The sequence below is a fragment of the Ranitomeya variabilis genome, chromosome 1 (genome assembly GCF_051348905.1).
Source record: "Ranitomeya variabilis isolate aRanVar5 chromosome 1, aRanVar5.hap1, whole genome shotgun sequence".
NCBI lineage: Eukaryota > Metazoa > Chordata > Amphibia > Anura > Dendrobatidae > Ranitomeya > Ranitomeya variabilis.
The window spans coordinates 684,540,702-684,612,790 of record NC_135232.1 but is presented as its reverse complement, the minus strand read 5'-3'; positions in this window follow the sequence as shown (position 1 = coordinate 684,612,790).

Below are 72,089 nucleotides of genomic sequence, written 5' to 3'. Positions count from 1 at the left end.
CTCCCCCCCTGGTGGAAGAATAACATTACTGCAATGACCAGGACTCTGGGCCGCTGTGCATTCCCCCCCCCCCCCCCGTTAAATCCAGTACTCCCGGACTGGGAAAAAGAAAACAACAATACATTAGCAAAAGACATGCAAAATTTTTGAAATGCTATAAAACAAATTAATATAACTATGCTTCCCTTTATGGGAGGTGAGAACAATTAAACGTTACAAACAAGAACATATTTACATTGTGCGTGCAACTTTAATTCAAGTAGAAAACAATTATCTAGCTACGAAACACAATTACCCATACAGGTATACTATCTACTAAGTGCAAGTACCCTCTAAGGGTATACTATAAAACCTCAAAGTGCAAATCAACATTTTCTTTATTCTTCTACACATGCAGGACTATCTATCAACCCCCACGGGCTCACTGCATTTTTCTTCAACTTACTCACATAGAACCTCAATTTTATTTAAAATACATCATTTAACATTTTATTCTCACAGTACATCAAACGTGCTACCAGGAGCTACAGACTCTCACGCCTGCTCAGCTATTCTCCTTACGTACCAACTCCGCCTAGCTGATGTTCCATGACAAGCTCCTTTTTCTTTATTCAACAGTGCATTATCAAACATTTTACTATTTTCTAACCTTCTGACTACATACTATTAACTATGTAAACATTATTCAAAGTGCAATACTTCGACATTCCCTTTAGGAGGAAGCTCAAGTCTTTTTCTGAGGTAGTGCAAACAATCAGTATACAAGTCAATTATCAACTGTGAAGCAGCAGGAACTTTCACACTGTCATCAGGAACAGTCTCTTTGAAAAGCTCTTCTTGTAAAACCAGTAGAGAGCACCTTTAAGAAGGTGCAAACTATTTACAAGGACTGTTCAGGAATCATTCACGTCCATGATCCAAATGTTCTTATAAGGCAACGATAAAACTTGTGCAAAACAGGTGCAACCAAAACATAGGATCCTTTTAAACAGGGGACCCCTTTAAGGAAATAACCCTGGATGGGTTTAAAGGCAGGAAAAAGGAAATGTTCATCAAACTATGTACATTTGTCAGTTTTTCGAGGTTTATTGGTGAAGCTGCATCCAGGGCCTTATACGGTATTTGGTAACTTTTGGCCTTGGATGACACGTGTATATATCCTCGTCTACGTCGACCCCATGGGTCCGTTGCTCATGCATAGTCAGGTCGTGAGCTGCAGTTGCGGTCTGAGTGGCTTGAGTGCACATATTAACTTCTGCATTGGGTTGTACTGCCACATCATTGATAGCTGCGGGGCCTACCAGTAGGTCTTCTGTCACCGGGGCAGGGTCAGCGTTCTAACCTGCCGCAGCGGTGTCCTCGATGTCAGCTGACTTCACTGGCGGCGGAGTCTGCAGCGGCTCTGGCAGCGGCTCTTGTAGCGGTGTAGGGAGCGGCGTCGGCCACGGTGCCGGTAAGTCCTTTGCAGGTGTTGTCCGGCATGCGGCCTTGGTGGTCACCCGCAGCTGCAGAAGTTGGTCGATCAACTCGTCCACTCCGGCCTGCAGGAAGTCAGCGCCAACTGTGGAGGCCTGGCTGCGGTGCCTCTCCGGGTAGCTGGGGGAGTCCTCTGCTCCGACCCCATGCTCTGGCTCCGGGCGGCTGGCCATGGCATCCTCCACGTGGCTGGCTCCTTCCTCCTTTCCCCGCTCTCTTCTCCTGGGGCGGTTTCGTTTTCTTTGTCTCCGCCCACCATTGAGGATCAGAAGGCGGATCTCGGCTGCTGGCGGACACGTCCTCAAGGTACAGAGATATTTAGACTGGGCAGCCATTATTTTTCTCGCTTCTCAATTCGTTCACACCCACTACTCCACGCCCTTCTTCTTCTTCTGCGCTCCTCGTGGCGCTGTAATGGCGGCGGTTTTGGCAGGAATTTTGGCGGTAAACGGCAATACACAGTCCTTAAGCAAATCACAGTTCCAACAGTTTTGGCCCAGTTCTTAGGCACACATGACCCGATTTTTAGACTTAAGTAGATCCTGTTCGTGATGCCAAAGTTTGGAGCGCCCCCACGTAAGGGCAATGGGGTACTCGGTACCGGGTCCTTCGGTTTCGGGAATGCCACGGTGGCCTGACCCGGTCCGTGGCCCTTTGAGGGGAGTCCAATAAAAGGAATAGTTTCTATGGGAATAGTGTTCGTGATGCCACCTGTGGTATTCGGTCAGGGTGACCGACGCTGCTTAGGGGTCCGCTGGGGTGATGGCATGGCAGCTAGATGGTATATCTTCCCACAGGTGAAGTGTATCCCCAGGGCTTCCCAGAGTGTAGATGGTGGATGGTGTAAGGCGCAATGAAGAACGAGGACACAAGGTTGCAGTCTCTTTACCTTTACTGAAGGCGTCAGCATTCTCAGTCCAGGGTACAGACCACAGGGTAGGCAGAGTCTGGCCGGTCCGAAGGCAAATCCAGAGTCCCCCTATCCAGGTGGAATTCAATAGCCTTCCTCTAGCGCCTGGGTGTTGTAGTACCTCCCTGCTGAGCTTCACGGTAAGGTCCTCACAACTATTGTAGATGTAATGTCTCTTTCTCTCTGTCCCCCTGATGAATAGGATAGGACAAACCCGTATGACTGATGGCCTGAGGCTTTTTACAGGGACTCTATCACGCCCCGGCCCCCACAAGTTGCCACCGTGCCTCCTGGGTATTAGGTTGGGCAGCCAACGTGGAATTAACTGTCCTGCCAGTCTCTGAAGTAAAGCGTAGAGATCCTTACTCTCTCGGTGTTCTGGCTACCGGATTACTGCGCCTCAGAAGGAGGCAGCCTTTTACAGGGCAGAACTCCTTCTGATTTCTTCTCCTTTTGACTTTGTTTCTCACTCACTACAAGACAATTCCCTTCTGCTGTCTCTTTCTTTGGATGCTGCCGCACGTGGGGCAGGAGCAGCTCCGTGGACCCTCATCCTACGCAGACAGCAGTCTGCATCTGACTCCTTCTCCCTCCAGTCAGCTTCTCCCTAACTTCCTGTCCAGACTACCAGTGTTACCTAACTGTGAGGAGTGCCCTAATAGATAGAAGCGTAGCTCCCCCTGGCGGCCTGGAGTGTGAAGTGTGTTGTGTGGTTTGTGATACCTGGTAAGAAGATCTCCTTTATTGCCTTCAGACGTAACATCACTCCCCCCTGGTGGAAGAATAACATTACTGCAATGACCAGGACCAGGGGCGCTGCAAAGACACAATTGAAAAAGTAACAGATGACAAACTAGAACCACATGTAGGAAACAGGTATTGCGATACAAATCAAAGATAACCACTTAATAATGAAAATTGACTGTACAGAAAATCATAAAGCTCTATCCTCAAATTTCTCAATATGGCCTGTATAAATAGACCTATAACTGGAATATGGACATATATGTATAGACTGAAAAAATCTAACAAATCAATTCATCAAAAAGTGCCAAGTGCCAAGATGCAATAATTGACATAGCTTAAAAGTGGCTAAGGCTCAAAATTTCTAATCAATAATTTCATCAAACAAAGTGCCAAGGTGCAGTAAGTAATAAATAGTATGGCCCAAAACTGGCCATAGTAGCTAGTGCTATTGGAAAAAATCACTGAATAGGAAGAGCACAGCAAATAATATCTATAGGGTGATAATAAGATGTATACAGGTCACACTGCGCTATAATACAGTAGGACTAAGGAAAAATAGAGCATAAATACTAAGAGATGAAGCAATATGATAAAGGTATAATGATCCAACCTCTACCTGGGTCCACATCCAGGTACAGGTTGGCTCATTATACTTTATACCTTATATTATATTTATTTAGCTCTAGTGTCCATTTGTTTTGTTTTTTTTGGGTTCCCCGTAGTATAAGGCAACACCTCCATAGGCAGACCCTGTAGTATAAGGCAGCACCCCCATAGGCAGACCTTGTAGTATAAGGCAGCACCCCATAGGCAGACCCGGTATTATAAGGCAGCACCCCCCTAGGCAGACCCTGTAGTATAAGGCAGCACCCCATAGGCAGACCCTGTAGTATAAGGCAGCACCCCATAGGCAGACCCTGTAGTATAAGGCCAGATGTCACCGCTCTGCTATCCAGAATCCTGGAGTGTCTATCAGCCATATCCTCCTTCTTCTCCTCTTGCTTCCTCAAACTCAATGTGGACAAATCTGAACTCATCATCTTTCCTCCATCCCATAGATCTTCTTTACCTGACCTATCTATCGCAATTAACGACATCACGCTTTCCCCCGTACCCGAAGTCCGCTGCCTCGGAGTAACCTTTGACTCTGCCCTGTCCTTCAAACCGCACATGGAGCGCCCCCGTAGGGCTGTGGGGTACTCAGTACCGGGTCCTTCGGTTCTCAAGGGGGATGTCACGGTGGCTGTCCCGGTCCGTGGCCCTCGGGAGGTCTGTTGTAAAAGGGAGAGGTTTTTAAAGGGGAAATGTTCGTGACGCCACCTGTGGTATTCGGTCAGGGTGACCGACGCTGCTTAGGGGTCTGCTGGGGTGGTGTTATGGCAGCTAGATGGTATACCTTCCCACAGGTGAAGTGTGTCCCCAGGGCTTCCCAGAGTGTAGATGATGGATGGTGTGAGGTGCAGTGAAGAACGAGGACACAAGGTCGCAGTCTCTTTACCTTTACTGAAGGCTTCAGCATCCACAGTCCAGAGCACCAGATCACAGGGCAGGCAGAGTCCGGCCGGTCTGAAGGCAAATCCAGAGTCCCCTTATCCAGGTGGAAATCAGTAGCCTTCCTCTAGTGCCTGGGTGTTGTAGTACCTTACTGCTGAGCCTCTCATAAGGTCCTCACAACTGTTGTAGATGTTATAGATGTTATGTCTTTCTCTCTGTCCCCCAGATGGATAGGAACAAACCCGCATGACTCATGGCCTGAGGCTTTTTACAGGGACTCTAGCACGCCCCGGCCCCCACAAGTTGCCACCGTGCATCCTGGGTGGTATAGAGCGGATCAGTAACTTGAAATTCGCTGTCCTGCCGGTCTCTGGATCAAGGCATAAAGGACTGTTGCTCCCTCGGTGTTCCGGCTACCGGATCCTGTGCCTTAGAAGGAGGCAGCCTGTGTAGGGCAGAACTCTTTCTGGTTTCCTCTCCTTTTGCTATGACTTCATTGCTCACCCTCTACAATACAGTTCTCTGTTATGATCCGGTGACCTTGGAGCCGCATGAGACTTTCTCAAGAGTAGGTGGAACCTGTACTGACCGCAAACCCTAAACTGTCACCGCAACTAGAAGTAGCCGTGGGGTGTACCTAACACATCCTAGACACCTCGACACAGCCGGAGGACTAAATACCCCTATAGATGGAAATGGGAATTCTATCTTGCCTCAGAGCAGAACCCCAAAGGATAGGCAGCCCCCCACAAATATTGACTGTGAGTATTAGAGGAAAGACACACGCAGGCAGAAATCAGGATTTAGCAAAAGAGGCCACGCTAGCTAAATAGAAAAGGATAGGACAGAATACTAAGCGGTCAGTATTAAAACCCTAAAAATATCCACAGCAGATGATACAAAAATTCCACCATCTAACTAAAGACATGGAATGTATATCTGCATCTCCTGAGAATCCAACTTGACTAAAATATCCAAACACAGTCTAAGCTGGACAAGAAAAAACATTGAATAGTACTGAATTGTAAAGCACACAGCATGTGTGCTGCAGAAACAAAACCAGACACTTATCTTTGCTGATTTGGCAGCAGGGCAGGAGGAACCAGACAGAGATGCAAAACCTCCAAGAACAATGGACAACTGGCAAGGGCTAATGAATCCTGCACACCTAAATATCCCAGTCAGAGCTGCAATCAGCAGGGACACCTGCCCAGGATTGCAACCCAGGGACAACTGCATTACTACCAACAACCACCGGAGGGAACCCAAGAGCAGAATTCACAACAGTTCTCTGTTCGTGTCTCTTTCTTAAGTGCTGCCACACGTGGGGCAGGCGCAGCTAAGTGGCCTTCTGTCTAGGCCTCTGACGGGATCCCACCCCGGTCAGGGACCCACTGAGTAGAGCTCAGCTAGCAGCTCACTGGGTGAAGCCCAGCCAGCTTCTGACAAACTTCCTATCCAGACCACCAGTTTTACCTGATTGTGAAGAGTGCCCTAATAAATAGGAGCATAGCTCCCCGAGGTGGACTGGAGTATGAAGTGTGTTGCATGTTTGTGATACCTGGTAAAGAGATCTCCTTTATTGCCTTCAAACGTAACATCACTCCCCCCTAGAGGAAAATGATATTACTGCAACGACCAGGACCCTGGGGCGCTGCACTCATCCAAGCTCTCTCCACCTCCTGTCACCTCCAGCTCAAAAATATCTCCAGAATCCGTCCTTTCCTCAACCATCAATCTACTAAAATGCTTGTGCATGCCCTCATCATCTCCCACCTTGACTACTGCAACATCCTTTTATGTGGCCTCCCTGCTAACACCCTTGCACCTCTCCAGTCCATCCTTAACTCTGCTGCCCGACTAATTCATCTCTCTCCTCCGCTTCTCCCCTCTGCAGATCCCTTCACTGGCTCCCATTCCCTCAGCATATCCAGTTCAAATTACTAACACTGACCTACAAAGCCATCCATAACCTGTCTCCTCCATATATCTCTGAACTAATCTCCCAATATCTTCCCTCACATAATCTCTGGTCCTCCCAAGACCTCCTTCTCTCCTCAACTCTTATTCGCTCCTCACCCAACCACCTCCAAGACTTCTCCCAAATATCCCCATCCTCTGGAATTCTTTGCCCCAACACGTCCGACTATCAACCACATTCAGATCATTCAGACAGAACCTGAAAACCCACCTCTTCAGGAAAACCTACAGCCTGCACTGACCCCGTTGCCTCCTCACTACCGGATATACTGCCTCACCAACACCGGAGCTCCTGCAACCCTCAACCTATTGTCTCCTTTCCCATAATCCTGTAGAATGTAAGCCCACAAGGGCAGGGTCCTCGCCTCTCTGTATCAGTCTGTAATTGTTAGTTTGTTTACTGTAAGTGATATCTGTAATTTGTATGTAACCGATCTCATGTACAGCACCATGGATTCAATGGTGCTATATAAATAAATAATAATAATAATAAGGCAGCAACCCTATAGGCAGACCCTGTAGTATAAGGCAGCACCCCCATAGGCAGACCCTGTAGTATAAGGCAGCACCCCCATAGGCAGACCCTGTAGTATAAGGCAGCACCCCCATAGACAGACCCTGTAGTATAAGGCAGCTCACATAAAAAACAATAATTGCTCACCTCTCTTCTTCCTTGTTCCAGCGGTGCTCCGAGCTCCCGCTCATCTCTGGACAGCTGGCGCCGCTTACTGACGTCATCGCACCCCCTGTCAGTGTCGGCGTTGGTGATGTCAGAAGCTGACAGGTGGATGATGGGAGAAGGAGCGTAGCGCTCCTTCTCTTATCAATTCTGTCAGCTGTATTGGCTAAATGCTGATACAGCTGACCCTGTGGTGATGGGCAGGGGGCCAACTGCTGGCACCTGCTCCCCCCGCCTGCTCAGGGGCCCCATAGTGGGCGGCAGAGCAGGGAGATCGATTCTCCCTGCTCTGCCGCAGAATGTAACTGTATCGGCATGCTGTGCTCCGATACAGTTACAGTAGCGTAGCTCTGGGTGGGCTCCCTCTGAGCTCCGGGCCCGGGGCAATGGCCCCCTCTGCTCCCCCCGGTAGCTACGCTACTGCTTCTTGACCAGCATAATTCTTCACTATTAAATATTGTATGCACATTTGCTTTCGATTGCAGTACTTTCCTCAATCAAGACCCTTTCTGTGTTTGGTCCTGTCATTCCAAAAGGTGATTTTCTTGAGGTGTTTAAACAGTGCGAGTGGACACCTTATATTGCTGCCGATGTGCATATCTCTTTGTCCTTCAGAAAGAAACCTTGAATCTTTGAAATGCATTGTCTGCTTGAAACAATCACAACAAAGATCATTGTTCATCATGTTCCTGTGGCTGATTTATTCCAAATTGCTCTGGATCCGATGCTCTACATAATGGGACATAATGGGATGTTGATTGGTTGCCCCTTAGTGTCATCTGCATTCCCTATATGCTACATATAAAGGATGAAGAAGACATCTATGAATGCCTGTGTTTCAACACCTTTTCAGTCTTTTGTGGTGTCTTCAGGTGTTCTGTTTTAGCACACGGTGTGGCATCTAAGACTTCATACTAGCGCAAACTTTCTAAAACTAGGGTTAGTGCAAATCAATTTGCAGCCACAGCAGTCATCTGTGGCCACTGAATGGGAGCCGTGACATCCGACTTCTACCTGCCGGCATCTGCAGCTCTTTTTCTTTGACTAGTCAGCCTGGTGTTACATCACATGTGCTTAACTTCACAACTATGTAGCAGCCCTAGGCCGGCTAATCAAAAAAAGATCTTCGGATGCAGTCGTTAAAAGACGCTTGTCCTGCTTTCATCCAGCAGTCATATACCACTGTTGAGGTTGAGAAAGTTGTTGCAAATTGATTTGCATGACCCAGCACATCTGAGTCCCATAATTAATATGGTGCAAGTCATAAAACAGAGGGGTTTTTTGTTTTTGGTGCAAATTGCATCAGAATGCCGGAGCAATAAATTTCATAAACCTCCCCCATTGAATACAATATATGTACAGTGCTCAGCATAAATGAGTACAACCCCCTTGAAAAGTAAGATTTCACTCAATAACTCACTGAACACAATAACAAATTCCAAAATTTCATTCTCTAAATGCATGATGCCTACAGTGACACATGGTGGAGGAAGTGTGATGGTGTGGGCATGCATGGCTCCAATGCCACAGAATCACTAGTGTTTATTGATGACTAGATGGAGGCCTGATTCTCTCGCGTCAGGAGGGCGGTAATGTCACGATGGGGGCAGGCTTTGCAGTGTTGAGAATCTCTCCCCCCTATGTGCTCACCCACCTATCCACTCTCTCTTTCCCCATGTGCTGACTTCTCTCGTCTGTGTTCTCTTCTTTGACCTGTCTACCCCATGTGCTATATGCATTGGTTTTGTCCCAGCGATCCTGTTGCTCTTCAAGAGTCTCATTTGCCTGTTGTTGTCTTCGACCTTGTGCCTTTGCTGCTTTCCTTTCATTGTCATTGGCGTACTTTTTGGGAGGAGCCATGTTGGCGTTGATATTTGCTTTTTAAAGGGGTTTTCCCACGAACGAAAGTTCATATTAAAAATTGTCTGTGTCTGACCGTGTACCGAACATACCACAGCTCCTGGGCAGGGTAGGAAGCAAAAGACAATACTGACATTACAGCAGGAGATTGCAGAGGATACATTTTGTGAGGTAAATAATTGTTTAAAAATAGTCAGTGAAATATTTTACCTGCCAAAATGAATCCTCTGTGATCCCCTGCTGTAATGTCAGTATTGTCTTTTGCTTCCTCCCCTGCCCTGGAGATGTCTTATGCTCCGTACATAGTCAGACACAGACAATTTTTAAAATGAACTTTCGTTCGTGGGAAAACCACTTTAATGTGACCGGCTTCCTCTGCCTGTAGACACGTCGCGCATCAGCCGCCGGGATCAGCTGAATGATTGACTACGCCTGCGTGAAATTTGCGCAGGCACAGTAAATCAGACCACCGCCATCATTGTGCAGACAGATAGTGGCGGTCAAATTAAAACTGCCTACGCGATCCTCCTGTACAAAGATGGTGGCGGTCAGTGAATCATTCAGCTTATCCCGGTAGTGGCATGTTCGCGACGGTGTTCCGCTGGTGGTACTGCTCAAGAGGCTGCATATGGCATATACAGTGTGTGTGTTGTGTACAGCATATACAGTGTGTGTGTGGTGCGAAGGTGTTCCGCTGGTGGTACCGCGCAAGAGGCTGGTACCACCAGCAGTTTCCATATTGAGACACCCATCACTTGGCTGTCCCAATATGGCGGTCGGTGAACTTCCGCCGCTTGGAATTCTGGGATCCGGACACATCAGGATGGAACAGGATGTGAAGACATTACAAGGTAAGTATATATTAAGATGTGACTGAACACAGAAGCAGCCGGATAAATTCTGTGTGTACAGGGCTGTACTTTCTGCCAGAATTAACCAAACACAGCAAGGTTGTTTGTATGGTGCATCACAGGACAGATGGACAATGACACAAAACATACTACATATTCTGAAATGGCCGAATCAATCATCAGAACTCAACCCCGCCACCAAGCAGCATTTCAAGCAGACAAAAATTAAGGCAGAAAGATCCCCCACACAAGCAACAACTAAAGTCAGCTGCTGTAAAGGCGGCAAACTATCACAGAGGAGGAAACCCAGTGTTTGGTGATGGCCATGGCTTCTAGATTTCAGGCATTCATTGCCTGCAAAGGCTTTTCTACAAAGAATCTATATATATAATTGTCTAAGGGTTTTTCCGTCTGTCTGTCTGTCCTGGAAATCCCGCGTCTCTGATTGGTCGAGGCCGCCTGAGCCTCAACCAATCAGAGACGGGCACAGCATGGCGACGATGATGTCATAAAGGTTGCCTCGACCAATCAGCGATGGGCACAGTCTGCCGCGAATTCTGGAATCATCACTGTCCATATACTACGGGGACATGCATATTCTAGAATACCCGATGCATTAGAATCGGGCCACAATCTAGTTAAAAATAAGCAGTTTATTCATGGTAAATTAACCATCATCTTACAGAAAAGATGCGGGCTCGGTGTGTGAGTCTGTTTTCAAGTCAGGGAGATGGCATATGATGTTCCAGTATGGTCTATGTCAGTAGGGGTTAAACCTGAAAGTCTGCAGTTCAATTGCTTTGAGTTTCATTTTAAATGAAAAATAGTGGCCTGCAGAGCTGAAATCATGAAGCTTCAGCCACTGTCCAAATATTCCTAGATCTAACGTTACAGCTTCCCTGGTGCCATAATGCGCAATCAAGTTGGCGACTGCTACATGTGCATTATCTAGGGAACGACAGCAAGAACCACAGGGAAGTCCCCATGTAATAAATTCCGGAAAATAAACACAAGAAACAAAGTTGGTAACAAATCAATAAAGAAAAGAAATAATAAACAGCAAAGTATCACAATCACCAAGATAAAGGGAGGAGGAAAGAGGACATTTCTACTTTCCATTCCAGAGCTGGAGGGGGGGGGGGGAATACAATAATTACAGCTTTATATTGTGTCTACCGAGACCGATGTATTCACAGAAAAGTGAAAAGGAGGAAGAACTAAATATACGAAAATAAAAACAAAACATTACAACTGCGGAGCGTCGAGCAGAGTTGCCTTAATGTTCAACGTTTTAATGAGATTTCGATTGATTCAGTTTATTTTCGGCATCTTAATACATAGTTTTCAGTTTCCCTTCGTCACTGACATTTCATCTAAACAATATTCAATTTGTTTACTTTTTTGTTCTTGGGGGGGACGCTCTCGTCCGCCTCCTACTCGCACAGCTGGCAGTCGGACATACTTGTGGCATAGTCATTAAACCGTACACACACTACAGAGCTGCAGAACCTTACTGCATTCAATGCACAAAGATTACCAACGAGTCTGGTGAATGGATCGCAAATAGGAGGTTTGCTCTGTTTCCCTGAATTAAAGGGGTGATTAAGGCAATGGTGTGCACAGACAGTCTGGCCAGCTAGGCTAATGGTGGCATGTTTAATTGCTTTTCATGACTGCAGAGGCAGGAGAATTGTGGAAGCTTACAAACAAAGATAGCATTCCATACTATGTGTTTTCGGAGGTAAACAGAAGCATGTCCTCTTTTTTTTTTTAATCCGAATATTAGACGCACAATATTAGGCCAGGTTCAGATGGCTATATTTCCTGCTCTGTATATGGACTGCAATGCTTGAACAGACTGAGGCTTCCTTGACCGGAACATAAACACAGCAAGTGAAGTATTTAATACGTCACCAATTTTCTAAGTAAATATATTTGTAAAGGTGTTATTGACATGAAATTCTCACCAGATGTCAGTAACAACAAATCCAATCCACACAAGTAAAGAAATCAAACCATAGATGTCCATAAATTAAATTGTGTGTAATAATGAGAGAAGACATTGAAAAAGTATTGAACACGCTTACTGAAATGTATTTAATACTTTGTACAAAAGGCTTTGTTGGTGATGAGGCTTCAAAACGACTGCTTTGTGGAGAAACTAGTTGCATGCATTGCTCATGTGTGATTTTTGCCCATTTTGCCACACAAACAAACACTCTTCAAATCCTGAAAATCCTTGGGTTCCTTCTATATACTCTGAGCTTTAGTTCTTTCCATACATTTTATCTTGGATTCAGGTCAGGTGATCGGCTCAGCCATTCTAGCAGCTTTATTTCCTCTCTCTGAAGCCAGTTGATTATTTCCATTGTATTGCTGAAATATCCACTCTCATTTCATCTTCATCCTGGTAGATGGCAGCAGATTATTATCAAGGATGTCTCTTTACATTTGTCCATTCATCCTTTCTTCAATTAAAATAAGTTTGTCAGTGCCATATGCTGAAAAACAGCCCCACGCCATGATGCTCCCACCTCCATATTTCATTGTTGGTATGGTGTTTTGGGGGTGATATGTGGTGCCTTTTGGCATCCAAACAAGGTGTGCATTATGGCATCCAAAGAGTTCAATTTTGGTCTCATCTAACCAGACTATATTGTCCCAGTATTTAACAGGCTTGTCTAAATGTTGTTGAGCAAACCTTAAACATGCTTGAACATGATTTTTTTGTTCAGCAATGAGTCTTGCTTGGTGAGCATGCATACAGGGCACGGAGGTAGCGTGGTGAGAGTGCATAAAGGCAATGGAAGTTGAGTGGATTAATTATTGTTCTCCTTGAAACAATTGTACCTGCTGATTCCAGGTCTTTACGTAGCTCTCCACATCCTTGGCTCTTGGACATTTCTTCTGATAATTCTTTTCACTCATTTATCCGAAATCTTGCGGGGATCACCTGCTCATGGTCTGTTTATGGTGAAATAATATGCTTTCCAACAGCGCTTACTGGAACTTTCAGTAGTTTAGAAATTCTTCTGTAACCAATGCCATCAGTGAGTTTTGCAACAATAAGATATTTTGGTATTTCGGGTCAGTAAATGAATATGTAAATTATTTTTTATGTCAATATATTGTGATACATTTTAGCATGTTATGTTATGTAACGCCTGGAACGCCTGGTCCACTCTCATCTTATCCGCTATCTCTCAGATAACTCTCTTCTCGACCCTCTACAATCCGGTTTCTGCTCTTTACACTCTACTGAGACTGCCCTCACTAAAGTCTCTAATGACCTACTAGCAGCTAAATTTAATGGTCACTACTCCATGCTAATTCTCTTGTATCTCTCTGCAGCATTCAACACTGTGGATCATCAGCTCCTCCTCACTATGCTCCGCTCCATTGGCCACTGTTCTCTCCTGGTTCTCCTCCTATCTCTCTGACTGCTCCTTCACTGTATCTTTTGCTGGCTCCTCCTCCTCTCAACTTCCCCTTACTGTTGGGGTCCCTCAAGGATCAACCGAAGAGAAGGTTCTAGGCCCCCTTCTCTTCTCTTTGGATTCTGCCACTATTGGTCAAACAATCAGTAGATTTGGTTTCCAGTACCATCTCCATGCTGATGACACCCAATTATACACTTCTGATATCACGCCTGCCTTTTTAGAAAACACCAGTGATTGTCTTACCATTGTCTCTAACATCATGTCCTCCCTCTATCTGAAACTGAACCTGTCAAAAACTGAACTCCTCGTGTTTTCTCCCTGTCTTGGGGTTATACATGATTCCGAGCTTTCATTCACCCCCCACATCCGATCACTGGCTCGCTCTTGTTCTCTGCACCTCAAAAACATTTCTAGAATTCGACCCTTTCTTACTTTTGACTCTGCAAAAACTCTTAGGGTATGTGCACACGTCAGGATTTCTTGCAGAAATTTCCTGAAGAAAACCGGAAATTTTCTGCAAGAAATCCGCTTTTTTTGTGTGTGTTTTTTTCCCAGTTTTTTCGTGTTTTTTTGTTTTAGCATTTTGCAAGCGAAATTAGCTTGCAGAATGCTAAAGTTTTCCAAGCGATCTGTAGCATCGCTTGGAAAACTGACTGACAGGTTGGTCACACTTGTCAAACATAGTGTTTGTCAAGTGTGACCAACTTTTTACTATAGATGCTGCCTATGCAGCATCAATAGTAAAAGATAGAATGTTTAAAAGTAATAAAAAAAATAAAAAAAATGGTTATACTCACCTGCAGACAGCCGATCTCCTCAGCGGCGTTTGTTCCTATAGATGATGTGTGTGTGCAGGACCTTCGATGACGTCGCGGTCACGTGAGCGGTCACATGACCGGTCTCGCGACCAATCACAAGACCGCGACATCATCGCAGGTCCTTCACCGCACACCAGCTATAGGAACCGAAGCGGCAGCATGCACCTGAGAGGCGGGAAGGCTGCGGGGGCCATCGAAGGTGAGTATATCTCTATTTTTTATTTTTATTCTTTTTTTTTTTACCAATTATATGGTGCCCAGTCCGTGGAGGAGAGTCTCCTCTCCTCCACCCTGGGTACCAACCGCAAATAATCTGCTTACTTCCCGCATGGTGTGCACAGTCCCGTGCGGGAAGTAAGCAGATCAATGCATTCCTAGGTGTGCGGAACCCCGCAATTCCGCAAATTTAATGAACATGTTGCTTTTTTTTCCGCAATGCGATTTTTTTGCGGAAAAAAATGCAACATTTGCACAAAAAATGCGGAATACCCTGAAAATAATGGGAGGAATATGTTAGCATTTTTTTCGCGTTTTTATAGCGAAAAAAATGCGAAAAATACTGAACGTGTGCACATGGCCTTACGGTTTCTCTTATTCATTCTCATCTGGACTATTGTAACTCTCTACTAATCGGTCTCCCTCTTACCAAACTCTCCCCTCTCCAATCTGTCTTGAATGCTGCAGCCAGGATCATATTCCTCACCAATCGTTACACCGATGCCTCTATCTTGTGCCAGTCATTACACTGGTTACCCATGCACTCCAGAATCCCGTACAAACTTATTACCCTCACCCACAATGCACTCCATGGCTCAGTACCACCCTACATCTCCTCCCTCAACTCATTCTACCACCCTACCCGTGCCCTCCATTCTGCTAATGACCTGAGGTTAACATCCTCAATCAGAACCTCCCACTCCCATGTCCAAGACTTTACACGTGCTGCGCCAATTCTTTGGAATGCACTACCCAGGTTAATATGATTAATCCCCAATCCCCACAGTTTTAAGCGTGCCCTAAAAACGCATTTGTTCCGACTGACCAACCGTCTCAACGCATTAACCTAACTATACCTGTGTTGTCCATTCAAAATTTTTACCATAACCAGGTTCCTTGAATCATGTGCTCACATGCTTTATGCATTTAATAGCCCTCTGGTTCTGTATTGTTACTTAGGCTGCTAACCGGTTCATGCAGCATTACATGAACACCCGATTTTTACACTTTGGCTGGTCCAAATAATGAAAGCAATTGTTACCATCTACCTTTCGTGTCTCCCCTTTTCCTCATAGATTGCAAGCTTACGAGCAGGGCTCTTATTTCTCTTGGTATTTGTTTTGACCTATGTGTTTATTCTTATGCTGTAATGTCTATTGTATGTACATGTCCCCTCTAAAATGTAATGTGCTGCGGAATATGTCGGCGCTATAGAAATAAAATTATTATTGTTATTATTATGTAATATGAGCCAGCCAGCAAGTGCATAATAGACATTGCGTGCTGATTCATCAGTGCTTCTGCGACACCCGCTAGGGCCGTGGAATACTCGGAACCGGGTCGGACGGTTCTTAAAGGGGTGGTCACGGCAGCAGTGACCCAGTCGTGGCCCTGGGCGTGCAATAAAAGGGGATGAGGGAAAGTTTGTAAGGAATAAGGGAAATGTTCGTGACGCCACCTGTCGTACTCGGCTATAGATGGCCGACGTTGCTTAAGGGGACCGCTGGGGCCGGTGGTGTTGCAGCAGAGATGGTTTGACTCCCCACAGGTGGGGCAGGGCCCCAGGGCTACCAGAACAGTGTATGAGGGGTTGTGAACGTTGGGGTGCAGGAATAATCACTCCTAGAGGACACAGGGACTGTAGTTTCTTTACCTTTAATTACAGGTGCAGTCCAGGGCACTGGTGACTGGTGATCATGGAGGTCCAGGCAGCCTGGAAGCATTTCAGGATCCACCTAGCTGGGTGGATTTTGAGGCCTTCCTTCGGCGCTGCTCCCTAGGTCCTAGATGCCTTAGCGGCGCCGGCAGGGGTGGGGAACCTCGGCCCTCCAGCTGTTATAAAACTACAACTCCCAGCATGCCCTAGCAACTTGCAGCAGTTGAGGCATGCTGGGAATTGTAGTTCTCCCACAGCTGGAGAGCCAAGGTTCCTGACCCCTGCGGCTTAGCCCCTTAGTGACAGAGCCAATTTGGTACTTAATGACCGAGCCAATTTTTACAATTCTGACCACTGTCACTTTATGAGGTTATAACTCTGGAACGCTTTAAAGAATCCCGCTGATTCTGAGATTGTTTTTTCATGACATATTGTACTTCATGTTAGTGGTAACATTTCTTCGATATTACTTGCGATTATTTATGAAAAAAAATGGAAATATGGCGAAAATTTTAAAAATTTTGCAATTTTCAAAATTTGTATTTTTATGCCCTTAAATCACAGAGATATGTCACAAAAAATAGTTAATAAATAACATTTCCCACATGTCTACTTTACATCAGCACAATTTTGGAAACAACATTTTTTTTTGTTAGGGAGTTATAAGGGTTAAAATTTGACCAGCAATTTCTCATTTTTACAACACCATTCTTTTTTAGGGACCACATCACATTTGAAGTCATTTTGAGGGGTCTATATGATAGAAAATAACCAAGTGTGATACCATTCTAAAAACTGCACCCCTCAAGGTGCTCAAAACCACATTCAAGAAGTTTATTAACCCTTTACGTGCTTCACAGGAACTGATACAATGTGGAATGAAAAAATGAACATTTAACTTTTTTTTGCAAACATTTTACTTCAGAACCATTTTTTTAAATTTTCACAAGTGTAAAAACAGAAATTTAACCATAAATTTTGTTGTGCAATTTCTCCTGAATACGCAGATACCCCATATGTAGGGGTAAACCACTGTTTGGGTGCACCGCAGAGCTTGGAAATGAAGGAGCGCCGTTTGACTTTTTCAGTGCAGAATTGGCTGGAATTGAGATTGGATGCCATGTCACGTTTAGAGAGCCCCTGATGTGCCTAAACAGTGGAAACCCCCCACAAGTGACACCATTTTGGAAACTAGAACCCTTAAGGAACTTATCTAGATGTGTGGTGAGCACTTTGAACTCCCAAGTGCTTCACAGAAGTTTATAACGTAGAGCCGTGAAAATAAAAAATCGCATTTGTTTACACAAAAATGATCTTTTCGCCCACAAATTCTTATTTTCACAAGGGTAACAGGAGAAATTAGACCACAAAAGTTGTTGGGCAATTTCTCCTGAGTACGTCGATACCCCATATGTGGGGGTAAACCACTGTTTGGGCACACCGCAGAGCTTGGAAGAGAAGGAGTGCCGTTTTACTTTTTCAATGTAGAATTGGATGGAATTGAGATCGGACGCCATGTCGCGTTTGGAGAGCCCCTGATGTGCCTAAACAGTAGAAACCCCCCACAAGTGACCCCATTTTGGAAACTAGACCCCCCAAGGAACTTATCAAGATATGTGGTGAGAACTTTGAATGCACAAGTGCTTCACAGAAGTTTATAATGCAGAGTCGTGAAAATAAAAAATATTTTTTTTTCCACAAAAAAGATTTTTAGCCCCAAGTTTTTATTTTCACAAGGGTAACAAGAGAAATTGGACCCAAAAAGTTGTTGTCCAATTTGTCCTGAGTAAGCTGGTACCCCATATGTGGGGGTAAACCACTGTTTGGGCGCACGGCAGAGCTCGGAAGGGAAGGAGCGCTGTTTTGGAATGCAGACTTTGATAGAATGATCTGCGGGCGTTATGTTGCGTTTGCAGAGCCCCTGATGTACCTAAACAGTAGAAACCCCCCACAAGTGACCCCATTTTGGAAACTATACCCCCCAAGGAACTTATCTAGATGTGTCGTGAGAACTTTGAATGCCCAAGAGCTTCACAGAAGTTTATAATGCAGAGTCGTGAAAATAAAAAATATTTTTTTTTCCACGAAAAAGATTTTTTATCCCCCAAGTTTTTATTTTCACAAGGGTAAAAGGAGAAATTGGACCCCAAAAGTTGTTGTCCAATTTATCCCGAGTACGCTGATAACCCATATGTGGGGGTAAACCACTGTTTGGGCGCACGGCAGAGCTCAGAAGGGAGGGAGCACCATTTGACTTTTTGAGCGCAAAATTGGCTGTCGTGTTTGGAGACCCCCTGATGTACCTAAACAGTGGAAACTCCCCAATTCTAACTCCAACTCTAACCCCAACACACCCCTAACCCTAATCCCAACCCGATCCATAATCCTAATCACAACCCTAACGATAATCACAACCCTAACCCCAAAACAACCCTAATCTCAACCCTAACCATAGCCCTATTCAAAACCCTAAATCCAACACACCCCTAATCCTAATCTCAACCCTAACCTCAAACCTAACCCTAATCCCAATACACCCCTAACCCTAATCCCAACCCTAACCTTAACCCTAATCCCAAACCTAACCCTAATCCCAAATGTAACCCTAATGCCAACCCTAAACCTTATACCAATCCTAATCCAAACCCTAATCCCAACTCTAACCCTAACTTTAGCCTCAACCCTAGCCCTAACTTTAGCCCCAACCCTAGCCCTAACTTTAGCCCCAACCCTAACCCTAAATTTAGCCCCAACCCTAGCCCTAACCCTAACTTTAGCCCCAACCCTAACCCTAGCCCTAACCCTAATTTTAGCCCCAACCCTAGCCCTAACCCTAACTTTAGCCCTAACCCTAACCCTAAATTTAGCCCTAACCCTAGCTTTAGCCCCAACCCTAACCCTAGCCCTAAGGCTACTTTCACACTTGCGTCGTGTGGCATCCGTCGCAATCCGTCGTTTTGGACAAAAAACAGATCCTGCAAATGTGCCCGCAGGATGCCTTTTTTGCCCATAGACTTGTATTGCCGATGGATGGCCACACATTGCGTCCGTCGTGCACTGGATCCGTTGTGTTTTGGCGGACCGTCGTCACAAAAAAAAGTTCAATGTAACCTTTTTTTTGTACGTCGCGTCCGCCATTTCTGCTCATGCGTGGCCGTAACTCTGCCCCCTCCTCCCCAGGACATAGACTGGGCAGCGGATGCGTTGAAAAACTGCATCTGCTGCCCACGTTGTGCACAGTTTTCCCAACGTGCATCGGTACGTTGGGCCGACGCATTGCGACGGCCCCGTACCGACACAAGTGTGAAAGAAGCCTAACCCTAGCCCTAACCCTAACCCTAGCCCTAACCCTAAATTTAGCCCCAACCCTAACCCTAAATTTAGCCCCAACCCTAACCCTAACCCTAATTTTAGCCCCAACTCCTCTCTCCTGCTGGCAGATGGCAGCAGAGAGCGGGCGCACTTTCCATAGGAAGAAGCCGGCGGGCAGGAGGGGATGCAGGAGGACCCAGGGACACCGGTAAGTATAGCAGGGTCCCCGAATCCCCCTATTTCTCTGTCCTCTGATGTGCGATCACATCAGAGGACAGAGAATGACCGATCGATTTTTCTTTTTTTTTTGCGACTGCCGGCAAACAGTTAATTACCGGCGATCGCAAAACAGGGGTCGGTGAGAACCGACCCCGATCATGTTCTTTGGGGTCTTGGCTACCCCCGGCAGCCGAGACCCCAAAGATCCTCCGTGTGCCAGCCGGCGGGCTCACTGCGCATGCGCCCGCCATTTTTTTGCCAGAAGATGGCTGCGCCCATCGGGAGCCACGAGGAGCACCGGGGGAGACAGGTGAGTATCGGGGGGCTATCGGGGACCCCATTTCTCTGTCCTCTGATGTGCGATCACATCAGAGGACAGAGAAATTAAAAGGGAGATCCTGTTTTTTGTTTCTTTTTTGCGATCGCCGGTAAACGGTTAATTACCAGCGATCGCAACTCGGGGGTCATTAAAAAAACCCCGAATCATGTTCTCTGGGGTCTCGGCTACCCCTGGCAACCGAGATCCCAGAGAAAATTCGACTCTGGGGGGCGCTATTTACTTTTTAAGTACCCTTAGCTGCCGCCGTTAAAAGGCGTATCGGCGGTCGTTAAGGGGTTAAGCTTTCCACAAGTCCCTATTGCTGTCTGTCCATAAAATAGAACATTCCCTGCATGGCAGGCAGCTTGAGCCTGTTCCAGGTGTCACTCCCTCGTGGTGACTCCGGGCTCTCATTTGCTGCTGTGCCTCAGAGTGCAATCTCCTGTCCTCTGGATTCAGTTGCTAGGACTGCAGTTCCCACACAACCACGGACTCCGGTGTCTGGTTTTTGGTGCTCAGTCCTGGGGTGAGCTCAGTTGCAGCTCCAATCCCTCAGGTTCTCCTCTCACTTGCTTCCACTTCCTAAGACTAGCTCTGACTGACTGACTAACCCCGCCTCCAGGCCAGAACTTATAGGACAGCTCCCCTGAAACTGTGTTTAGAGCTCCCCCTTCTGGACTGGAGTCAGGAAAGTGTTGCATGCTATGTTATCTGCTAAGGGGATCCCTTCTTACTTCCAGGCATGACATCACCCCCTGTGAGGGAGGCAATGCCACTGTGGCAACCGGACTCCTGGGGTGCCACACTTCTCCACCAGAAAACTGGCATAAAAGCTTTGAAAAGCCACAAATTTTTTTTTTGCACAATGGGAAGATAAGCAAAAACTTGACAACTCAGGGAAGTTTTTCTTTTTGACAGTTTGATTCAGCTCTGCCAAAATGGGTGGAGCTGAGGCAGGATGGGAGTGTGAAAACACCCGCCAGAGTCATCAAAAATGCCCTGTGATATGTACGCCAAAAATGCTGCTTCAGTCTCAGAAGCACATGCTACGTAGAAGCCATTAAAAAGCTTGATAAATAATATGCTAGAAACGTGAAGATAGATCAGCCTGCAGCACCTTTTACTTTGAGATTTCCATCTTTGTGGTGAGGGTTATACATGTACTAGAGTAAGTCCAAAATTCATTGTAATTCTTATAAAAGTCATATCCACCGTTTACCCAGATCTTTCATCTGTTTTATCTATAGCCATCCATCGTCCATCTACGCAGCCGACATCCATGTATCAGATATCCATCCATGTTTCTGATAATATTCACTCATTGACCCAATATCCACCCATTAACAATCTATTCATCCATCTAACCTCTATCTATACAAGATGAGGTTCAAACAAGTGCATGACAAAAAAAAAAAACAAAACACAATAGCAGAACTATGTAAAAAGCCCCCACTGACTGCATCCTCCCTATAGGTGAGCCCACCACCCACCAGTCAATACTGTGGTGAAGCCAGAAAAGTCTTAGGCTATGTGCACACGTTGAGGATTTTGCTGCGGATCCGCAGCTGCGGGTCTGCAGCAGTTTCCCATGAGTTTACAGTACAATGTAAACCTATGGGAAACAGAAAACGCTGTGCCCATGCTGCGGAAAAAAAACGCTTCATAAAAGCTCTAAAATGTTATATTTCTCCTAAGCTTTTGATAAAAGATATCCAAGAACTGTTTACACCAAGATATGCGTGGGGGACGTGTAGGATTTATGTACTGCAGATGGAACCAAAGTCCAGTACATTATGCATTTTACATTTCAGCGATTAGAAATGGGGAGCTGTATAAAAATTACACCAAAAAGGAAAAAATATATATATTAACCCCTTCACCCTTGGCCATTTTCTGTTTTTCTATCGCCAACAGCCATAACGTTTTTTTTTTCCATCGATATTGCAGTTATGAGGGCTTGTTTTTTTTGTAGGACAAGTTGTACATTTGAACTACACCATTGATTTTACCATATAGCATACTAAAAAACAGGAAGAAAAAAACAAGTGCTGTGAAATTGCACAAAAAGAGCAATTCCACAATTGCTTTTTTTTTTTTTAATTTATCATGTTCATTTAATGCTAAAACTGATTCTAGAGGTTAGTACGAGTACACAGACACGAAACATGTATAGTTTTTTTTATTTATATAAGTGTTGAAAAAAAATCAGAAATTTGCAAGAATAAAAAAAATTGCAATTTTTCTTAGACCTCTAGCGTCTGCCTTTTTGTGATCAGAGGCTGGGTGAGGGATTAATATTTTTCGCACCAAGCTGATGTTTTTATTGATACCATTTTGAGACAGATACGATGTTTTGATCACCTGTTATTGCATTATATTTGTTTTATTGCAATGTTGTGACGACCAAAAAAACGTAATTCTGGTGTTACGATTATTTTTCTCGTTATGACGTTTACTGATCGGATTAATTTACATTATATTTTGAGAGATCGGGCAAGTCTTAACAAAGCAATACCAAATGTGTATTTTTTTTATTTATTGTTTTATTACGAATGGGGCAAAAGGGGGTGATTTGAACTTGAAGCTGCGATCTTCTGAGCTACACATAGCAGGGCTTCAGTACTATGGGCAGCAAAAATCATGATCTCCTATAATGACAGGCACAGGGGTCTTCTGTGGACCCCTGGCTCTCATGACAACTCATCTGCCCCCCTCAATCACATGTCGGGGGGCTGATGGGTGGGTCTTGCGACACGCTTCCGGGCAGCATATGTTAAATGCCGCTATCAGAGATTTATAGCAGCATTTAACTGAAGAGTCATAGGTGGATTTCGCAAGCACATGATAGTTGATCAGATCTGCGGTCACGTGCAGGGAAAGATGCTGCCTCAGCGTCAGTACCTGCATCGAAGGCTGTGACATGACCGATGACGTACCTATACGTCATCGGTCGTGAAGGGGTTAAAGAGTAGAAATTTTGCAAATCACTATTAGAAGATTTGTCTATTTCTCTAAAAAAATTGAATGCAAGTGGTTTCCAAACCCCTGCTTTTCCCCAATTTGCCTGATTTTAGCTGCATTCATATCAGGAGGTATTCTTTTGGAGTGCAGATGATAGCAGTGACGGGTCAAGCTCAATTGGAGTACAGATTATGGCAGTGATGGGTCAGCTCAGCTATTCTGGAGTACAGATGATGGCAGTGATGGGTCAGCTCAGCTAATATGACATACAGATGATGGCAGTGATGGGTCAGCTCAGCTAATATGGAGTACAGATGATGGCAGTGATGGGTCAGCACCTGTGTCGTCTTCTGAGCATTCTGCTTATCAAAACAATCTCACGCAGTAGGGGACAAGTCTGATGCAGAATTAGTGGAAAGTTTGGCTTTCTTATTGATCTTTCTCAGCGTCTAGCATTAAAAGTACTACACGCCCACCAGATACCAATCAGTGGCCCATACCTCTATCTTACAGAGGCAGCACCCCACTCATTATCTGCACAGCACAGTCTGTTCTCTGCACCGAATTCACTCTTTAGCCTTACACGTACCCTGTTCTGCAGTTCACTTTTCCTCTGTGGTTGCACTTTGCCACCATTTCCAGTCTCCCAGTGCATTTTCTTCCCACAGGTGGGAGAGGGGGGTCATCCACACTTGGTGCGGCCATAAAGGCAACCTCTACTCCAGGGGCTCAGCAAATAACGAGACCCCAGAACTTCCAACAATAAGCCTGTGGCTACTTTTGATAAGTGTTCTATTGTAGTCACTCAATAGAGGGAAGAATGAGGCCAAGTACACATGCCTGGACTGCACCAAAACACACTGCCTTTCTTCACACATTTCGGACACAACTACCACGTGCATCCTCAGCTTTATTCAAACCTTCATTTTTTCCATGTACGAGAAAAATGAACCTATTATTCTGATCAGATTTTGATAAGAGTGTGGCACGAATGTCATCCATTTTTCTTGTACGTGAAGAAATAAAAAATAATACAAAATTTCTCCACCTTCTCCATTCTGACACTCTGTGGAAATTGGAATGCACTGAGTGTGGTCCAATTTTTTCACTGACTCATTGACTTGCATTGTCAGATCAAAATTGGGCATGTCTTCGCAAGTTTCCATGGACCTCTTGGTCCACGAAAAAAAATCATGGGCATGTGAATTGCTCCATAGACCATCAGAGGTATGAGTGCAATACATGAAAGTGGATAGCATCGTATGTGAAAATGGGATGTGTGAATGCGCCCTTACAATCACTCATTCAGAAATCTACCTGGAGCCACCGGCCAGACAAGAAAACATGGCAGAACAAAATCTTCTTACAATGCTACATAGGTAATCCTTGTGCACCACATATAGTGGGTCCATTCAGCTTAAAGCCACATACATTAAAACTTTGGCGCAGCATTACTCTAAGTTTTGTGTAATTAAATTACTTTAAATGGAGAGTTCCTACACACAGACGCTTCACCATTAGTGATTCATCAGTCCACATTTGCAATTTTTTTATGGTTTTCCATATAGGTTGGGTTTAGTCATGGCGGATGTTATGCTAGAAGTCTCTGGGTATCAGATCTGTTTTGTTGTTTTTTTCTCTAAGACAAAAATGGTTAAACGTGAAAAAAAAATGTGTGTGAAGAAAAGGACATCTCGGAACTGGAACTTCCCACGGTGCAGCCAGTTGTTAAATTGCACTAAATTTGGGCAGATGCACCCACTGGCTCTCTCTGCAGATGATAGCTACCAGCCAGCTGAAAAAGCAGGTGGCTTCAAAAATCCAGCACGCAAGAAAATAAGGATCAAAAAATGACAGCTGTGAGAAAATGAAGCAATCGTCTACAGGCCACTTGCTTTGTGAGTTGACAGAGTGTTACCTGGATACATTTCCTTCTGCTGTTCATTAGTCGACTTGGAAGAGAAAATTTAGGACTGCTCAGATTATATTCTATTCTGCCGCAGTTTCTGGTAATCCTGCTCAGCCATATATTTCTCTATTTCACCATCACTCTTCTGCTATTGTAGATGTAGCTATATGTGCTCGCTCTTCTGTCACTACACCCTTCTGGGTGATGAGAGGCTCTGCATGACTTAAGCCAGGTATTCACATGTGATAGTAATCTGCTGAGCGCTCGATTGGCAGACAGAAAGCTCTCCAGACTACCAGACTATAGTGGTAAAAGCGTTCAAGTATTTTCAATGGGGAGAGAGGAGAATGTGACTCCCTGACAGCGGCTCATCTTCCCAGAAAACCAACTGCCTGATACTTCTCTTCCTCAACATCATCTATAGCTGGAGGCAGACATCTCAGATGGTCAACTGATCTCAACACATAGGCAGGTTTGTCCAACTTTCCTCTACATAACTGGTATTTAGACAAAGTTATTTTACTCTACTTTCTTTGGTGGAGAGGTGTGTTAGGTGTCGAGTTCTCGCCGCTGCACAGTGGGAATCTCGAACCATCTCCTCTGTGGTCTCCCATTCTCCTCCAGCCGCAGTGGAGGCTGCTCAGTAGAGACGTTGGTCCCAGCATCTGGCTCAAGCTGATACTGTGTGGCTGGTTACTGCTGTCCTTCCATGCTCAGCCATTGTAACCAGTAATGATCAGCGGCGAGCGGGCGTCCCTGGGACTAAGTCCTGCTTTTCTTCTTCTGAGCATGCCAAAGGGATGACCTCTCATTGGAGGTCGAGGGTCACATGTTCAGGTCCTGTAGCAGCTCCTATTGGACCACTAGGAAGGTCCCGGAGAGCTTCAGACTATAAAAGGTTCGCATGGCAGCACTGCACGCACTCTTGTGCAGTAAATTATTAGTTCTATTAATCTCTGACACCTCAGTAGCAGTGTCGAGCGCAAGAGGTCTAGAGGAACTCTTTCCCTGAATCTTGGGACAGAGTTTTGTGACTCTTTGCTTGCGCTCTTTGTCTTGATCAATTTCTTGTAATTAAAATGTATTCTCTTCTCTTGACAGACTACCATGTATTCTGTGAAATATGTCTCTCTGAGTTCTGAGGTCTTCTCTCCTTTTCACATTCACCACAAAGTGGCAGCAACATCTTCTGCTTGGGCTTTTATAGTGGCTATGCCATAAGGTGGGGTAACTGAAAGGCTATATGTGGATGCCCACCGAGCCCTGCACGTGGTCATGTAATCTTTCCTGTCTGCTTTAGGGAAGAGTGAGATGGCCGTATAACTTGGACAATGATAGCAACACAGTGCTCGGACTGGCCGGAGGCTCTCCCTACCCAAATGTAACAGCATGTATTTCTATGCAGCTGTCACACCCGGGTCGGGATAGCCAACGACCAGTCCGAGCATTGCGTTGTGGTCCTCAGAGTTATATGACCGTCTGACTCTTCCTTCATGCTGCTATCAGTAATGCAGCAGCAGAAAGTTTAAAACATTCATGCAAAACAATCGAAGAATTGCAAATTTTAACAAAATTTGAAAAAAGTTAGTGCTAAACTTGATGCTTGCAGAAGAGATTCGCCCATTTCTACTCAACAGTAAATTACAGTAAGTTCACCTTACAAGTCCACCGCCTGCATTAGCTCTAACACACTCTATCACATTACCCTATTCATGTCTCTGATCCATTGCAGCCACTTTTACCGATAAACCGTCTGCCAGGAACCCGGCAACCGTGAAATATACATAGAAATGAAAAGAAAATTGCATAAAAAGTTTGTTTCTAGTGCAGACAATATAAATAAAATTACCACCAAAATATATACTGGTAGGCAGCTGGCATATAAGATCTTCGAGAATTAATCTAAAGAAAGCACTGTAGATTCTCTTGTATATACGATGGCTTTCTATTGCCAATACCGCTGGCCCACCATTTATTTTGCTGCTTACAATAGATAATAAGACTGTCTCTGCTCTAGGAACCTGGAAGAAAACTGACGCCAGTAGGTTCCAGAGGGAAATCTATGCAGCTTTAAAAGAAAGAGTCAGATCAGGATTTTTTATACCCGGAATGTGAGATAACACAGATAGAAAGAAGGATGAAACACAATGTGGAATATTTGGCGCACTAGATTTAGTGCAATTTTCGGGGTTTTTTTGTACATGAGGTTAAGAGAGCTGTACATTTCTTTTTTCCTTGTTAGGATAGTCAAAAAAATGTTTGCATCTTTTGTTCTACTATATGGGACTTCATGTTTTGGTCATTGTCAGTATTGAATATGGCACTACTAAGAATGTGTTACTATAAAAGAAAGTGGCAAAGGGAGAAGAGAGCGCTCATAATGTAGAGTTCCTTTGGACCTTACTGAGGAAATGTAACTCTGAAACCACAAACTACTAACAAGTTGACAAGGCAGTTAATATAAATAGTATAAGGCATGGTTGTGGTTCTCTTATGTCTTACAGAGCAGTGTCACGATTCGGATTGATTCTTGTACTTTTCTCTATACCCACGGCTCCGAGCTGCAGCAACATCACCAGAAGTAACATAAATTTTCCTACTTGTGGACTGTGCTGCATAATCAACAAACGGACAGAGCCAGTACTATTACATCCTTAATGTTTCCAAGAGGAAACATATTTCTTTTGCTACTTGAGGCTCTTGTGTGAGTGGACATACCCTTTAATTAACTGTGTCAGCCCCTAAGAGCTAGCCTAGCTGGTTCTACCTCATCTTGACGAATTTGAAGAGAAAATGAAGATTCTTTTATTAGGTAGGTTAGTTTTCAAGACTTAAAGACAACCTGTCATCTGCCATAAATGTGGGTTCTTTTTAACCTGGTGTAAATGCTGAGGTTCTCCTGAATAGGGAGATGTTTTTCTTTTGTTCCTGTGCCTCTCCATTCTTAAGATATCGCCCCCTCTTTCCTGTTTGTAAATCTAATCTGTTTAGCAAAATGGGAGTGGTCTTCTCTGTGGGAGTATAACTGCTGACCACGCCCACTTAGCTAACAAGACTAGATTTGTACTGAAGGAAGAAAGTGCCATATCTCGGGAACGGAGAGAGGCAGCAACAAAAAAACAACAACATTGGATTCAGAAGAACATCGGCGTTAACAAAATGTAACACAATTACATATTTATATCAAGTGATCAGTCTTCCTTAAAGTGAAATCCTGGCAAAGCATTCCACATTTACTTAGTATTAGGGTTGTAGTGGGGGGTTTCCAATGTCTGGAGAAAAACAGGTATTGCACCACCTAACCTTAATACCACCTACTGAGTGTTCCCTTTAAACAAAATAATCCAAGGACCCCTATTAAAAAGTATTACTTCACCCTCAGTGGCCACTCCAAAAGAACTAATTCCACCTTTGCTACAACACACCAACCCCTGCAAAAAAATGTAATTTATTTTCATTTAATTGTAACGACCTAGACCTCTTCTCAGCTGCACATAAAGCAGTTTGTCATAGGCAGCACAAAGCAGGGACATTAATGCACCGCTACGGTGACATCTTGTAGGCTTTACAGGAGAATGTAGCCCACAGGAAGGAGAGTGGTGAGGTCTATGGCTCCCTACTCTACCACAAGACTGTTGACAAAAATTGTTGACAACAATATAGTTCAAAGCGGCATTCACATGAAAAACCAGGGCACCCAATCAGGAGTCCAAGGTTGTACTTTTTCCCTTTTGAAATATTGAGCCTCTAAGAATTTTGTACTCCACTCACATTCCACTAGCTATAATCTATTTAGCCAACCTCACAAGTAAAAATTAGAAGTATAGGTGGAATATGGTATTTTGGGAGTTTGGGATAAATTTGTGGCGGGGGCCACAGGAGGAAGCCTGTTGTGAATTTGGATTCTGGGCTCCCCCGGTGGCTACTGGTGGAATTGAACTTGTGACATCATCTTCCCTGTTCACCTGTTCTGATTAGATCTGGGTGTCGCTATATAACCTGGCTTCTCTGTTAGATGCTTGCCGGTCAACAATGTTATCAGAAGCCTCTCTGTGCTTGTTCCTGCTCCCAGACATCTACTAGATAAGTTGGACATTCGTCCATGTTTTGTTTTTGTATTTTGGTTCCAGTTCACAGCTGCAGTTTCGTTACTGTGTCTGGAAAGCTCTTGTTGATCAGGAATTGCCACTCTGGTATTATGAGTTAATGCCAGAGTCCTAAAGTAATTTCTGGATGTGTTTTGTTAGGGTTTTCTACTGACCATGAAAGTATGCTTTCTGTCTTCTGCTATCTAGAAAGCGGACCTCAAATTTGCTAAAACTATTTTCCTGCTGCGTTTGTTGTTTCATCTCATATCACCGCCAATATATGTGGGGGGCCTCTGTCTCCTTTTTGGGCATTTCTCTAGAGGTGAGTCAGGTCTTATATTTCCCTCTGCTAGCATTATTTAGTTCTCCGGCCGGCGCTGGGCATATAGGGATAAAAAGTAGGACATGCTACCTGGCTACTTCTAGATGATGCGGTAGGTTTAGTTCATGGTCAGTATAGTTACATCTTCCAAGAGCTTGTTCCTATTGAGGCTTATGCTAGTTCTCTGGCCATGGAGATCATGACAGTTTGACCGGCCCACTAAAGGGTTAAAATCCTTGGCTGAGAAAGGAGAGAAATAAGAAGTCTGCTGAAAATTTTTTTTTTTTTTTTTTTTTTCTCTAGTAGTTAGTGTGCTCTTAATTGGATCACTTGCCAGTCTGTCTATGCTGCAGTCTTTCTTTTTTTTTTCTCTCTCCTTCTAATCTTTGAATGGCTCTATGTTCACCTGTCTATAATGGATCTACAGAGTGTAACTGCAGGTTTGAATAATCTCGCCACGAAAGTGCAAAGTTTGCAGGATTTTGTTGTTCATGCTCCGGTATCAGAGCCGAGAATTCCTTTGCCGGAATTCTTCTCAGGGAATAGATCTAGCTTTCAGAATTTTAGAAATAATTGTAAGTTATTTTTGTCCCTGAAATCTCGTTCTGCTGGAGACCCTGCACAGCAGGTTGGGATTGTGATTTCCTTGCTCCGCGGCGACCCTCAAGATTGGGCTTTTGCATTGGCACCAGGGGATCCTGCGTTGCGCAATGTGGATGCGTTTTTTCTGGCCTTGGGCTTGCTGTATGAGGAACCTCATTTGGAACTTCAGGCAGAAAAAACTTTGATGTCCCTATCGCAGGGGCAAGATGAAGCTGAAATTTACTGCCAAAAATTCCGTAAATGGTCTGTGCTTACTCAGTGGAATGAGTGTGCCTTGGCGGCTACTTTCAGAGAGGGTCTTTCTGATGCCATTAAGGATGTTATGGTGGGGTTCCCTGTGCCTGCAAGTCTGAATGAGTCCATGACAATGGCCATTCAGATCGATAGGCGTCTGCGGGAGCGCAAACCAGTGCACCATCTGGCGGTGTCCACTGAGAAGACGCCAGAAAACATGCAGTGTGATAGAATTCTGTCCAGAAGCGAGCGGCAGAATTTTAGACGGAAAAATGGGTTGTGTTTCTATTGTGGGGATTCTACTCATGTTATATCAGCATGCTTTAAGCGTACTAAAAAGCTTGATAAATCCGTTCCCATTGGCACTTTACAGTCTAAATTTATTTTGTCTGTGACCCTGATTTGCTCTTTGTCATCTATTACTACGGACGCCTATATCGACTCTGGCGCCGCTTTGAGTCTTATGGATTGGTCCTTTGCCAATCGTTGTGGGTATGATTTAGAGCCTTTGGAGACTCTTATTCCTCTGAAGGGGATTGACTCCACCCCATTGGCTAATAATAAACCACAATACTGGACACAAGTGACTATGTGTATTAATCCGGATCACCAGGAGACTATTCGTTTTCTGGTGCTGTATAATCTACATGATGATTTGGTGCTGGGATTGCCATGGCTGCAGTCTCACAACCCAGTCCTTGACTGGAGAGCTATGTCTGTGTTGAGCTGGGGATGTAAGGGGACTCATGGGGACGTACCTTTGGTGTCCATTTCATCATCTATTCCCTCTGAAATCCCTGAGTTCCTGTCTGATTATCGTGACGTCTTTGAAGAACCCAAGCTGGGTTCACTACCTCCGCACCGTGAGTGCGATTGTGCTATAGATTTAATTCCGGGTAGTAAATACCCAAAGGGTCGTTTATTTAATCTGTCTGTGCCTGAACATACTGCTATGCGAGAATATATAAAGGAGTCCTTGGAAAAGGGACATATTCGTCCATCGTCATCTCCCTTAGGAGCCGGTTTTTTCTTTGTGTCAAAAAAAGACGGCTCTTTGAGACCATGTATTGATTATCGGCTTTTGAATAAAATCACGGTTAAATATCAATACCCATTGCCGTTGCTGACTGATTTGTTTGCTCGCATAAAGGGGGCCAAGTGGTTCTCTAAGATTGATCTCCGTGGGGCGTATAATTTGGTGCGGATCAGGCAGGGGGATGAGTGGAAAACCGCATTTAATACGCCCGAGGGCCACTTTGAGTATTTGGTGATGCCTTTTGGTCTTTCTAATGCCCCTTCAGTCTTCCAGTCCTTTATGCATGATATTTTCCGCGATTTTTTGGATAAATTTATGATAGTGTATCTGGATGATATTCTGATTTTTTCGGATGATTGGGACTCTCATGTCTGGCAAGTTAAGAGGGTTTTTCAGGTTTTGCGGTCTAATTCTCTGTGTGTCAAGGGTTCTAAGTGCGTTTTTGGGGTTCAGAGAATTTCCTTTTTGGGATATATTTTTTCTCCCTCTTCCATTGAGATGGATCCTGTCAAGGTTCAAGCTATTTGTGATTGGACGCAGCCCTCTTCTCTTAAAAGTCTTCAGAAATTTTTGGGCTTTGCCAACTTTTATCGTCGATTTATTTCTGGTTTTTCGGATGTCGTTAAGCCATTGACCGATTTGACTAGACAGGGTGCTGATGTTGCTAATTGGTCCCCTGATGCTGTGGAGGCCTTTCAGGAGCTTAAGCGCCGTTTTTCTTCTGCCCCTGTGTTGCGTCAGCCTGATGTGACTCTTCCTTTTCAGGTTGAGGTCGACGCTTCTGAGATCGGGGCTGGGGCAGTGTTGTCGCAGAAAAGTTCTGACTGCGCCGTGATGAGGCCTTGTGCCTTCTTTTCCCGTAAATTTTCGCCCGCTGAGCGGAATTATGATGTTGGGAATCGGGAGCTTTTGGCCATGAAGTGGGCGTTTGAGGAGTGGCGCCATTGGCTCGAGGGGGCCAGACATCAGGTGGTGGTATTGACTGACCACAAAAATTTGATCTATCTTGAGACCGCCAGGCGCCTGAATCCTAGACAGGCGCGCTGGTCATTATTTTTCTCTCGGTTTAATTTTGTGGTATCATACCTACCGGGTTCTAAGAATGTTAAGGCGGATGCCCTTTCTAGGAGTTTTGAGCCTGATTCACCCGGCAACTCTGACCCCACAGGTATTCTTAAGGAGGGAGTTATCTTGTCAGCCGTTTCTCCAGACCTGCGGCGGGCCTTGCAGGAGTTTCAGGCGGATAGACCGGATCGTTGTCCGCCTGATAGGTTGTTTGTTCCTGATGATTGGACTAGTAGAGTCATCTCTGAGGTACATTCTTCTGCATTGGCAGGTCATCCTGGAATTTTTGGTACCAGGGATTTGGTGGCAAGATCCTTCTGGTGGCCTTCCCTGTCACGAGATGTGCGAGGCTTTGTGCAGTCTTGTGACGTTTGTGCTCGGGCCAAGCCTTGTTGTTCTCGGGCTAGTGGATTATTGTTGCCCTTGCCTATTCCTAAGAGGCCTTGGACACACATCTCGATGGATTTTATTTCAGATCTGCCTGTTTCTCAGAAGATGTCTGTCATCTGGGTGGTGTGTGACCGTTTTTCTAAGATGGTCCATTTGGTTCCCCTGCCCAAATTGCCTTCTTCTTCCGAGTTGGTGCCCCTGTTTTTTCAAAATGTTGTTCGTTTGCATGGTATTCCTGAGAATATCGTTTCTGACAGAGGAACCCAATTTGTGTCTAGATTTTGGCGGGCATTCTGTGCTAGGATGGGCATAGATTTGTCTTTTTCGTCTGCTTTTCACCCTCAGACTAATGGCCAGACCGAGCGGACTAATCAGACCCTGGAGACATATCTGAGGTGTTTTGTGTCTGCTGACCAGGATGATTGGGTTGCTTTTTTGCCATTGGCGGAGTTCGCCCTCAATAATCGGGCCAGCTCTGCCACTTTGGTGTCCCCGTTTTTCTGTAATTCGGGGTTCCACCCTCGATTTTCCTCCGGTCAGATGGAATCCTCGGATTGTCCTGGAGTGGATGCGGTGGTGGAGAGATTGCATCATATCTGGGGGCAGGTGATGGACAATTTAAAGTTGTCCCAGGAGAAGACTCAGCTTTTTGCCAACCGTCACCGTCGTGTTGGTCCTCGGCTTTGTGTTGGAGATTTGGTGTGGTTGTCTTCTCGTTTTGTCCCTATGAGGGTCTCATCTCCTAAGTTTAAGCCTCGGTTCATCGGTCCGTATAAAATATTGGAGATTCTTAACCCTGTTTCCTTCCGTTTGGACCTCCCTGCATCCTTTTCTATTCATAACGTTTTTCATCGGTCGTTATTGCGCAGGTATGAGGCACCGGTTGTGCCTTCCGTTGAGCCTCCTGCTCCGGTGTTGGTTGAGGGTGAGTTGGAGTACGTTGTGGAAAAAATCCTAGACTCCCGTGTTTCCAGACGGAGACTCCAGTATCTGGTCAAGTGGAAGGGATACGGCCAGGAGGATAATTCTTGGGTCACTGCATCTGATGTTCATGCCTCTGATCTGGTTCGTGCCTTTCATAGGGCCCATCCTGATCGCCCTGGTGGTTCTGGTGAGGGTTCGGTGCCCCCTCCTTGAGGGGGGGGTACTGTTGTGAATTTGGATTCTGGGCTCCCCCGGTGGCTACTGGTGGAATTGAACTTGTGACATCATCTTCCCTGTTCACCTGTTCTGATTAGATCTGGGTGTCGCTATATAACCTGGCTTCTCTGTTAGATGCTTGCCGGTCAACAATGTTATCAGAAGCCTCTCTGTGCTTGTTCCTGCTCCCAGACATCTACTAGATAAGTTGGACATTCGTCCATGTTTTGTTTTTGTATTTTGGTTCCAGTTCACAGCTGCAGTTTCGTTACTGTGTCTGGAAAGCTCTTGTTGATCAGGAATTGCCACTCTGGTATTATGAGTTAATGCCAGAGTCCTAAAGTAATTTCTGGATGTGTTTTGTTAGGGTTTTCTACTGACCATGAAAGTATGCTTTCTGTCTTCTGCTATCTAGAAAGCGGACCTCAAATTTGCTAAAACTATTTTCCTGCTGCGTTTGTTGTTTCATCTCATATCACCGCCAATATATGTGGGGGGCCTCTGTCTCCTTTTTGGGCATTTCTCTAGAGGTGAGTCAGGTCTTATATTTCCCTCTGCTAGCATTATTTAGTTCTCCGGCCGGCGCTGGGCATATAGGGATAAAAAGTAGGACATGCTACCTGGCTACTTCTAGATGATGCGGTAGGTTTAGTTCATGGTCAGTATAGTTACATCTTCCAAGAGCTTGTTCCTATTGAGGCTTATGCTAGTTCTCTGGCCATGGAGATCATGACAGAAGCCCTACTTAGACTGATATTGCTCAGAGTTACCATCACTTTTATGTGATCCCTGTCTGCACATTATTATCAGATCGGTACCACGGCTGAGCAAAATATTTATGATAATAAAATTACTCAACAGAAGTGCAATGTCGGAAACGCTTCTATTTCTTGATGTTTTTCGGAAAGTGATTACACCTATGGTGGACATACTTAGTCTCTTACTTGAAAAACAGAACAAAAAAACAAAAAAAATAATACAAATGTTACAAATGTAATCTAGCACATCTGTGTAAACTAAAAGCCTAAAAAAAAAGTTTAGCAAGCAAAGTAACTAGAATTTACAGCAAAGAAGGAAACCCGTGTCACATGCGGTAAAAGTGTATATTCAGCATAAAGTCTTACTCTGATAACCTAATAATAAAACAATGTGCAGTAATATACTGTAAAAGGCCTAAATACTACTGAAATCATTGAGTAGAGAGTCATAAAAAGCTCTTAAATCATCCAAAGATGGTCAGCGAGTCTTTGGGAAATCATGAAGGTCAAGGCTCCGAGACCCTCAAGAGATAACACTTGGCATGTTAATATGATTTGATTCTCAATTTCCCAATAAGAACATTGCAGATCACATTGTAAAAGCCCTAATGCTTAGAGCCAGATTTACTGTACTTGTCAGGAGTCTGTAGTCATGGTTGTTACAGGCTCACTTGGCGAAGTGGAGTCTCTAAGCCTTTGTCATGGTGAGCAGCAGAGACTGAAGGCGATGGCACAGCTTAGCAGGATTTTTCAGAAGGCACATGGATGTGCCAGGAACAGGAGCTTTATGGTGATCAAAGACATCATAAGTGCTACTTGTATTTGAGCACTCACGAAGCCACTCAAAAAAGTAATATGGGTAATATCAAGAATACAAACCATTGGCTGCAACAAGACTGATAGAAGAGGTTTGCACCCTCATTATACAGGTCCTTCTCAAAAAATTAGCATATACAGTTAGGTCCATATATATTTGGACAGAGACAACATTTTTCTAATTTTGGTTATAGACATTACCACAATGAATTTTAACCAAAACAATTCAGATGCAGTTGAAGTTCAGACTTTCAGCTTTCATTTGAGGGTATCCACATTAAAATTGGATGAAGGGTTAAGGAGTTTCAGCTACTTAACATGTGCCACCCTGTTTTTAAAGGGACCAAAAGTAATTGGACAGATTCAATAATTTAAATGAAATGTTCATTTTTAATACTTGGTTGAAAACCCTTTGTTGGCAATGACTGCCTGAAGTCTTGAACTCATGGACATCACCAGACGCTGTGTTTCCTCCTTTTTGATGCTCTGCCAGGCCTTCACTGCGGTGGTTTTCAGTTGCTGTTTGTTTGTGGGCCTGTCTGTCTGAAGTTTAGTCTTTAACAAGTGAAATGCATGCTCAATTGGGTTGAGATCAGGTGACTGACTTGGCCATTCAAGAATATTCCACTTCTTTGCTTTAATTAACTCCTGGGTTGCTTTGGCTTTATGTTTTGGGTCATTGTCCATCTGTAGTATGAAACGACAACCAATCAGTTTGGCTGCATTTGGCTGGATCTAAGCACACAGTATGTCTCTGAATACCTCAGAATTCATTCGGCTGCTTCTGTCCTGTGTCACATCATCAATAAACACTAGTGACCCAGTGCCACTGGCAGCCATGCATGCCCAAGCCATCACACGGCCTCCGCCGTGTTTTACAGATGATGTGGTATGCTTTGGATCATGAGCTGTACCACGCCTTCGCCATACTTTTCTCTTGCCATCATTCTGGTAGAGGTTGATCTTTGTTTCATCTGTCCAAAGAGTGTTCTTCCAGAACTGTGCTGGCTTTTTTAGATGTTTTTTAGCAAAGTCCAGTCTAGCCTTTTTATTCTTGATGCTTATGAGTGGCTTGCTCCGTGCAGTGAACCCTCTGTATTTACTTTCATGCAGTCTTCTCTTTATGGTAGATTTGGATATTGATGCGCCGACCTCCTGGAGAGTGTTGTTCTCTTCGTTGGCTGTTGTGAAGGGGTTTCTCTTCACCATGGAGATTATTCTGCGATCATCCACCACTGTTGTCTTCCGTGGGCGCCCAGGTCTTTTTGCATTGTTGAGTTCACCAGTGCTTTCTTTCTTTCTCAGGATGTACCAAACTGTAGATTTTGCCACTCCTAATATTGTAGCAATTTCTCGGATGGGTTTTTTCTGTTTTCGCAGCTTAAGGATGGTTTGCTTCACCTGCATGGAGAGCTCCTTTGACCGCATGTTTACTTCACAGCAAAACCTTCCAAATGCAAGCACCACACCTCAAATCAGCTCCAGGCCTTTTATCTGCTTAATTAAGAATGACATAACGAAGGGATTGCCCACACCTGTCCATGAAATAGCCTTGGAGTCAATTGTCCAATTACTTTTGGTCCCTTTAAAAACAGGGTGGCACATGTTAAGTAGCTGAAACTCCTTAACCCTTCATCCAATTTTAATGTGGATACCCTCAAATGAAAGCTGAAAGTCTGAACTTCAACTGCATCTGAATTGTTTTGTTTAAAATTCATTGTGGTAATGTCCATAACCAAAATTAGAAAAATGTTGTCTCTGTCCAAATATATATGGACCTAACTGTAGTGTTAACTTTCATTATTTACCATAATGTAATGATTACAATTAAACTTTCATATATTATAGATTCATTATCCACCAACTGAAATTTGTCAGGTCTTTTATTGTTTTAATACTGATGATTTTGGCATACAACTCCTGATAACCCAAAAAACCTGTCTCAATAAATTAGCATATCAAGAAAAGGTTCTCTAAGGGTATGTGCACATGTTGCGGATTTCTTGCAGAAATTTCCTGAAGAAAACCGGAAATTTTCTGCAAGAAATCCGCATTTTTTTTTGCGTTTTTTTTCCGTTTTTTTCGCGTTTTTTTTAGCATTCTGCAAGCGTAATTAGCTTGCAGAATGCTAAAGTTTTCCAAGCGATCTGTAGCATCGCTTGGAAAACTGACTGACAGGTTGGTCACACTTGTCAAACATAGCGTTTGACAAGTGTGACCAACTTTTTACTATAGATGCAGCTTTTGCAGCATCTATAGTAAAAGATAGAATGTTTAAAAATAATAACAAAAATAAAAAAATGCTTATACTCACCCAGACATCTCATCAGCGGCGTCCGTTCCTCTTCCTATAGCTGGTCTGTGCGCACAGGACCTTCCGTGACGTCACGGTCACGTGAGCGGTCACATGACCGCTCACGACCAATCACAGGACAGTGACGTCATCGGCAGGTCTTTTCACCGCACACCAGCTACAGGAACCGAAGCGACAGCGTGCAGTGGAGGCGGGAAGACATCGAGGGTGAGTATAGGACTGTTTTTTATTTTAATTCTTATTTTTTGACCACTTATATGGTGCCCAGTGCGTGGAGGAGAGTCTCCTCTCCTCCACCCTGGGTACCAACCGCACATAATCTGCTTACTTCCCGCATCGTGGGCACAGCCCCGTGCGGGAAGTAAGCAGATCAATGGACCCCTAGGTGTGCGGAATCCCCTGCAATTCCGCATTTTAATGAACATGTTGCTTTTTTTTCCGCGATGCGATTTTTTCGCGGAAAAAAAGGCTACATTTGCACAAAAAAATGCGGAATACACTTAAAATAATAGGAGGCATATGTAAGCGTTTTTTTCGCGTTTTTATCACGTTTTTATAGCGAAAAAACGCGAAAAAACCGCGAAAAATACTTAACGTGTGCACATGGCCTAAACGACCTATTACCCTAATCTTATGAATCAACTAATTAACTCTAAACACATGCAAAAGATACCTGAGGCTTTTAAAAACTCCCTGCCTGGTTCATTACTCAAAACCCCCATCATGGGTAAGACTAGCGACCTGACAGATGTCAAGAAGGCCATCATTGACACCCTCAAGCAAGATGGTAAGACCCAGAAAGAAATTTCTCAACAAATAGGCTGTTCCCAGAGTGCTGTATCAAGGCACCTCAATGGTAAGTCTGTTGGAAGGAAACAATGTGGTAGAAAACGCTGTACAACGAGAAGAGGTGACCGGACCCTGAGGAAGATTGTGGAGAAGGACCGATTCCAGACCTTGGGGAACCTGAGGAAGCAGTGGACTGAGTCTGGTGTGGAAACATCCAGAGCCACCGTGCACAGGCGTGTGCAGGAAATGGGCTACAGGTGCCGCATTCCCCAGGTAAAGCCACTTTTGAACCATAAACAGCGGCAGAAGCGCCTGACCTGGGCTACAGAGAAGCAGCACTGGACTGTTGCTAAGTGGTCCCAAGTACTTTTTTCTGATGAAAGCAAATTTTGCATGTCATTCGGAAATCATGGTGCCAGAGTCTGGAGGAAGACTGGGGAGAAGGAAATGCCAAAATGCCTGAAGTCCAGTGTCAAGTACCCACAGTCAGTGATGGTGTGGGGTGCCATGTCAGCTGCTGGTGTTGGTCCACTGTGTTTCATCAAGGGCAGGGTCAATGCAGCTAGCTATCAGGAGATTTTGGAGCACTTCATGCTTCCATCGGCTGAAATGCTTTATGGAGATGAAGATTTCATTTTTCAGCACGACCTGGCACCTGCTCACAGTGCCAAAACCACTGGTAAATGGTTTACTGACCATGGTATTACTGTGCTCAATTGGCCTGCCAACTCTTCTGACCTGAACCCCATAGAGAATCTGTGGGATATTGTGAAGAGAAAGTTGAGAGACGCAAGACCCAACACTCTGGATGAGCTTAAGGCCGCTATTGAAGCATCCTGGGCCTCCATAACATCTCAGCAGTGTCACAGGCTGATTGCCTCCATGCCACGCCGCATTGAAGCAGTCATTTCTGCCAAAGGATTCCCGACCAAGTATTGAGTGCATAACTGAACATTATTATTTGATGGTTTTTTTGTTTGTTATTAAAAAACACTTATTTGATTGGCCGGGTGAAATATGCTAATTTATTGAGACAGGTTTTTTGGGTTATCAGGAGTTGTATGCCAAAATCATCAGTATTAAAACAATAAAAGACCTGACAAATTTCAGTTGGTGGATAATGAATCTATAATATATGAAAGTTTAATTGTATTCATTACATTATGGTAAATAATGAAATTTAACACTATATGCTAATTTTTTGAGAAGGACCTGTAGATACTGGTTTTCCAAAAACTTTATGCCTATTTCCCCTTTCCGGTGTGATAGCCCTAAAAAGGGTCTGCTGAAGTACTCATGATGTGGAGCTACTGAGTATGCCTTAGAATAGTAAAGTCACTTCCATGGCAGAGCAGAGAGGTTGCTGGCGCAGGCAATGTGGAGCACCCCAACCAGGGCCTTGGGGTACTCGGTACCGGGTCTGGTCCTAAAGGGGATGTCACGGTGGCTGCGACCCGGTCCGTGACCCTGGGCGTCCAAGTAAAGGGAAAGGTCTTTAAGGGGATTTGTAATGTCTATGTTCGTGACACCACCTGTGGTATTCGGTCAGTAGAGACCGACATTGCTTAAAGCGGTCCTCTGGGGTGATGTTGTTGCAGCAAGATGGTAACGCTTCCCACAGGTGAAGCGGGGTCCCCAGGGCTACCAAAGTGTGTGGCAAAGATGGTGTATGCCGACAAATAAGTGGAGGACACAGAGTTTGTAATCTTTTACACTGGTTTACTAATGGTAACAGTCCTCAGTCCAGGGTACCAGGTGTAGGGTAGCTGTAGTCCGGCCGGCTTGGAGGCAATAAGGGATCCCACTTCAGGTGAGGTCCGTAAGCCTTTCCTACTTGTGCCAGATGGCGAAGTCCCTGCGGCTTAAAGCTTGCTGACAGGGTCCCCTCTCTCTTGTCCTAAGACAGATGTCTGTACAATAGGCAGTTTGAGCCTGTTTATAGGATCTCTTAGATGACCCGGCTCCTAAAGTTACTGCTTCACCTCAGACTTGTTACAGGCAATCGACATATAGTCCTATGCCCTCCGGTTCTGTTGCATGTCCTGGAGAACAACACGACCTCGGACTCCCGGTACCCGGCTTCTGCGCTCTGACTCTGAGGGTGTCCTTCCGTTGTTCCCCTCCTGAGCCCTTTCCTCCACTGTGCTTCTTCCCTCTCAGCTGCTTCACAATTCAACTCTCCTTCTGCTTCTCACTCTTTCCAGGGGTAGCATCTCCCTCGTGGCTGCTCCTTCCCTACATCCGCTCCAGACGTCCTTCCCCTCTCCTCACAGACTCACTACTAATTGCCTGGCTCCTCCTCCAGACCAGGATCATATAGCTAAGGGACGCTCCCCTGAATCCAGGTTCAGAGCTCCCCTCCTGGCCTATATTCAGATGTGTTGAATGTAAGTGCTGTACCTGATAGAAAGAATCCCCCTTGCCTCCAAGTATGACATCACCCTCCCCGAAGGGAAGGCAACATCACTACAGCAACTGATAACAGGTATAAACTAATTAATAGTAACTATGGCTTCCCTATTCGGGAGTAACTAATTTCTTTAACGTTGCCAAACATATTTACACCAATGTAAACAACTCCTACGCTATGTACGGTAACTACCCTTATGAGTATTCTATCGTTAAGTCTTCAAAGTGCATTTTCATTAACTATCTCTTTAATACAATGCAATTACTCTCTATGGGTATACTATCTTCACAATTAGAGTGCATAACTTCTCTCATAACTATCAACTACCTTTTTAGGTACTCTACATTATATTCATTTAATTCAAAAGTGCAAAATTCAATCTATCAATTTTTCCAGCATATCACAATTAATTCTAGCTTTTTAACTTCTCTCAACTCTGAGGTCTTGCAAGTGTATCATTCAACTTATATTCAAGTCTATCAAATAACATTCTTAAACAGCAGCAATGAAGCGAGGGACCCGTTATCAACCCCCAACGTAGGTTTGGGCGGGCTACAAGGCGTATCCAGACCCAGTGTTCTGCCGCGCCAAAGGGTTTTGCTTCAGGTCTCTATGTAAACAATCAACAATAAAAGGCAGCCGGAGGGTCTGGGTATGATGCAGGTACCAGTGGGGGGCTCTGGACACCCCATTTCTCTCTCCTCTGGTATGCCAGATCTTATCAGAAGAGAGAGAAATTAATGGAAAATCTGAATTTTTAGTTTTTTTTAGATCAATAACGGCAATTATGTGACTGGGGACATAAAAAAACGACCTGAATCCTTTTCTCTGGGGTCTCAGCTAACCCCAGTAGCTGAGACCCCAGAGATTTTCTGAAACTGGGGGGCACTATACACTTATTTCTCAGCGCCGTTAAAAAGTGGCACTGAGTAATAAGTACCCTTAACTGCCGCCGTTAAGGGGTTAAAAAAGGCACTGAAACGCATTGGTATGAATAGGAAAACCCTTCCTTATATTCTCCAGTTCTCATTCTTTCTGTGAGCGGAGCATGCACATCGTGATAATCTCCATATTGTTAAACTGCTAAATGGGAGATACTCTCCTCCAGTCACGCGGCTGCAGCTACGGTACATCAGGCCTCTCTACAGGAGTTTGTGTCCATACACAACCTCTGAAGGTAAGCGTTATCACCACCCTCATTTTGTTCCTTATGATACTGCCCTATCCATACACCTTTGTCCCATCCCGATCTTCCCAATTTTGCAGCTCAGCTATATTCCCTTGAAAGATCTAAACTGTGATACCAGAAAAAGCCAAACATGCAAGAGAGACACTGTTTCTAATTTCTTATATTTTATAGATGTTATGCTGATGACTCGCATGGCTTGTAAGTGCCATCCTAATTACTGCGTGCTCGCTCTGCTCCTCCCGGTGTCAGACCATCTCGCAGAGTTGCCTCGTGCAACACTTCCAAGACTGCTACATTCTCCTTCTAGAAAGTCTCCACCCATCTATAGAGGCATGGCCAGACTCTGCAGTTTTGCTTCAATGACCTATCCTCTGCCAGCAGTGGATATGTTGGGCAGCTCCTCCCTCCACACCTTACCTAAGCTTAGGTCCTGGCTGTACTTTGTCACTAGTTCCCTGTCAAGGTCCATTATTGTTTTGACTCTCCTGACCAGGCTTTTCACCTTGTTTAGTCTAATCTCTCTCCGCTCCTGACCCCAGCTTCGTATTTTGAACTTGTTCTGCCCACCCCATCCTCGGACCATCTCAGACATCTGTGTCTTCACCCTCTGTGCTTTGTATTTTTGCTTTTGACCCACTGGCCAGCTGCTGAAGGTCCAGGGACTGCCCTGGAGTGGCACCTGGTGACTACCCTAACAACCTAAGCCTATCATCATCATCAGAGGATCTAATGAAGACCAAGTAGTCACTTAGTTATGCCCCTCCAGTGTAAGCCCGGCCAGTGATGCAGTGTGTCCACACCCATCGCCGTCATGATACCAGGCAGTAGATACCAGTTCTTTTCAGTAGACTGGATGAAGTTGTCAAACTCCCAGAAAATTATGCCCTTTGGGTGTTGTTGGATTCAGGCATGTAACTAGTGGTGAACGAGTGTACTCGTTGCTCGAGTTTTCCAGAGCACGCTCAGGTGGTCTCCGAGTATTTATGACTGCTCGGAGATTTAGTTTTGCTTGCCGCAGCTGGATGATTTACAGCTGCTAGACAGCTTGATTACATGTGAGGGTTGCCTGGTTGCTAGGGAATCCCCACATGTAATCAAGCTGTCTAGTAGCTGTAAATAGTGATAAGCAAGGTTGTCCCGAGCACTCTCGGGTGGTCTCCGAGTATTTGTTAGTGTTCAGAGATTTAGTTTTCATCGCGGCAGCTGAATGATTTACAGCTACTAGCCTGCTTGATTACATGTGGGAATTTCCAAACAACCAGGCCACCCCCACATGTACTCAGGCTGGCTAGTAGCTGTAAATCATTCAGCTGCAGCGATGAAAACTAAATCTCCGAACACTAACAAATACCCGGAGACCACCCGAGCGTGCTCGGGAAAACCCGAGCAACGAGTACACTCGCTCATCACTAGCTGTAAATCATTCAGCTCCAGCGATGAAAACTAAATCTCCGAGCAGTCACAAATACTCGGAGACCAGCCGAGCGTGCTATGGAAAATCCGAGCAACGAGTATACTCGCTCATCACTACATGTAACGGATCCTATCTCCTGTTAAGTTGGATTTCTTGAACAGAACAGAGATATGGAATCTCCTATTGCAGAACATCCTAAAACAGAATTTCGAGAATCTGATAGACACTCTAACACAATGGTTATGGGTATACTAAATCATCAGGTTTCATACAAAAAAAAATCAAACAAAACAAAAAGTAACAAATCACAGAATCTGATTAATGACATTTCGGTGTCATTTGCACATTACATTCATCAAATGCTGGAAATGTTGTTTCTGGAGTTTCTAATCAGATTGGCGGGTGCTGCTGATGGGCATTGGTTTATGTGCGGGTATATTAGATTGTAGCCGGAGACTTTAGCAGACTTACACAATATTCCATATATTATTTGAGAAGTCACCGCACGCTCTATTATGATAGCATATATTATTTATATCCATTATATATTTATAGCAATGGCATATAATCCAGCAGCGTACAGAATTTTTAATCCTTTATATTTTTTTTCTGCTGGAGAAGTTGGATGTCAATTAAATGATATACATGTTCGGTTAAGAAAGCAGTCAGTAAAAAAATTAATGATAAAGTTCTTCTGCTTGTGTCTATATACTTATCTCTATGCTATGCATATATTTTGCATAATACATTGCTATAATTATATTTAGATGTCCTATAATTGGACACCAGTATTATAAAAAGCACATGTAGGCAAGAGCACCCTCTCAGATGGTGCTGTAATTGAAGCCTGCGCTACACAGATGTTTTGTTTATATGTTATATGTTATGTTTCATAGTTTTTCAGATCATATTATAGATAGGGGGCGCTACTGCATTACTCTCAATAGAGAGCATCTGCCATGGAGAAAAGTTATAAATAATATTGTGAATGACAAAAGTTACTAATATTTCCAAGTTTGAAAGCATAGTTTATATTCAATTGGATCTGATGCATCGTATGTAAAATTTTATCATGATGGAATATATGTTTTTGTTTTTTTTTTAAATTAGGACATATCTTCATAAATTTACAAGAAATCACTATGGTGATCTGATTTTTAGATTATGGGGGAGAATAGATCTGTAGGAGAATGGCAGAGATGAGACTTCAAGATCTCACTTGTAACATGTACAGGGAATGCTCAGGAGGGGAAGACTGCGCTAAGATCATTGCACACCATTCGCAAGGTTCAAAGGGAACCCATCACCAGGTTTTCCAATATAAACTAAAGCCTTCACCTTTATCGTCTCTCAAAGCAGTCTCGCAACTTGCGTAGCACCCCCTCTGCATAGCCCCAAAAATACTTTTTATAACCCCAAAATACCGTGAGGTCTGATGGGTGTCTCTCGTCTTCATCCCGCTCCTCCTTTATCCCCGTAAATGCCATCCACCTTCCCTACATCCTGTGGGTGACGCATCCTACGTCATCCACACAGCGTCTCCCAGTCTCACTCCTGCACAGGCACATTTCTCTGTGCTCTGTTGAGAACAGAGCACAGTTTTGTAAAGCACATGTGCCAAGAGAGGAGAAAGAGCGCCAATGACACAGACATAAAGCAGGCGCACACATCAGGAGAGGACAAAGAGCGCCGATGACACAGATGTAAGGGGTTACAAAGTCTGTTCTAAACCTCACACATGTCCCGGTTACACGTTTGGTAAATGCAAATGTACCACCCTGTATATATGGTTATATTTTGTAATGCTGTTATTGTATACTAGATGGTGGCCCGATTCTAACGCATCGGGTATTCTAGAATATGTATGTATATGGAGCGCCCCCACGTTAAGGGCAATGGGGTACTCGGTACCGGGTCCTTCTTCTCAGTTCTGGGGACGTCACGGTGGCCTGACCCGGTCCCCGGCCCTTTGAGGGGCGTCCAATTAAAGGTGAAGTTTGTATGATGTTCGTGACGCCACCTGTGGTATTCGGTCAGGGTGACCGACGCTGCTTAGGGGTCCGCCGGGGTGATGTTATGGCAGCTAGATGGTATACCTTCCCACAGGTGAAGTGTATCCCATGGGCTTCCCAGAAGTGTAGATGGTGATGGGGTAAGGCGTGGCGAATAACGAGGACACAAGGTTGCAGTCTCTTTACCTTTTACTGAAGGCTTCAGTGTCCACAGTCCTGGGCGCCGGATCACAGGATAGGCAGAGTCCGGATGGTCTGAAGGCAAATCCAGAGTCTCCTTATCCAGATGGAATGCAATAGCCTTCCTATGCGCACAGTAACACAGTAGGTCCTCACTTGCTTAAGCTCTAATGAAGTCCTCACTGTTATTACTCTTCTCTCTCTGTTCCCCGTGGTCGGATAGAACAAAACCAGTATGACTGATGGCCTGGGGCTTGTTTATAGGGACCCTAGAGACGCCCCGACCCCCACAAGTTGCCACCTGTCTTCTTAGGTATTTTAGGTCGGGCAGCCAACTTGGAATTGACTGTCCTGCCAGTCTCTGAAGCAATGTCGTAGAGCACTTTACTCCCTCGGTATTCTGGCTACCAGAACGCACACCAGATGGTTGCAGCTCCTCACGTCTACTATCCCCTCTGGTATCCACTTGTTGCTATGCCTTCGTTTCTCACTACCTAGAACACGCTTCCTTTCAAGGTCTCTTTCTTAGGATGCTGTCGCATGGGGTGCAGGCGCAGCTCCGTGTACCCTCGTCCTCCTCAGACCGAAGTCTGGATCTGCTGGACATCACTCCAGCCAGCTCAGCCTGGAGACCTTTCTCTCTCAGTCTCCAGCCAGGAACTTTCTGACTAACTTTCCCTCCAACTACCAGTTTTACCTAACTGTGAGGAGTGGCCTAATAGATAGAACCTTTGCTCCCCCTGGTGGCTGGAGTGTGAATTGTGTGGTGTGTTTGTGATACCTGAACAGGAGATCTCCTATATTACCTCCAGACGTAATATCACTCCCCCTGGTGGAAGAATGACATTACTGCAGCAACCAGGACTCTGGGGCACTGCATATATAGCAGCCACATAGTATATAGCACAGGCCACGTAGCATATAGGAGTACTACATGGCCTGTACTATATACTATGTGGCTGCTATATACATACATACATATTGTAGAATACCCGATGCGTTAATACAGGCCACGCAGTAAATAACACCGCCCACGTAGTATATAACACAGTCCACGTAGTATATACAGGCCACGTAGTATATAACACTGGCCACATAATATATAACACAGCTAGTGTTGAGCGATACCGTCCGATACTTGAAAGTATCGGTATCGGAAAGTATCGGCCGATACCGGCAAAGTATCGGATCCAATCCGATACCGATACCCGATACCAATACAAGTCAATGGGACTCAAGTATCGGACGGTATTCCTGATGGTTCCCAGGGTCTGAAGGAGAGGAAACTCTCCTTCAGACCCTGGGATCCATATAAATGTGTAAAAGAAAGAATTAAAATAAAAAATATCGCTATACTCACCTCTCCGACGCAGCCTGGACCTCAGCGAGGGAACCGGCAGCGTTGTTTGTTTAAAATTCGCGCTTTTACTTGGTTACGTGAAGTCCCGGCTTGTGATTGGTCAGGGCGGCCATGTTGCCGGGACGCGGACCAATCACAGCAAGCCGTGACGAAATTACGTCACGGCTTGCTGTGATTGGTCCGCGTCCCGGCAACATGGCGCCGTGACCAATCATAAGCCGGGACGTCACTGGAGGCTGGACACGCGCGTTTTTTAAAATGCGCGCGTGTCCAGCCTCCCGGCTTGTGATTGGTTGACCGCGGTATTTATTCTATTTATGTATTTATTCTTCTTTTTAAGATTTGAAAGCTAGAACGTCCATATCCATCACATTGATTTCTGGGCTATGAAAAGCCTCTTCAGTATTCCAAGAAGCCGCTGTACTATATCCATGCCAGTGCAACCTTCAGAGTGCTGTGCCACTGATGGAGCGTTGGCGCTGCATACTGAGCAGGACCTGGTGATTGATCTAGTAAATTAGAAATGCGTCTTAAAAAAAATGAGATTGACAAAGAAAGATGTAAGATTTTTTTCACAAAACTGAAAATCCGCATTTGAAAATGCGCGCGTGTCCAGCCTCCCGGCTTGTGATTGGTTGACCGCGGCGCAACCAATCACAAGCCGTGACGTCACGGGAGGCTGGACACGCGCGCATTTGAAAATAAGCGCGTGTCCAGCCTCCCGGCTTGTGATTGGTTGACCGCGGCGCAACCAATCACAAGCCGTGACGTCACGGGAGGCTGGACACGCGCGCATTTTAAAATAAGCGCGTGTCCAGCCTCCCGTGACGTCCCGGCTTGTGATTGGTCACGGCGGCCATGTTGCCGGGACGCGGACCAATCACAACGCCGGAACGTAATTTTAAAATCCTGCAGGATCTGAAATTACGTCACGGCTTGCTGTGATTGGTCCGCGTCCCGGCAACATGGCCGCCGTGACCAATCACAAGCCGGGACGTCACGGGAGGCTGGACACGCGCTTATTTTAAAATGCGCGCGTGTCCAGCCTCCCGTGACGTCACAGCTTGTGATTGGTCACGGCGCCCATGTGACCACGACGCGCCAATCACAACGCCGGAACGTAATTTTAAAATCCTGCAAGGACCTGAAATTACGTCACGGCTTGCTGTGATTGGTCCGTGTCCCGGCAACATGGCCGCCGCGACCAATCACAAGCCGGGACTTCACGTAACCAAGTAAACGCGCGAATTTTAAACAAACAACGCTGCCGGTTCCCTCGGTAAGGTGCAGGCTGCGTCGGAGAGATGAGTATAGCAATATTTTTTATTTGAATTCTCTCTTTTACACATTTTTACATTAATGTTGTTTCGATACCGATACCCGATACCACAAAAATATCGGATCTCGGTATCGGAATTCCGATACAGCAAGTATCGGCCGATACCCGATACTTGCAGTATCGGAATGCTCAACACTAAACACAGCCCATGTAATATATAGCACAGCCCACACAGTATCTAACACTGGCCCAATTAAATAGTCCCATACAGCTTCATATGATACACGACTACTCCGCACAGCTGGGGCCACCGTACACATAGATCACTACGCCCAGGCCCGGCCACTCACCGTGTAATTAAAATAAAAAATAGTTATATACTCACTGGCCGGGGTCCAGCGAAGCTGTGCCGATGCGCGCGCGGATGCCGCCATCGGTTGTTCCCAGGATGCATTGCGAAATTACGCAGATAACTTAGCGGTCTCGCGAGACCGCTAAGTCTTCTGGGTAATTTCGCAATGCATCTCTGGGAACGGAAGCTGGCGGCAGGTGCGAGCGCATCATCGGAAGACGGAAGGTGAGAATAGCAGTTTTTTTGTTTTTTTATTATTTTTAACATTAGATCTTTTTACTATTGATGCTGCATAGGCAGCATCAATAGTAAAAAGTTGAGGACACACAGGGTTAATAGCAGCGCTAACGGAGTGCGTTACCGGCGGCATAACGCGGTCCGTTAACGCTGGCATTAACCCTGTGTGAGCCGTGACTGGAGGGGAGTATGGAGCGGGCGCCAGACACTGACTGGACGGAAGTAGGGAGGGACTAATTCTTGGCCTGACTGTGCCCGTCGCTGATTGGTCGCGGCAGCCAGGGCAGGCTGCTGGCGAGACCAATCAGCGAGGCGGGATTTCCGTTACAGACAGATGGAAGTACCCCTTAGACAATTATATATATAGATAGGGAGAGTGCAGTACTAAGTTAGCTCACTAGAGGGGGCACATTAGGACTAAATAATAGAAGGATCGCAACTAGTTAACATAGGAGGGGTCTACTGTGGGTAAGACAGGAGCATTTCCTGAATGTATTCTGTGGGACAAGGGAGCCCAGACAGTCCAGTAGGGCCTTAGAGCCCAGGCAACACAGTGGGCCCTGTAACATTTGAAGCTAGGAGCCCAGATGTCTAGGGCTTGGGAAATGAAGGAAACAGCAACAGAGGAATGCAGAGCAGCTCCAAGATGTGGCAGCTTGCTACATGGGCAGATGCCCTTATGGAACAACGGACAGGGAAACTTCTAAAGGTAGTAAAGCTGGACAGAAGGAACGCTGTGGTACCGATGAAACGGTATGACCTGAGAGCATTCTAGAAGAAGTCAGGAAAAGCATAGGAATAGACAAAGGTGTGTACTGTGATGTTCCCTGTGAAATTGCTGTAACTGAACTGGACGTACTGTGAAAGAAGTCAAGTAAAGTTGTCTGTTACAGATTGAAACTGGACTCTGTCTCTCTTTGTGTGGAACCAGCAGGAGTGAACCTACAGCAGACCAGAGGGGACCCTGATGGTACAGAAGGCGTTACAGAAGGTACGCTGCAAAGGGGACATTGTATGTATGTGTCGGGCGGGCCAGGGTGTGCTCCAGCAGCTATCATTGTGGGCAACGACTATGGCCCTGGCCCCCCCACACAGACATAAAGAAGGCGCATGCGCCGGGAGAGGACAAATAGCGGCGATGACCCACACATAAAGCAGGCGCATGAGTTGGGAGAGGACAAAGAGCGCCAATGACACGGACATAAAGCAAGCGCATGTGCCAGGAGAGGTCAAAGAGCGCCAATGACCCAGACATAAAGCAGGCACATGCACATTAAATTACTTTCTTCTGATATCAGCAGGGCAAAGAGAAGTGCGCATGATCAGGGGCGAGATTGGGGGACATTGTGTGGGTGACGTAGCACACGTCATCCACATGAAGCAGAGAAGTAGAACAGCGATAGTGGAGAGAGAGGAGGTGCTGAAGCAAGACCAGAGATTCTCATCAGACAGGATGAGGTATTTTTGGGGATATGCAGCGGTGATTATGGACTTACATACAAAATATTAGAATACTGTAAAACAGGCATTAAAGGTGGTGGTAGTACTTTATGTTGGGAAAATCTGGTGAGAGGTTCCCTTAAAAATATAAAAAAATTAACAAGGAACAATACTGTAAATACCAAATAATCAGTCACACTAGCGCTCACCACACGGTAGATTGATTATCCCCAGGAGGGGGATTTGAATAAAAAAGGACCGTCCCCAGCTGCTGGAATCAAGAACAGGACATGTGCCAATCCTGTAAAATGCTTAAAATAAATACCACAATATATGATGCCGCACTTGGGGGTAGGTCATCAATCTAATCAGATCAAATCTCTGCAGTAAGTATCAACCGTGCTTATAACAAGACCGATGAAATCATCCGGCTCGGCGGCACTAAGTATATGTGGGGCCGAACACGGCTTGCTGTTTGCTGGTAAGGGGAGCGGGGGGCGCGTGCGCCTCACCTGTTTATTACCAAGGAGGAGCCAATGGGAAGCCCAACATAGAACATAAACCCAACATAAAACCCAACATAGAAGCACCACCATACCATGCCCACCACTACACACCTTGCACTTAGAATGATACAATGTTTCTACTGTGCCTGACATTTTCCTTTAAATATGTATTATATGAGTGCACAATGTATAGATGTATGTTCATCTCTTCTACTATATAATTGTCTAAGGGTCACTTCCGTCTTTCTGTCTGTCTGTCTGTCCTTCTGTCTGTCACGGATATTCATTGGTCAATTGGCCCGCCAACTCTCCTGACCTGAACCCCATAGAGAATCTGTGGGATATTGTGAAGAGAAAGTTGAGAGACGCAAGACCCAACACTCTGGATGAGCTTAAGGCCGCTATTGAAGCATCCTGGGCCTCCATAACATCTCAGCAGTGTCACAGGCTGATTGCCTCCATGACACGCCGCATTGAAGCAGTCATTTCTGCCAAAGGATTCCCGACCAAGTATTGAGTGCATAACTGAACATTATTATTTGATGGTTTTTTTGTTTGTTATTAAAAAACACTTTTATTTGATTGGACGGGTGAAATATGCTAATTTATTGAGACAGGTTTTTTGGGTTATCAGGAGTTGTATGCCAAAATCACCAGTATTAAAACAATAAAAGACCTGACAAATTTCAGTTGGTGGATAATGAATCTATAATATATGAAAGTTTAATTGTAATCATTACATTATGGTAAATAATGAAATTTAACACTATATGCTAATTTTTTGAGAAGGACCTGTATATCTGGCATGCCCAAGCCTTTCGATGAGCTCATCAACGCGGGGCATGGGATAAGCGTCAAACTTGGAGACCTCATTCAACTTCCGATAGTCGTTGCAAAACCTCCACTCTCCATCAGGTTTTGGGACCAGGACAATTGGTCTCGACCAACCGCTCTTGGATTCCTCAATGACTCCAAGCTTCAACATACGCTCCACTTCCTTGGAGATAACTTCTCGACGAGCCTCAGGAATATGATAGGGCTTCACGTTCACCCACACATGTGGCTCTGTTAGGACCTCGTGCTCTATGACCTTCGTGTGTCCTGGCAACTCTGAAAACAGGTCCCTGTTTTTCTGGAGTAACTCCCGGCACTACTGTTTCTGGGTCTTCGATAGCGTCTCCGCTATAGTAACCGCTCCAACCTCACCTTCTGGGTTGCTTAACAATGATGGAGTTACTGTCGGCTCTCTATCTTGCCACGGCTTGATGAGGTTGACATGGTATACTTGGAATGGTTTCCATCTTCCTGGTTGGTGAATTTTATAATTTACTTCACCAAGTTTCTCGACAACCTCATATGGCCTTTGCCATTTGGCCAAGAACTTGCTCTCCACCGTAGGAACTAACACAAGAACTCGGTCTCCCGGATTGAACTGCCTCACTCTTGCAGACCGGTTGTAGACTCTGGCCTGAGCTTCTTGTGCCTGGAGGAGGTGTTCTTTCACAATAGGCATCACCTTTGCAATCCTCTGCTGCATCAGGGCCACATGCTCAATGACGCTTCTGTGGGGCGTGACTTCGGCTTCCCAGGTTTCCTTGGCTATATCCAGGAGTCCTCGCGGATGTCGGCCATATAGAAGCTCAAACGGTGAGAACCCTGTGGAGGCCTGTGGAACTTCACGAATGGAAAACATCAGATAGGGTAAGAGACAATCCCAGTCTCTACCGTCTTTCTCTATAGCTTTTCTCAGCATGCTCTTCAGTGTCTTGTTAAATCTCTCAACAAGGCCATCTGACTGGGGATGGTACACCGAGGTCCTCAACTGGGAGATTTTCAAGGCTTTGCATAACTCCCTCATCACTTTGCTCATGAAAGGTGTCCCCTGGTCAGTCAGGATCTCCTTCGGCAGACCCGTCCGGGAAAAGACATGGACCAACTCGCGGGCTATACTCTTCGAGGAAGAATTTCTCAGAGGAATTGCCTCAGGGTAGCGTGTGGCATAGTCCAGGATGACTAATATATACTGATGGCCCCGGGCTGATTTAACTAAGGGACCGACCAAGTCCATGGCAATTCTCTCGAACGGCACCTCAATAATGGGCAGGGGCACAAGGGGGTTCCAGAAATGAGGAGTGGGAGCAGTTAGCTGACATGTAGGGCAGGACCTGCAGTAGTTCACTATTTCCCGGTGACACCCAGGCCAATAGAACCTCTGCACAACCCGTTCCTGCGTTTTTTCCACCCCTAGGTGTCCACCCAAGATGTGTTAATGGGCCATGTCCAACACCTTCCGTCTATATGGACCCGGCACTACCAACTGCTCTACCAACTCCTCCCTTATTTTCGTGACCCGGTACAACAACTCCCCACTCATCAGAAAATGGGGAAATCTTGTGTCTGCCCCCGGCTCCTGTACCACCCTGTCAATAACTGTGACATTATTTAAGGCTTCCCTCAGAGTGGGGTCCCTATGTTGGGCAGTCCCAAAATTTTCACCGGTTACCTCTAACTCCAGAATGTCAGATGCAGGGGACACTTCCTCCTCATCCCCAACCAGAACACAAAAAGGAAACCTGTCTGACTCCGGGTGTGGCGACACCCTTCCAGGGTTCATTGGTTCCCTACTCTTGCTAGGGAGCTCAGAACCTTTTCTCCACAAATCCCAAAACAAACAGAAATCCCGGCCAATAATTATAGGGTGCAGCAAGTCCTGCACGACGCCGACTATGTGGGACTCAGTGCCACATGCCGCTTCAATGTCCACCCTGGCCAAAGGGTAGTCCTTTGCATCACCATGTATGCACCGCACTCCAACCTTCTTTCCCGGGAGCAGGTGGAGAGGAAAAGTGGCCCTCAACAGGGTCACTAGGCTCCCCGAGTCTAACAGTGCCGTTACTGCTCGACCGTTCACCTTTACGGGACACGCTTGAGGTCCCTCGTTGGGCGGAGAGTTCACACTGCAGGCTGGATACGCATAGTATGAACAACGGCGTCCCATGCTGCAGTCCATCTGCTCAGTGGTCTGGGAACAGCTATATGTCCTGGCCCGTGGCACCTCCAGCAAATAATATCACCCGTAGGGACCTTGGGCACCACCTCCCCCGCCCTTTGTGACCTTGGACGCGCCACCCCTTTTTGGGACTCAGCACCTTTCTGGGACCCCCAGTACGGCATGGGCTGCCTCCCAAAGGAGCCTTCCATCCCTTGGTATCTCTCGACCAGTCCGATCAGTTCGTCGGCATTCTGGGGATCACCCTGGGCAACCCAAGTCTGTATGGACCTCGGGAGGGAATGCACAAACCGATCCATCATCACCCGCTCTACCATCTGTGCAGGCGTAGAGGACTCTGGCTGTAGCCATTTCTGGACCAGGTGCAACAGGTCAAATATTTGGGAGCGAGGCGGTTTGTCCCGGTGATAGATAGGCCCAGCAGTGAACTCGCTGTGCCCTAACAGTTAGTGTCACCCCCAAACGTGCGAGAACCTCGGCTTTCAATTTGTGATGCTCCTTGGCATCCTGCAAGGTCAAATCATAGTATGCCTTCTGAGGTTCCCCCGTCAGGTAAGGCGCCAATACCTCTGCCCACTGTTCTGGCGGAAGTTTTTCCCTCTCAGCAACCCTCTCAAACACCGTCAGGAAGGCCTCGACATCATCCCCGGGAGTAATTTTCTGCAATGTGCGTCTTACCGTCTTCCGGACGTGGGTGTCATCAGCCAGACCTGGGGATGGGGCACTCGTCTTGCCCTGGATGGCGGTTGCCAGAAGCTGCATCTGCTGCCGTTGCTCCTGCTGGCTCTGCCGTTGCTCCTGCTGGCTCTGTTGTATTTGCTGCATCAACAGCTTGTTGGTCTCTTGCTGGTTCTGTTGCAACTGCTGCATAAACAGCCTGTTAGCCTCTTGCTGCTGTGACTGCGACTGCCTGTTGGTCTCTTGCTGCTGTGACTGCAACTGGACCAAGTGTTTCAGCAGTTCCTCCATTTTCCCCAGCTGGCTTACAACAGACTTGACCCAGGACATTCAATAACAGACTTTTCGTCGCCGCTGGGAACGCTGCCCGCATTCTCCACCAATTGTAGGGGTTTCACTCACTCAGGGGCGACGGCTGACACTCAGGATGCAGGTTCCAACAAAAGTTCAAAGGTTTATTGTTCCATAAACCAGTTAGCATAAACAGAAAACAAATAGCCTTTAGCTCAGGCAAATGAAAAACAAGTGTCCATTCCTTCAGGCTCAGTCCTGGAGTCTTAACACACCCTGGAGGCTAGCACATCCACACATATATCCTGTGTTAAGCATTAGCCTGTCTTATATAGAGCTAACCACACCCAGTAAACCATCACATGATTAGCCATGTGGTCTGACATCACCACAGGTCCTGAAACACATACTGTATATATACATGGTTATATACAACAAAGAAATACTCCGGGCTACATTATAGCAACAAGGCACTTATGTGGCACATACCTCCCATCGACTACACACCCTTTAGCCATGCTACAGTATATACACTGCTCAAAAAAATAAAGGGAACACTAAAATCCCACATCCTAGATACCATTGAATGAAATATTCCATTTGTAAATCTTTATTCATTACATAGTGGAATGTGTTGAGAACAATAAAACCTAAAAATGATCAACGTAAATCACAGCTAATATCTCACAGAGGTCTGGAGTTGGAATGATGCTCAAAATCAAAGTGGAAAATGAAGTTACAGGCTGATCCAACTTCAGTGGAAATGCCTCAAGACAAGGAAATGATGCTCAGTAGTGTTTGTGGCCTCCACGTGCCTGTATGACCTCCCCACAATGCCTGGGAATGCTCCTGATGAGGTGGTGGATGGTCTCCTCAGGGATATCATCCCAGACCTGGACTAAAGCATCTGCCAACTCCTGGACAGTCTGTGGTGCAACATGACGCTGGTGGATGGTGCGAGACATCATGACCCAGATGTGTTCGATCGGATTCAGGTCTGGGGAACGGGTGGGCCAGTCCATAGCTTCAAGGCCTTCATCTTGCAGGAACTGCTAACACACTCCAGCCACATGAGGTCGGGCATTGTCCTGCATTAGGAGGAACCCAGGGCTAACCGCACCAGCATATGGTCTCACAAGGGGTCTGAGGATCTCATCTTGTACCTAATGGCAGTCAGGCTACCTCTGGCGAGCACATGGAGGGCTGTGCGGCCCTCCAAAGAAATGCCACCCCACACCATTACTGACCCACTGCCAAATCGGTCATGCTGAGGGATGTTGCAGGCAGCAGATCGCTCTCCACGGCATCTCCAGACTCTGTCACGTCTGTCACATGTGCTCAGTGTGAACCTGCTTTCATCTGTGAAGAGCACAGGGCACCAGTGGCGAATTTGCCAATCCTGGTGTTCTGTGGCAAATGCCAAGCATCCTGCACAGTGTTGGGCTGTGAGCACAACCCCCATCTGTGGACGTCGGGCACTCAGACCATCCTCATGGAGTCGTTTCAAACCATTTTTGCAGACACATGCAAATTTGTGGCCTGCTGGAAGTCATTTTGCAAAGCTCTGGCAGTGCTCCTCCTGTTCCTCCTTGCACAAAGGCTCAGGTAGTGGTTCTGGTGCTGGGTTGTTGCCCTCCTACGGCCCCCTCCATGTCTCCAGGTGTACTGGCCTGTCTCCTGGTAGTGCCTCCAGCCTCTGGATACTACGCTGACAGACACAGCAAACCTTCTTGCCACAGCACGCATTGATGTGCCATCCTGGATGAGCTGCACTACCTGAGCCACTTGTGTGGGTTGTAGAGTCCGTCTCATGCTACCACGATTGTGAAAGCACAACCCACATTCAAGTGACCAAAACATCAGCCAGAAAGCATTGGTACTGAGATGTGGTCTGTGGTCCCCACCTGCAGAACCTCTCCTTTATTGAGTGTGTCTTGATAATTGCCAATAATTTCCATCTGTTGTCTATTCTACTTGCACAACAGCATGTGAAATTGATTGTCAAACAGTGTTGCTTCCTAAGTGGACAGTTTGATTTCACAGAAGTTTGATTTACTTGGAGTTATATTCTGTTGTTTAAGTGGTCCCTTTATTTTTTTGAGCAGAGCATAAGCCTACGGGGCAACGTGGAAAATCTGCATACTGGCAAATACTTGCCTTGGATTTTTGAATGTTGAAGATCCTCCTGATAAAATAATTACACCTGATCACAATACAAGCAGAATAGTCTTGACAATATCCCACAGTTTTGCCTTTGCAGAAACAATATAGGAGACTGGATTTTTTGCAGCCGTAGGGAAGGTTGTCAGTAGAATATTCTGTGATCAGTGGGAGACACCAGCGATCTGACAACCTTCACTTAGGAGAGATGCACCAAAGGCCGGTGTCACCCTTGCGAGTGCAATGCTAGAAACTTGCACATCTATACTCGGCACTGCCACCGGCAGTTCGGACCGGAGCATTCAGCTGCACAGAAATATATGCAGCCGCACACTCTGGTCCCGAGTGCCGGCGGCAGTGCCGAGTATGGAGGAGAGAGACTCGCACGAGTTTCTCGCATTGCACTCACAGGTGTGACACCGGCCAAAGAGTGAGAATTTCAGAAGAAAAGCCTGTTACTTTCTAAAATGATAAAAAATAATGGAAATCTATACATACAAACATGACATTTTAATTCTTGCCATCTGCAGAGATCAATAATTTTACCTGCGGCACAGAAATCTTTTCCCTGCAATCCCGAAAATATCTGTTTTATAGGATCTGATTTGCTTAGTTAACAACAGTAAGAACAAAAAATGCCCTAAATCATAAGCATGGCGGACCGTGATAACATCAAACACCTATGTAGAGCAAACAAAGTCCTCCAAACATAGTACATTTTATTGAAACATACACTTAAAAATGTTAAAAGAAATTGTTTTGGAGATGTATACAGACCAAACAGAAAAAACAAGCAAAATACTGGGCTCAAAAAATAGGTGGATAATATAAAAACAATAATTATATTGCACCCATAATTATAAGCAATCTGCAACTACCTGCATAATGAATTTTAATTACAAGGTGTGTGAGCGGCAGCCAGAGCCGTAGTCATGACCCCATGGATGTCTGCTTTAGCGCGCCCTGGCCACCCGCACCACATACACACAGTCCCACTGTCTCACTTGCCTGGTTCTCAGGGTCCTCTCTGAGTCACAGAGAAACTTCTTCCTTCACTTTAGTGCATAAAGAGACAGAGGCCAGTTACAACTTTAAATGAACAACTTTACATGATTCCATACGCAGCATGCCCAGATCAGTTAAAACATCGACATGGGAATCCACACAGTACACAACCTTCACTCCACCTGTACTCCTCCTCACATCCCAGGTATGCTCCCTGGTCATACCCTCTCGTTCGGTACCACAGCATCCTCCCTGTACGGCTTAACTACTTTCAGGAGTTCCCCTGTCCTTTTGAACCAGACATAAGTGCATCTGCCCCTATAGAAAGCTGCCACATCTTGGAGTGACCTGAATTTCTATTCTGCTGTGACTTCTGCGGTAGCATTCTCCTGTAGTGTCTGGCCACTATAGACCCTGGATCGCTGGGCTCCTAGCTTCACAACGTTGTGGGGTCACTATGCTGTCCCAGGGCTCTAATGCCCTCCAGACTGTTTGGGCTCCCTGGCTCCACTGCTTACAATGAGGAAATGTTCCTAGCTCACCACAGTGGCCCCTCCTATCTTAACTATGTATCCTAAGGTACCCCATCTAGTGTCCTAATTGAGGTACTGCACTTTCCCTAAGTAACAGTATACATTCAACAGAACATGAGAAAAACAGTTTATATAAAGACAGAGTAACATATTCAAAACCGGGACGAATAATAATAACAACGTCCCTGTAACTCCCTTAAAGGTGCACTTATAAAGCAGTAGTATGCAATAATCATCTATAGAAGTAAATAAAATGCTGAGTGCAAACAAATTGCAACAATAGGGTGCAAAATAAGTAAATAAATATACCTAGACACTACTGGGGTTACATCCCTGGCTGCCCCTAATGAGGCTTACAGAGGGTTAATATTATGATTACAATGGGTAAATACCACAAAACATAATCAAATATGTAAATACCTCATGAGGGAAGCCAGAGACAAAAGAAAAATGCATACCATTGCTCAAGGTGCAGAGTACAAAAATCAATATCAATCATAGACATATAGTGAGGAGCCAGAGGGGATAATAGTTACCCAGAGTATCAGAAGTCCCAGTGTACCCCTTGACGCGCTTTCAATGTCGTTCTTCTTTTTAGTTAAAGGGAACCTGTCACCCCGTTTTTTACGTATGAGATAAAAATACTGTTAAATAGGGCCTGAGCTGTGCATTACAACAGTGTATTTTGTGGACCCCGATTCCCCACCTATGCTGCCGAAATACGTTACCAAAGTAGCCGTTTTCGCCTGTCAATCAGGCTGGTCTGGTCAGATGGGCGTGGTGTCTTCCCCCAGATCTTGCTTAGTTTTCCGTTGGTGGCGTAGTGGTTTGCGCATGCCCAAGTCCAGAATCCACTGCACGGGGGAGGGAAAAGAACGCGATCTGCGATATTCCCCTGGTGATCGGTGGGGGCGGCCTTCTTCCTGTGGCCGCGCGTGCGCAGATTGAGCGCTCTGCTGCCCGGGGCTTCAGGAAAATGGCCGCGGGATGCCGCGCGTGCGCAGATGGAGATCGCGGCGGCCATTTTCCTGAAGCAGAGTTCGCATCTGTGCTTCAGGAAAATGGCCGCCGCGATCTCCATCTGCGCACGCACGGCATCCCGCGGCCATTTTCCTGAAGCCCCGGGCAGCAGAGCCCTCCATCTGCACACACGCGGCCACAGGAAGATGGCCGCCTCCACCGATCACCAGGGGAATAGCGCAGATCGCGCTCTTTTCCCTCCCCTGTGCAGTGGATTCTGGACTTGGGCATGCGCAAACCACTACGCCACCAACGGAAAACTAAGGAAGATCTGGGGGAAGACACCACGCCCATCTGACCAGACCAGCCTGATTGACAGGCGAAAACGGCTACTTTGGTAACTTATTTCGGCAGCATAGGTGGGGAATCGGGGTCCACAAAATACACTATTGTAATGCACAGCTCAGGCCCTATTTAACAGTATTTTTATCTCATACGGAAAAAACGGGGTGACAGGTTCCCTTTAACAACATCGCGGACAGGAAATAAAGACCATGTGAAGACTCAGGAAGAATTGGTAATACTCATCAATTCGTGCAAGAAAATTATTAGGAATGTTCCAGTGATAAAAGTATAAAAACAAGTATTTATTTTCAGAACTGTAACTCCTTAAAAGATTTGAAAAGATGTTGGCCAATAGCAAATAACTTCTATAAATGCATTTTTTTACAATGGATTCTTATGATGGTGGAAGCCAGTATGCAACATCCATCTGGAATGCCCATTTAACATGTATACATTTTAAGCATATACAGTAAATGCAACCCTAAAATGTGATGTGGATACTACAGAAAAAACAGGGAGCAAAAATCTCAAGAGGGTTTTATCCAATAGGAGGCAAGAAATAGCAAGGAGTTGCTCACCTGTTTCAGTTGTGTGAGGCTGGAGTCACACTTGGCGTAAGACAATACGCCACGTATTATACGTCCGTACTACGGCCGTAATACGGAGAAATGTTCCCAAAATAGTGATCCGTAGTCAGGGTGTGTCAGCGTATTTTGCGCATGGCATCCTCCGTATGTAATCCGTATGGCATCCGTACTGCGAGATTTTCGCGCAGGCTTGCAAAACCGACATCTAATGGATTTATGTGCTCAAATGTTCATTAAAACATATATACAGTATATATATATATATATATATATATATATGTCATTGAGACACATATATATATATTCTGTATTTAGATTTCATTCAGCGCGATATCTGTGAACAGCCGGTAATTCAATTGCCGGCTTTTCATTTCTCCTGCACAAACCCGACAGGATATGAGACATGGTTTACATATAGTAAACCATCTCATATCCCCATTTTTTTTGCATATTCCACACTACTAATGTTAGTAGTGTGTATGTGCAAAATTTCAGCACTGTAGCTGCTGAAATAAAGGGTTAAATGGCGGAAAAAATTGGCGTGGGCTCCCGCGCAATTTTCTCCGCCAGAGTGGTAAAGCCAGTGACTGAGGGCAGATATTAATAGCCAGGAGAGGGTCCATGGTTATTGGCCCCCCCGTGGCTAAAAACATCTGCCCCCAGCCACCCCAGAAAAGGCACATCTGGAAGATGCGCCTATTCTGGCACTTGGCCACTCTCTTCCCACTCCCTGTAGCGGTGGGATATGGGGTAATGAAGGGTTAATGCCACCTTGCTATTGTAAGGTGACATTAAGCCAGATTAATAATGGAGAGGCGTCAATTATGTCACCTATCCATTATTAATCCAATTGTTGGAAAGGGTTAAAAAACACACACACACACATTATTAAAAAGGATTTTAATGAAATAAACACAGCGGTTGTTGTAATAATTTATTGTTCTCGCAATCCATTTCCAGGCCCTCGCTTGGCAAAATAATAAACACACAATATACATACCTTCTGATGTCAGATCACGTCCCACGAAGTAATCCATCTGAAGGGGTTAACTAATATTACAGGCACAAGCTGAGATAAACCACTCGCTCGTGCCTGTAATCCCCGGGTGCTGAAAGGAAAGCTGGATCTGTACTTACATTGAGTCGCGGTGATGCGCCCCTGCTGGATGTTCTCATGAACTGCAGCCTGGGAACTTTTTCCCACGCTCCAGGTCATATGAGGACATCCACCAGGGGGCGCCTCACCGCGACTGAAGGAAATGTAGGTCAATGACCTACATTTCATTCATTCGCCGGGGGATTACAGACACGAGCACCGCTGCATTTAGCAGGGCTCCTGCCTGTAATATTAGTTAACCCCTTCAGATGGATTACATCGTGGGACGTGATCTGACATCAGAAGGTATGTATATTGTGCGTTTATTATTTTGCCAAGCGAGGGTTTGCAAATGGATTGCGAGAACAATAAATTATTACAACAACCGCTGTGTTTATTTCATTAAAATCCTTTTTAATCATGTGTGTGTGTGTGTGTGTTTTTTAACCCTTTCCAACAATTGGATTAATAATGGATAGGTGACATAATTGACGCCTCTCCATTATTAATCTGGCTTAATGTCACCTTACAATAGCAAGGTGGCATTAACCCTTCATTACCCCATATCCCACCGCTACAGGGAATGGGAAGAGAGTGGCCAAGTGCCAGAATAGGCGCATCTTCCAGATGTGCCTTTTCTGGGGTGGCTGGGGGCAGATGTTTTTAGCCACGGGGGGGGGCCAATAACCATGGACCCTCTCCTGGCTATTAATATCTGCCCTCAGTCACTGGCTTTACCACTCTGGCGGAGAAAATTGCGCGGGAGCCCACGCCAAATTTTTCCGCCATTTAACCCTTTATTTTAGCAGATACAGTGCACAAATTTTGCACATACACACTACTAACATTAGTAGTGTGGAATATGCAAAAAAAATGGGGTTATGAGATGGTTTACTGTATGTAAACCATGTCTCATATCATGTCGGGTTTGTGAAGGAGAAGGAAAAAGCCGGCAATTGAATTACCGACTTTTCACTAACACCGCTGCGTATTTCTCGCAAGTCACACTGCAGGTCCGTGTGGAATCCGTATTTTTCTCGCCCCCATAGACTTTCATTGGCGTATTATTTGCGCAATACGCTGACAAACACAGCATGCTGCGATTTTGTACGGCCGTAGAAAGCCGTATAATACTGAACCGTAATATACGGCTAATAGGAGCAGCCCCATTGAGAAGCATTGTGCCGTATGTAATGCGAGTTTTACGTACGTAGTTTTTGCGCTCTTACGTACGTAAAACACGCATGTGTGACCCCGGCCTTACTGTGACGCTTGGCACTGCTCACGGACTAGCCGTGAGTCAGAGTAGTCAAGAGGTCCAAGGAGGGTACGCCATAAACAAAAGGAAGAAATGAAAGGCGTATTCAGATAACGTTCTGAGGTCAGAATACCATGAGATAGCGGATCAGAGCAGAAGGGGTTAAACAGACAGATGGTCAGAACGAGGTTCAAGGTCAGGCAATGAAAGATCAACCAAGGCACAGAGAGACAAACCACACAGTGAATGGCAGAGGTCTGGGAGTAACAGCCCGGAGAAGTAGCCTAACAATCAGCTTGGATAATGAACACCTGGAGACAGCAGCACCTCCCAGGCTCAGATTGAATGGCCGAGCGGTCATTCAACACACTGAAAGCTCAGCACAACCCTGCACCAGACTGGACAGCTAAGCTGTCAATCAAAGCACCGACCGCTTCAGCACGCACCTTTACCAGATGCAGTCAGTAACTGCATCCCAGACACACTGATGGGTGGAACCGTGACAGTAATGCACAACATAAATGAAGCTTGAACAAATTAGCTGTTGCAGATCCACGGATTGAAAAACCATAGATTGACAGAAGTACAAGGAATATGTGGTTCCTCTGCACTACTGAAGAAGATCCAAAGGAGAGATCCAGGAGACACAAACTTGTTGCAATTTTATCATCAACACATTTCGCAGTCAACTGACTTCTTCATCAGGGTACAATCACAATCGGTTTGTGGTTGTATCCTAGTGAAGAAGTTATATGACTGTGAAATGCGTTGATGATAAAACTAAATCAAGTTTATCTGGTCTCCTAGATGTCTCCTTTGGATCTTCATAAGCAGCACAGAAGAACCACGTATTCTTTGTACATTTGTGATGTGGATAGTGGCTGCAGGTACCCAACCGGAATAGGACTTGTGAGCAGAGGCAGGGCAAGTCTAGTCTTTAAAGTCCCAAGCCACGGCATGGCATCTACCCACTTCTCCCAGCATCCGCCGTACATGTATGACAGAGGACGGAAGGATTTATAAGGAGTGGGCTCATACGCTGAGCCAGATCCATACAGTATTTGACAGATACTGGCTGTTTACTCAGCCCCCGGAGTTTTAATCCATAAGACTGTAAAGTAGGCACCTAGCACCCTACAACATGCCGAAACCACCATATCCCTCCAAGAAGGACTTTTGTATGCATCTAAAGGCTGTAAGGTGGCTATCTTTGCAGTCATTCTTAAAACTATCTCCAAGCCTTGCTAACATTATGACACTATTTTCATTACATATATCCAACATCAGTAAAATGATCAGCAATGTCATAAACACCACGCTTACTGTATTATAGCCCATCGTACACAATTACATCTATCCCTTCTATTGCCATCTCTCTATAAACGAAATGCACCTTCCCCTTCCAGGGATACCGGACTGCCCTATTCTATCAACATGAGGATGAATGACCTCGGGGAGATCAAAACATCCAACACCGCGGAGACACCATCACGTGTTTCTCAACGCAGTGATCCAGAACACTGCCCCCATCCCTTATGGGAAATATGCAAATGCATGTAGATAAGCTGCGGAGACACCATCACGTGTTTCTCAACGCAAGCAATGAATAGCCAGGTCTTTCACCGGGAAGGAACAACCACGGGAAGGGCAGCATCCAATAAAGGAAAACCACCTATGCCAAAACACATGGTATCCATCCACAGACAGCTGTTTCGGGGTATTTGCCCCTCATCAGCAGGGGCTGGCTGACATTTTTCAGCCTGGGGGGCAATCACAAGGCAGTGGCCCTTTAGTTGCATTGGCCCTCCTTTTCCCTAATAATCTCTGGCCACTGCATAAAAGTAGCAGAGATAACAGGCTTTAAAAACAGGCTGGTTCATAGATATGGGAACAGAATGGAGCTTGCTGCATAGATATGGTAGCAGAACCGAGCTTACTCCGGAGATATGGGAGCAGAACTGAGCTTACTCCAGAGATATGGGAGCAGAACCGAGCTTACCACAGACATATGGGAGCAGATCCGAGCTTACTCCAGAGATATGGGAGTAGAACCGAGCTTACCACAGAGATATGGGAGCAGAACCAAGCTTACACCGGAGATATGGGAGCAGAACCGAGCTTACTCTGGAGATATCGGGGCAGAACCGAGCTGACTACTGAGATATGGGAGCAGAACCGAGCTTACTCCAGAGATATGGGAGCAGAACCGAGCTTACCACAGAGATATGGGAGCAGAACCGAGCTTACTCCGGAGATAAGGGAGCAGAACGGAGCTTACTGCAGAGATATGGGAGCAGAACCGAGCTTACTCCAGAGATATGTGAGCAGAACAGAGCTTACTCCAGAGATATGGGAGCAAAACAGAGCTTACTACAGAAATATGGGAGCAGAACGGAGCTTACTACAGAGATATGGGAGCAGAACAGAGCTTACTACAGAGATATGGAAGCAAAACAGAGCTTACTACAGAAATATGGGAGCAGAACAGAGCTTACTACAGACATATGGGAGCAGAGTGGAGCTTACTGCAGAGATAAGGGAGCAGAACCAAGCTTACTACAGAGATATGGGAGCAAAACAGAGCTTACTACAGAAATATGGGAGTAGAACGGAGCTTACTACAGAGATATGGGAGCAGAACAGAGCTTACTGCAGAGATATGGGAGCAGAACAGAGCTTACTACAGAGATATGGAAGCAAAACAGAGCTTACTACAGAAATATGGGAGCAGAACAGAGCTTACTACAGAGATATGGGAGCAAAACAGAGCTTACTACAGAGATAAGGGAGCAGAACTAAGCTTACCACAGACATATGGGAGCAGAACGGAGCTTACTACAGATATGGGAGCAGAACAGAGCTTACTGCAGAGATATGGGAGCAGAACAGAGCTTACTACAGAGATATGGAAGCAAAACAGAGCTTACTACAGAAATATGGGAGCAGAACAGAGCTTACTACAGAGATATGGGAGCAAAACAGAGCTTACTACAGAGATAAGGGAGCAGAACCGAGCTTACTACAGACATATGGGAGCAGAGTGGAGCTTACTCCAGAGATAAGGGGGCAGAACCAAGCTTACTACAGAGATATGGGAGCAAAACAGAGCTTACTACAGAGATATGGGAGCAGAACAGAACTTACTACAGAGATAAGGGAGCAGGACCAAGCTTACTACAGAGGTATGGGAGCAGAACCGAGCTTACTACAGAGATATGGAAGGAGAACAGAGCTTACTACAGAGATAAGAGAGCAGAACCAATCTTAATAAGTCTACTACATGGAACCAAGCCTGCTACATAGAAACTGGAGCAGAACCGAGATTACGGCATACATATGGTACCATAATCTAGATTACTACATTGATACAGTACTAGAACCAAGTTTACTGCTTAGATATGGTGCCAAAACGGAGCTTACTTACAAACATACATACAATACGGCTACACAGTGCCTACTACTGTCACCACTACACAGCGAATATATAATATTATAATATCACCATTAAGTCTATATGAAACTACATTCTATACAAAGACCAATGATACCCCCATACACCCTTTACTATGACTGAATAACATTTAACTGCTACTAAATTTAAAAAAAAATGTTACCTAAAATGAGCAATATTACAACCTAACAGTAACCGTATATTGGTAGATACCAGTTCCGCAGAACAAGTGATTACAGTACAGTTATATACAGTAACTTACACATGACGTTCTATCTGATTTGGATCATCCACATTTCTAACATTTCTATCTGGCCCAGACTGACATGACAACTTCTCCAGCCAGGACTCCTCTGCACAGATTACAACAAATGTACATTTGACTTCTCACATTTCTAGCGCCGTCCCCATCTATTCCCAACCTACAAAAACTCCCCACTCTGTGTGCACCTGCAGTGTGGACCACTGGCCCCAATATTTAATCAATTATGTCATTACTAGGATTACTCCCACCCCCCAAAATTAAAGTATCCCACAGAAAGTAGTAATGCCCCTACTGTGCAACGACATGTATGGGCCTTTGAAGGATATAATATCCCAAGTGCCCCCTTCCAGCAACAAATACCCTTGAGTGCTCACTTAAAGTAACACTGTCCCCCACAAAAAAAAGGATCCTGAGTGCCCCTATCAAAACTAATAATGTGCCCATTCATAACAAATAATGTCCTCTGAGCACCCACGCAGCTTTGTATATACAGAATGATGGTCCTACAGCCCCCAATACCCCTTTATTATACATTGAGGATCCCAAAACTCCCTATATATAGTAAAATGGCTACATAGTCCGCTATATACAATATGATGTCCCAACTGCCTCCTATATATAGTATGAGGCTTTACAGTTTCCTATATATACTATAGCTCCCCACAAATAGTATGTCACCAAAACCCCCTATATATAGTATGATGGTCCCCTACAGCTCTCTAATTGCGATATTATGTACCTCACAGCTTCCTATAGATAGTATGATGATCCTGCTTCCCCTCTATATATAGTATCATGTCCCCACAGCCCCCTATATGGAATATGGTGGCCCCACAGCCCCATATGATGTATGATGATATATATAGTATGAAGGTATCCCACTGCCCCACACATATAGTATGATGGTCCCCACAGCCCCACATGTATGGTATATGTAGCGTGATGGCCCCAGTTCCCACCATAAATATAGGACGATGGCACAAGTTGCATATATATATATATATATATATATATATATATATATATATATAATGATGGCCCCAGTTCTCCCCAAATATCTAGATTGATGACCCCAATTCTCCCCATATATACAGTAGGATGGCCCCAGTTCTCCCCGATATTTTTCTCTTCCGGTCCGCAGAGCGGCATGAAGCAATAATGGCATCGCGCCGCCTGAGTGAGCACACTGAAGTCTCAGGAAGCTGCGGTCTGCAGCTTATGAGACAGACCAGGGTTTCCACTCCCTTGAGACTCCACCCAGGCTCCACCCCAGCTCCACACCAGCTCCACCTCCACTGTCCCACTGCTCATTCTTGGAAAAACTCAACTTCTCCACCACATCCTCACCAATCAGATATTAACAGTTCCCATCAAACACCACATCAGATTCATAATCAGCAGCTTTTGTTCTGGAAAAAAGAATTTTTAAGTTGACACCACGACACGGTAGACTCTTTTGGCCGGGCCCTACTCTACTCTAAACTATTAAAAATAAATATATTTTTATAGATTTTTCTTTAAGGGAATGAGTGACATACATTTACATTTTGTTTTAAACAACCATAAATACCACATACAGTACAAGGGACAAATATCGTCACACCATGACCAGACCACACATTACCACCACAGTGACCGAATAATACCACATACAAGGAACAAATACCGCCACACCATGACCAGACCACATATTACCACCACATAGTGACTGAATAATACCACTTACAAGAAACAAATATAGTGATGAGCGAGTATACTCGTTACTCAAGATTTCCCAAGCACGCTCGGGTGTCCTCCAAGTATTTTTAAGTGCTCGGAGATTTAGTTTTCAGCGCCGCAGCTGAATGATTTACATCTATTAGCCAGCATAAGTACATGTGGGGGTTGCCTGGTTGCTAGGGAATTCCCACATGTACTTATGCTGGCTAAGAGATGTAAATCATTCAGCTGCAGCGATGAAAACTAAATCTCCGAGCACTAAAAAATACTTGGAGGACACCCGAGCGTGCTCGGGAAATCTGGAGTAACGAGTATGCTCGGTCATCACTAAACAAATACCAACTCACCATGTCCAGACCACATATTACCACCACATGATGACCAATAATACCACATACAAGGAACAAATACCGCCACACCACGACCAGACCACATATTACCACCACATAGTGACTGAATACTACAATACTGATCATTAATTTAAAAAACCCACAATACTAAGTGCTATCGTATACAGGAACTCTATATACTGTCAGTGTACAGGTAATACAGTGATCACTGGTGACATTATACACAGGAGCTCTGTATATAGTGTCAGTGTACAGGTAATACAGGGATCACCAGTGACATTATACACAGGAGCTCTGTATATAGTGTCAGTGTACAGGTAATACAGGGATCACCAGTGACATTATACACAGGAGCTCTGTAAAAAGTGCCAGTGTACAGGTAATACAGTGATCACCACTGCCAGTGACATTATACACAGGAGCTCTGTATATAGTATACAGTGTATAGTGTCAGTGTAGAGGTAATACACTGACTCACCAGTGACGTCTGTAGCTGAAGTCCTTCATCTTTGCTTTTCTCATTCATGCAGCACAGACCGCCGTCGCTTCTTCCAGCCAGGACTCGCCTCTGCATAAAATAACACAGTTACATAGAGCACAGCTTCCAGAGCCCATTCCCCACTTTTTCCCTTTCTTCTACACTACACATCTGAATACAGATGTCCACTCACAATCAATATATAATTGGTTATTATGCAACCTCATAGATTGCAAGCTTAGGAGTCCCCCATCATGTGCAGTCGCCCTTACCTCCCACTTCATGTGCAGTCCCCCTTACCCCCACTCCATCTTGTGCAGCCCAACTCCCCCACTTCATCATGTGCAGCCCAACCCCTCCTTCATCATGTGCAGTCCTCCTTAACCCCCAAATTCCATCATGTGCGGCCCCACTCCCCATTCATCAAGTGCAGCCTCCTTTAACCCCCAAATTCCATCTTGTTTGGCCCCAATTCCCTTCATCATGTGCAGTCTCCTTAACCCCCAAATTCCATCATGTGAAGCCCCACTCCCCTCATCATGTGCAGCCTCCTGTAACCCCCAAATTCCATCATGTGCGGCCCCATTCCCCTTCATCATGTGCAGTCTCCATAACCCCAAATTCCATCATGTGCAGCCTCCTTTAACCCCCCAAATTCCATCATGTGCAGCCTCCTTTAACCCCCCAAATTCCATCATGTGCAGCCTCCTTTAACCCCCCAAATTCCATCATGTGCAGCCTCCTTTAACCCCCCAAATTCCATCATGTGCAGCCTCCTTTAACCCCCAAATTCCATCATGTGCAGCCTCCTTTAACCCCCCAAATTCCATCATGTGCAGCCTCTTTAACCCCCAAATTCCATCATGTGCAGCCTCCTTTAACCCCCCAAATTCCATCATGTGCAGCCTCCTTTAAGCCCCCAAATTCCATCATGTGTAGCCTCCTTTAACCCCCCAAATTCCATCATGTGCAGCCTCCTTTAACCCCCCAAATTCCATCATGTGCAGCCTCCTTTAACCCCCAAATTCCATCATGTGCAGCCTCCTTTAACCCCCCAAATTCCATCATGTGCAGCCTCCTTTAACCCCCAAATACCATCATGTGCAGCCTCCTTTAACCCCCAAATTCCATCATGTGCAGCCTCCTTTAACCCCTAAATTCTATCATGTGCAGCCTCCTTTAACCCCCAAATACCATCATGTGCAGCCTCCTTTAACCCCCCCAAATTCCATCATGTGCAGCCTCTTTTAACCCCCCAAATTCCATCATGTGCAGCCTCCTTTAACCCCCCCAAATTCCATCATGTGCAGCCTCCTTTAACCCCCAAATACCATCATGTGCAGCCTCCTTTAACCCCCAAATTCCATCATGTGCAGCCTCCTTTAACCCCCAAATACCATCATGTGCAGCCTCCTTTAACCCCCCAAATTCCATCATGTGCAGCCTCCTTTATCCCCCCAAATTCCATCACGTGCAGCCTCCTTTAACCCCCAAATTCCATCATGTGCAGCCTCCTTTAACCCCCAAATTCCATCATGGGCAGCCTCCCTTAACCCTCAAATTCCATCATGCGCAGCCTCCTTTAACCCCCAAATTCCATCATGTGCAGCCTCCTTTAACCCCCAAATTATATCATGCGCAGCCTCTTTTAACCCCCAAATTCCATCATGCGCAGCCTCCTTTAACCCCCCAAATTCCATCATGTGCAGCCTCCGTTAACCCCCAAATTCCATCATGTGCAGTCTCCATAACCCCCAAATTCCATTATGCGCAGCCTCCTTTAACCCCCAAATTCCATCACGCGCAGCCTCCTTTAACCCCCCAAATTCCATCATGTGCAGCCTCCTTTAACCCCCAAATTCCATCATGTGCAGCCTCCTTTAACCCCCCAAATTCCATCATGTGCAGCCTCCTTTACCCCCCAAATACCATCATGTGCAGCCTCCTTTAACCCCAAATTCCATCATGTGCAGCCTCCTTTAACCCCCAAATACCATCATGTGCAGCCTCCTTTAACCCCCCAAATTCCATCATATGCAGCCTCCTTTAACCCCCCAAATTCCATCATGTGCAGCCTCCTTTAATCCCCAAATACCATCATGTGCAGCCTCCTTTAACCCCCAAATACCATCATGTGCAGCCTCCTTTAACCCCCCCAAATTCCATCATGTGCAGCCTCCTTTAAACCCCCAAATTCCACCATGTGCAGCCTCCTTTAACCACCCAAATTCCATCATGTGCAGCCCAGCCTCCTTTATCCCCCCAAATTCCATCATGTGCAGCCTCCTTTAACCCCCAAATTCCATCATGGGCAGCCTCCCTTAACCCTCAAATTCCATCAAGCGCAGCCTCTTTTAACCCCCAAATTCCATCATGTGCAGCCTCCTTTAACCCCCAAATTCCATCATGCGCAGCCTCTTTTAACCCCCAAATTCCATCATGCGCAGCCTCCTTTAACCCCCCAAATTCCATCATGCGCAGCCTCCTTTAACCCCCAAATTCCATCATGTGCAGTCTCCATAACCCCCAAATTCCATTATGCGCAGCCTCCTTTAACCCCCAAATTCCATCATGCGCAGCCTCCTTTAACCCCCCAAATTCCATCATGTGCAGCCTCCTTTAACCCCCCAATTTCCATCATGTGCAGCCTCCTTTAACCCCCAAATATCATCATGTGCAGCCTCCTTTAACCCCCCAAATTCCATCATGAGCAGCCTCCTTTAACCCCCCAAATTCCATTATGTGCAGCCTCTTTTAACGACCCAAATTCCATCATGTGCAGCCTCCTTTATCCCCCCAAATTCCATCATGCGCAGCCTCCTTTAACCCCCAAATTACATCATGTGCAGCCTCCTTTAACCCCCTAAATTCCATCATGTGCAGCCTCCTTTAACTTCCAAATTCCATCATGGGCAGCCTCCTTTAACCCCCAAATTCCATCATGTGCAGCCTCTTTTAACGACCCAAATTCCATCATGTGCAGCCTCCTTTATCCCCCCAAATTCCATCATGCGCAGCCTCCTTTAACCCCCAAATTACATCATGTGCAGCCTCCTTTAACCCCCTAAATTCCATCATGTGCAGCCTCCTTTAACTTCCAAATTCCATCATGGGCAGCCTC